This window comes from Thalia democratica, chromosome 3 (genome assembly GCF_965202585.1).
Source record: "Thalia democratica chromosome 3, ktThaDemo2.hap1.1, whole genome shotgun sequence".
Taxonomy (NCBI): domain Eukaryota; kingdom Metazoa; phylum Chordata; class Thaliacea; order Salpida; family Salpidae; genus Thalia; species Thalia democratica.
Window position 1 is genome coordinate 71,824,665 of NC_139167.1, and position 72,089 is coordinate 71,896,753.

General features: G+C 26.0%; 2 protein-coding genes across 2 annotated transcripts; both read left to right on the forward strand.

The window, feature by feature from the left end:
- The first annotated feature begins 13,793 nt into the window (after positions 1 to 13,793).
- On the forward strand, positions 13,794 to 45,789 carry LOC145832517 (UDP-GlcNAc:betaGal beta-1,3-N-acetylglucosaminyltransferase 7-like). The gene is made up of 6 exons (XM_082939833.1): positions 13,794 to 13,859; positions 21,840 to 22,018; positions 24,559 to 24,742; positions 34,444 to 34,680; positions 38,300 to 38,461; positions 45,691 to 45,789. The coding sequence occupies exons 1-6, from the start codon at positions 13,794 to 13,796 to the stop codon at positions 45,787 to 45,789; spliced, it is 927 nt and encodes a 308-aa protein (XP_082795959.1).
- Positions 45,790 to 52,505: 6,716 nt separating this feature from the next.
- Positions 52,506 to 66,574, forward strand: LOC145831650 (uncharacterized). Its single transcript, XM_082938960.1, has 10 exons — positions 52,506 to 52,735; positions 55,273 to 55,423; positions 56,837 to 56,926; positions 58,229 to 58,416; positions 59,265 to 59,346; positions 60,449 to 60,549; positions 61,245 to 61,341; positions 61,650 to 61,761; positions 64,659 to 64,774; positions 65,604 to 66,574. Exons 1-10 carry the CDS (start codon positions 52,549 to 52,551, stop codon positions 65,695 to 65,697), a joined length of 1,218 nt encoding a protein of 405 aa, XP_082795086.1. The 5' UTR covers positions 52,506 to 52,548; the 3' UTR covers positions 65,698 to 66,574.
- Positions 66,575 to 72,089: the final 5,515 nt, after the last annotated feature.

Below are 72,089 nucleotides of genomic sequence, written 5' to 3' on the forward strand. Positions count from 1 at the left end.
TGTTCAATCTACATTTATAAGAAATTAATTTTGGTCAAGTATCTAATAAACACGAATGTAAAATAACAAATAAGTTTTTTTTTAAACAAGCATACATTTTATTCGCAATTGAAGGATAAGTTCTACAAAACATAATCGGTGTTCAACAGGTGCTCTTCCATGTCGTCGCCCCAAACGCTCTTCTCGCACACAAACGACTTCTTATTGTTGCAGTCCTCCCACCAAACGGTGTTCCCGCTCGGGCTGGATTCCGTTTCCCTGTCGTAGTAGAAGCACGCGGGTCTCTCCTGTGAAAATACATGTTTGTTTTGTGTTTTGATTTTTAGAAAAGAAATAAAGAGATCCCAACTATTAAAAACGAAACGAAGAATTCATTCTTTCAAGACTATATTATGCAAACTACGTTTCGGTCGAACAACTCTTCAGTGCTTGAATAAAATATCTTAAAAGATATGCAACATTAAGTTTTAAATAATTAAATACTATTTTCTTTGACTGATACTTATCTTTTTAGATTTTTTTATTTAAGCACCGACGAGTTCTTTGACCAGAAACTTAGTTTGCATAATAAAGTCTTGAAATAATGCACTTGCTTAAAAATATATTTGTTTAAAATATTGAATATTGGTTCTGAACAAAAAAAAGCGCTTAAAAAGTTTGATCTAAGAACGAAAAACCTTTCGGTTGTCGAGCCGCACACACCTGCTTTAACAATTTCTTTCAAGCTTGATTTTTTTTTTAATTTTTTAATTTGAAGTATTTAATACGAATAAAATATGTCGTAGTAAAAAGACGGCGGTCTTCCAGGTGATTTAATGTTTAATAGTTTTAAAATTAAAAAAAATATATATTCAAAGTATAGACGACTACAAATTTTAAAACAAGGTGCTTAATTGCATGTGCTTAATGTCTACATACATAACTACAATTATGCGAAAAAATTAACTTTTAAGCTTTACACAAACAGTTTATGCTTTCAAATGTACACAAATGCTTACTTCTTTAGTGTCCAGTTCCGATCCCAGGTACTCGTTGTAAATCCAAAACTGATCGAAGGTCTGCAACAGTGGTAGCATGATGTTTCTGCATAATGAGAAAGGTTTAAACTGTTGTTGTGGAATAAAAACTAGTCGAACGAAATAATAGAAACGTCACAAGTTTTCATGAAACCATTTATCTTAAATTACACGCTCCTCGAAAGTGTTAGATGATGCACTTCGTTATTTTTATTCATTACAATAAAAGTTTTGATAGATTAAGGTACATTTTCCTCAGGAATTATGTTGTTTTGTGCGATTAAAAAATGTTTATCATTTTTTTGTTTGTATCATTTTATTAAAGATTTGTTTTTCTTTTATTTTTCCATGGAAATATAATACAAACAAGTTGTCAAAAGACCATTTTGTTTTTAAACACCAAAGTTTTTACTGAAGGGCGCTATGTTTTTATATAAAATATTGCTGCTTTTTTTATGTAAAAATTTAAAGAAGTCATTATAAAGTTACTAACTATTTCATTTATTTTTTAGTTTTTACTACCTTTTAGATAGCTAAACTTGACATTTGATTTTACTTAGCATAAAAAGTTTATTTTAAGTTTTACGAAAGTTTGTTAGTAATGCTTTAAATAAATTGATATCTATACTGCTTTTTTGTTCTATACAAAACTAAAAAAAAATTAATTAAACTTTTTTTGACTAGTTTAAAGAAATGAACAAGGTTTGACTCTTTATACTATCCTCCACAAATTTATCAACTTTTTTTTTCATTCGAAATTTGGTCTTATTGATAAGAGTATCAATACTTTTTTCAACACATTTAAAACTAACCTAACAACAATTTGTAATAAACTGCTCTGTATAATTATTTATTTAACTTTAAACAAACGGCACCGTGCATTTTACTTTTCGCAAAAAGAAAACTTTATTTTAAACTTTAAAATTAAAAATTCAAATAATTCAAAGGTTTAACCTTTTACACACCTAACTTCTATAACCTGCAAAACCATGAAATTCTCAATTATTAACACTTTATCGAATCAAACCATCTCACCTGATGTTTTCCCTCGCCTTCGTGTGGCCGCCGAACATGGTGTAATTGTAGAAATGCTTGTTGGGCATGTACCGGGGATTGGCGGGGTAGTCCCTGGGAAACATGATAAGGGACTGGAACGAGGCCAGGTCCCAACCCTCGCCGCGCTGTTGACATTTCCTTCTTGCTTCGTAGTAGCTGCGAATGTATTTGGAAAAATAAACTTTCATCGTTTTTTTTTTAGGTTTTTTAGGTGAGTATTGAACTATATGTATATATTTTTTTGTTTTAGATTTTAAAATGTGTAAAATTAGAACACTCCAACTAATTTTTTTTTATATCAATATTTACACTAGCAATCAAAATTTTAGTTTATTTTTTTTGTAGCTGTAAATAAGTATGGATTCAAGTGTTTTAATCATCAACATAATCTTTAGTAGCTGAAGATAATAAATTACTAGTTTAAGCAAACTTTATTATTTTCAAATTTTAGAACTAAATGTTTATTTAATAACAAAATCAAAATCCAATAAGAAGAGGTCTTTCAAATAATATGTGTAAGTTGGATAGTTTTATAACTATATCAAATTAAACAAAAAATCATTTTTCTAGTTTTATTATATTAGTAGTTATAAACACCATATGTTTAAAGCTTAAGTGGTTACTAAACTATTTCCGTTGTGAGAGCAAAATTAACAAAGAAAGTTTATAAAATTTATGCACACGCAACTTAAATACTACGTAACAACCAAAATGTTATTTGTTATCATACCTGGTACCGGTGAAGTCGTAATTGAAAAAGTACTTTTTCGTTCTCGCGCCATTTTCAGCCAGCCCCATCCTTTTGTTGAGCAAGTAATTTTCCCAAGGTACCGTGTATTCCCAGTGGTAATCTGTAAAAAAAATAAACTTCTCTTTATAATGGTTTTTAAATTGAATTGTATTTTGTTTACAAGTTGGTCTTTAAGACTTGAAAGTTTTTAAATAATATTTCTACGGTAGTACAGATCTCCTCAAAAAGGGCGACACCGCTTTTTTTTGAACAATTTAGTCTATCACTATGCAAAAACTAGTAATGTAAATATAAATTGAAAAAGAGTTCAACTAGTAAAGAGGAAACAGGCGATTATGAAAATGAAAAGTACTTTAAGAGTTGAAGCTACTTAATTTGTTAAACAAAAGCATTTTCGTTGCAGTTAGGTTTTAAAACTGGTTCTGCAAAACTTTATTATGCTTACTACTAGATATAGGGGACTTAAAAAACTATAAAAAAACTTATTTCGTATGACCAATATATTAAAGTAGCATAAAAAATTTTAAGCTGTGATTAAAACAAATGAAGTGTTTTTTAATCAAACATAATTTTAGGCTTCGTAAAAAGCAAGTTTTATTTTCTAATTTAACACATTGAAGTAATCAAAAACAAATGTACTTGACTTTAAAAAAAAAAGTTGATTAAAATATAATTTTGAATAGATACAGATACTAAAGTAGACACTCATTAGATTGTATTAAAGAAACGATTTACCTTTACAGTGAGCCCATTTTCCATAATAATTTCCATCATCTTCAGTCACACACCAAGGGTAGTGGGATCTGTGGAAAAATAGAAGAAAATATCAAAAACATGTATATTAATGTATAGCATTAGTAGTTGTCACTAAATACGATGTTTTAATATTTTTTTGTTGCAAAAAATCATTATACTATACTTTTAAATTAAAAATTCCAAATTGTTCAGTGTGTTGTATATATGTATAAATTTATATAAACGATTATACATGCTCGAATTTAGTGATAGTTTGATATGAATACCATTAACATTAAATTAATTACTATTAATAGAAATTGTGCTTTGTTTTCTCACTTCAACAAAATAAATAACTTAAGTAATAAAAAAAAAAAGTAAAGTGAACTTTTTGTGGCATTTTATCGAAAAAGAAGCTAATACAGGTATCCAGTTACACTTAGTCAAAAGGTGACCTTTTAGACAATTTGAAGTTTAAACAGTTTGAAGTTTGTAAAATAATACCGCACTGCAGTATATTTGTGCTGATCGTGAGCTAACAAGGTTAAATCCAGTAAAACCTTTTTAACATCTGATTTTGCTAAAACTCATTCGCAAACATTTTTCAAACTCACTCCTGTAGTTTCGTGAAGTTACCGGTGAACCAGTTCTTGGTGTAGTAGTTCCTGGTGCAGGTGTCCACCACTTCGGGGCGCCACGTGTCCCTGAAGTTCCTGTACAAGTAAAAGTTGCACCACTGACCGCCGTAAGTTTGCACCGATACGAACACGCTCACTGGACCTAAGAGTTTTTTTTTTTGAACATTTTTTTGAACATTTTAAAGTTAAAATTACAGGCTTACTGGACTTAACAGATAATTTATTTTTTGTTCAGTTGATATTTTTGTTTTCAAAACCACTTATCAAGTTACTATTAAAATATTTTTTTCTGTTCAGTTATTTATGTATAAGTATAATACATTTCATTAATTTTAAAATAACATTTGAAGCAAATCGTGATTGTTGTAAGCCTTCAAAATCAAGTTTTAAAATAAAAGTTTGAACTAGTATCCACTTGAAACAAATGTATAAGTGCAATTAGGCAATTAGCAAATTAATTATTTTAAATTAGCAAAAACAAATAACTAAAAGTAAAATTTTGACGAACCAACACAACAAGTAGCATAAATTACCAATCTTATAAAATTTAAATATTTTCTAAAACTTATCGAGTAGTAAAATGTTAAAATTTTGTTTGTACAAACTTTTTTAGTCAGCGGGAAAATTTTAATAAATTTAATTATTATTTGGCCGGATTTTGTTAAAAAACACGTTAGAAAATTTATATTCCAAAAAATAAAAACGTTATAAAAATAATAAGAAGTTGTCTAACATAACATATTGTTACAGGGAGTTACAGAAATTAGTTTGTACTTTAAATCTGTTTTTGTTACAAAATAAAAGGTCTTGCTTATGATTCGTTTTTAATAATTTGTTTCAATCAAAAAACACGATGGCCAGAGACTTAGCTTTGCGAAAAATACATTGTTTATAGATGATATAAAAACAAACTACAGTACAACTTAACTTGAAACTGTGTGCTATTCTAATTTATACGTTTGAATCACTATAGCAATATTAATTGAAAATGTAGTTAATGACAAGTTTATAGGTTTTTACTTGAAAAAATTAAAAAAATTCAATCTAGTTTGAAAAATAAATTTCAACAAACTTAGATAAACAAGCACTGTAGAAAACTTATACATTGTATTTTATTTAGATTATAAAAAAAAGTAAATTTTAAGTGATTAAACGCTAAGTGCTTTGTATAATCTGTAACTGCATTATAACTATTATTTAATAGTGAGACTTTGTTGTTTTGCAGAGCAACCTACGACTTCTATCTTCAAGCATTTTAAAATTTAAAGCTTGTAACTATAAATAAGAACCATGACTTTTAATAGTAGGTTTTACAAAAATTGAAAATATACTAGACTAAAGTTTTATAAAACAAACCATACACTTTTATTTAAGCAACTTAAATGCTTAGCTAAATTGTTCAAGTTGTTATAATAAGTGTGTAAAAAGATTTTTAATGCTTTTAGATAGTGATTTTTTAATTGTTTAAACTGTACTAACTACAACTTCTAAAAATTCGAAATAAACTAAAAACTAAAAACTATATGGAAACGTATAGCTATAATGTATCTTATTAAACATTAAAACAAATCGAAAACATTTAAGCATGATTAACTTACTTAGTACTAAATTTCAAAAGTAAACTTTAGCAAAAGGTGAATCGTTTTTTATTTAACATTAAATTTTAGAAGAAACACCAAAATATAACATATATCAAAGTAATAACAGAAAGCTCAACTAACATGTTAAACAAAAACTCTTTTACATAATTATGTCACAAAACTACCTGAAGATTGAGGTTTGCTTTGTACTTCTGTTCCTTCAGGCACCAGTGGGTCCGATATATATATATCTTCACCTGAAACCTAAAATATAAAATGTTTTACTTATAATTTAAAATTAACAGATAGTAATAAGCATGATCAAAGTTGTAGCTATAAAGCCTTGTTTTATCTCCTGTTTGTTAAATTTAGTTTTGTTTTAATATGTTGTAATCTATGAAAACATGACAACTCTATTTCCAAGAAGAATATATGTTTTATTTTAAAAACTAATTAAATACTTTAATAGTAATAAAGTATTTAATTTCAACTGTGACGTAATTTTATTTGCTTAACTAGTTAATAAAATTTCAATTAAGACCTGAAAAAAGTTTTGAACCTAAATATATTGGCTACATTTAGTCTTTTTTAACAAAAAATAAATAATTTTTAAAAAATATTAGACTAATCAGAGATAATAAGTTAAAAACATATATTTTTCTACATTTAAAATATCTATGACATAATTGAACGACATATATTTTTAGTTTTAAGTGTAAGAACTAAAGTTATCATCTTCGGATTACATGCAGTTATAAATACTTTACTTTAAAAAACTTCACAATAATTTTTTACTTCATTAAAACTAAATATACTTAATAAAGTAAAACAACATTTTATACCAAAATTCTTTGAATGAATTTCTTTGTAATTCAACATTGTTAATGTTAAACCTAATGTAACTTTATAAAACCTAAATGATATAAAAAATTAATATTTTCTTACTATCAACTTGTTAAGCTTTTAGTTGTGATATTGCAATATTTCTAAAAATGAAACAATTAGATTAACAGAAAGCTGCATTGTGAAGGAGCAACTTTATTTACTTGTGGCCGTCGCAAAAGTATGAAATAATTGTAAGTAAAAACTTTGACAAAATTTCTATTTTATTATAAATTTAGATTTAATTTAGTTTAAAGGTCTCTCAAATTTTATTAAAATCTTCATCATACTTAAATTATTTCAACTAAGTAATCAGAAGTAATATATAGCTTTAAGCCTTGGTACGATTTCGTTTAAAATAAGCACATGAAAAGAAGCTAAATAAAAATACATATAGTATTATTTAACAATATTTTTTACTTTTAAGAAAACTTTTAAATACAAAACGAAGTAAAGTTTTACTTTCTAAAATACTTACCAGTACCACGAGCAAACATAGAAATATTTGTTTCATTTTTGTATTAACACTAAATGATGTTTTGCCAAATAGAATGTTTCAAATTACTTTTTAGTACTTATATGTAATTTAATAACAAGTAGCAGATACTTTAGATTAAAGAAACAGTAAAATTAATCTTAAATGCTATTGAATTAGAAGCTAGTTTTAAATAAATCTACAAAATTTAGTTTATTCGTTATATAGAAAATTACGACATTAAACCATTAAATGAATAGAAATATATCCTTATTGTATCGACGAACTTTAATTCAATTTAACTTTAAATCTTTTAAAGTAGGCATTTGTTAAGTAACTAGTAAATCTTAATAGATCCATTAGCATATTGCTTAGATTTAAATAATTTTTCAAGCTTTAAATAATCTTTAACTATTGTCATTAAGTTTTACGAAATCTCAATCGCGATTACGAAATTTTGAAAATGAATTTACTTTTAGCTTATTTTTAAATAGTTTATCAAGCTTTTAATAATCTGTAATCATTGTCTTCATATTTTCCAAAATTTCACTCGTTATTAAAAAATTTTGAAAATGAATTTACTTTTAGCTTTATTTTTGTATATTGCACCTGATGTATTTTACCAAAAACAAAAACGATAATTTACATGACTTTGAAACACCTAAATTATTGAAACACCCTTATGTAGGCATAAGTATATAATTTTTTACATTGAGTTTACTTATTAGACTTGTTTCGCAAAAACTTTAACATTAATAAGATTTTCTCTTGTTTTATGAAAACCTTATTTTGAATGTTTTTTTAGAATCGTTTTTACATTTACTTTTTGAAACAAATTATTATAACACGTCCTAGACATGACATTAGACTGTATCCTTGTGTATGACTCGAAAATAGAAAGGTTTTTTCGAACACCAGGTCCTAAGACCAAATTTTTGAGCGCCTTTTTTTGTTTAATAAAAAAGTGTATATAAATGTTGAAGTTTAACTAAATGAATCGCACAAAGTCGTTTTTTTACTTTTTTATTGCTTTCAAACTCTTTAGATTTACAAAATAAAGTTTCTTTCGCCCCGTAAACCAAAACACTTTATTTAAAATTTTTGTTTATTTATTCAGTTTATATACTAATTATACATAACTTCTGGTTAGCTGTCGAATTTGTCATTAAAATTACATAATATGTGGTAATTACGATAAATTTTTCCAAATATTCGTATTTAATCTTTTTAACATAAATGGCAAAAAAAAAAAAATAAAAGTAAGGTAATTTTTTAACTAAATAGAAAAAAAACCAGATTAAGGAGTTTCTGTAACGCTTTTTTGACCATTCCACTTGCGACAACAGAAGCTCTCTTAATCAACAATTATTGCAACGCACTTCGTATATATACGCGTCGGTTTAGTGGTGAACGAGCGCTTGCTGTTCATATAGTGTGATGTCATAAAAATTTTGTTGCAAAAAATGCGTCATAAAAATGTGACGTCATAAAATAATAGTTGCAAAAACATCTGTTGCATCTGAAATGTAAAAACTTTCGCACGATTGATTTGAACTATGTACTAAGAGTTTTCACCTTATACTTAAACCAGTGGTCGTCAATCTAATCAAGTTCTGTGTACACCAAGCTGCAACAAAAAAAAATCGGTGCACCCCAAGATCTAATTTTAATAAGCGCCGCATATATCTTATTAAGTGGTGGGATTACGTAAACACTTTTATTAGTACATTTCTCCTGAAAATTCATAACTCAGTTTGTATTTACATGCAAACCATTTAACAACTGAAGCTAAAACTTTTTATTTGATCCTCTTTTAATTGACCTCTTTGTTTGTTTTACCTTATTTTCACAATGATATTTTAGTTATATGGCTTTGTCTTAAGTACTTATTAATTGAACACTTCTGCGTAATTACTACAAAATCCCCAGTTTAGTGAACTTTAAATACTTTATTGAATAATAACTAAATATTTAACCTAACTCTATATATTATTTTCTAATCTCAAAGTTTCGTGCGCCCCTAAATGAGTTTCGTGTACCCTAAAAATTTCGTGCACCCCAAAAAAGTTTCGTGTACACTAATATGCACCAGTGTACACCTTGACGACCACTGCTTTAAACTTATAAAACAAAAATAGTTCTTTCCTCTACTAGTAATTTTTTAATAAAATATTACATCATGTACGAAGTTACCATTTGAGAAAGAAATCTTACTAGTGCAAATAAAACCATCAGTTTCTTTCTTAACAAGTTTAAATCAGTTTATGATCTTTTACTTAAAACACTTCAGTTCAAAATATTTTTTTGTAATAAATTAAATTATTTGTTGTATGTATATACTTCTGTAAATTTACAATTACAATTGAAAGAAACTTACTTTTCTTTTAAATTTACTGATTCGACAAACTTAAAAATCCTGTTTTATAAAATATTTTGAAAATGAAATAATAATTATTGATGTAATTAAAAACATTAATCAAAGCTAAACTTAAAAATAAAAATATATTTGATGTATTTAGTTATTAGTAATGCTTAGTGTAAACTGACTATTTAGTTCTTACTGTTAGAGGCAAGTTTAATAATTAAAATCACTTAAGCTATCTATTAAAACAAATATTTAACAAAAAATTACTTATCTACTAATAAAAGTCTGATACATTCAACTTTTTAATTTCAAATTATGATATTTAATATTTTACTTTTATTAGTTAAATATTTGAGTAAGAAAAACAAGTGATTCATTTGTCAAAATTATAAAAATTAAAGCAAAACTTATATTTCTAAAAATAAAAAAGTCAAAATCAAAAGTATATTGACAACAAAATGCAATATTTTTATTTTTCTCTATACGTTTGTATTCATTTATTATAAATATTTGCATCAGTTTTTGGAGGAACAACGTTTTTAGAAAACTCTAAAGAAAAGTAAAGTGATTATTTTACTCTACTAGTTTGTGAGCAGTTGGTAATTTTCTAAAAAGTTATGAAACTATAGATTTTTTTATCATGAATCCTAAAAACGTTTTTTTTTTCATTTTTATTTGTTCATAATTAGCCAGTTTCGTACAGTAACTAAAATAAAAAACTCAAGTTTAAGTTTCTTTCTTTTGATTTACATTTTATCATATGGAAACATGAAACTAAATCAAAGTAGTTTATTTTAACAAATTAGCAGTCTTTCTATTGATTGCGCACTTTAAAAACAGACCAAAAAACGCTACTCAACAGAAAATGCGTACTTAAAATTTCATGGTATAACTTTTCAATAAACTGATATTTCCAATATGTTAAAAGTCTGGTTTTATAAAGTGATTAAATTCTTAAAGGTAAAAATTTATTATGTTTTACAACGAAGTTTGTTATGATTTTATCAGTTTGTAAGCACTTATTTAACTTCTAAAATAATCAAGTGTGTCTTTAGGGCTCATTTTATTAAGCTACAATTAGGCTAACACTATTCGACTTCTAACGCATACAATATAGTCAACTAAATGTTTGCAAGTAAATTATCCAATAATTAATACAGTAGTACTATTTTATTGTGTTTCTAACAAAAGTACTTTTGAATAAAATATTGTTATGAGTTTACTTTAAATTAATATGATTTTTTTTATACAAGCTAATACAATTTTCATCCTAATATAAAGAATTCTTTAAATAAAACAATTTAACAAGTAACAGGCGTGCTTTTAAACATTTGATTTAAAAAAAATACAATTCTATTTGGTTCTAACTTGTGTGTGGTAACTAATTAATTAGTCAACCACAATAAATTTTGAAAATGTAGCTTATAAAATAAAACCGAAAAGAAGCACTTGTGTAAATAGTATAGTACTTTTATTAATGCCTTTAAATAAAAAATACTTATTTTAAATTGAAGTTTTTCTTCTAATAAAAAAACTGTTTTGAAATTTAGCACTAATTGTTAAAAAATAATTCAACAGACAAAGATGAACCAATTTATATTAATACTATTATTCGTAGTTTATTTAGTAGTGTACTTGTGTATATTTACTCTAAGTAAGTTTTAGTAGGAAACATAAATCAAACAGAAATTAAAGCTGATTTTTATTTATTCATAAATTGCATTTAGCTTTTGATAACTTTTAAGACGATAAATATTGCAAGAATAAAATTAATATCATTGTCTACTTTTTTCTACATATAATTTAATTGTTTTCGCTTTAAGACTTTTATTTAAATGCTTAAGTAGATGGATGGTCGATTTTGTAGTTTTATACTTTCTCACCTGTTGGCGCTATAGGCAATCAAAATTATGTTCTTATTCCAACACAACGTTAAGAAATTGCTCATTTGCCTTAGGCTTGCGCAATATGCGCAGCTCTATTCACTTGCTGTTTGTTATTTAGTTTATTTTGTTGTGTCATGCTTGCTGACTTTGCTTAATGTTAATTTATTTATGTAACAAAAAAATATTTTCCTAACCATGCAAACATCTTGTATAAGTTTATAATTAGTTATTAGGCACAAAATATCTTAATTCAATTGATCTATTAGATTTATTAGTACATATAGCCTTTAGTGGATCTAATAACTAAGTACTAATAAGGTGTTAGCTTCTGTATAGAATAAAACTTTATAGTCAGTTAAAATAGGCCCGTGTTTGATAGTTTATTAAGCTAATACCCTATTCGGTATAAATGCAGCTATATAGAAAATTTTTAGATTCATATAATTATAAATGATGACAATGTGAAACACACATTTTGTTACTTTCTTAAGTTTCTTAGTTTTAATAAGGGCTTTTTTTGTACATATACCATAAGCATTTTCGATGTAGGTCTTTTTTAATTGAACTAAAGTTTAGTGAGTTTATAAAAATATACATAAAAGTTTGATTTTTAGTTTAGTTTCATAAATGACCTAAAACTTTAGAAATAAACTTTTAACAACAATAAATTCATAAAAGTTTGATATTTTATAACTTTCAACAAAATATATAAAATTAGCTTTTTTTAAATAAACTATAGTAAAAGCTGTTTTTAAGAAATTATAGTCATGTATAGAAAAAAAGCGTTTACTAATACTTTTTCAGTCAAATTGTTTTACTAATGATTAGTTATAGTTTAACTTTAGTAACTATCTTTAGTTTATAAAAAACTGTTACTGTTTGTTATAGACACATATTGATTACTGTTATTTTGCTCATTTGTAAATTTTGCTCTTTTTGTTTAATTTATATAAAACTATTTTTTATCTTCAATAAATTTGTGTTTTGTTTTTTCTTTTAGTCAAATCTTAAATATTTTTACACTTTAAATTAAAAATAAAAATTAACAAAGTTTTTTGTTTATACTATTTATGTATGAGATAAGATAAAGATTTTTAATAAACTTTTTTAGCGCAAAAACATCAAATAAAGGATGCAGTTACGTATTTTTCTATAAATGTTTAGTTTTTGTAGTAGAAAAAGTTACATATTAATCGAGTTTTGTTGTTCTTTTGAAACCCTTTAATCTTAAATGAAAGATTCTTAGTATGACATGTCATTATGTTTCAACGTTTTAAAACATTACACATTTTTTTTAGTATTAATAAATTGTTTGTTAACATTGCTGTCATAGTAAACTAAAGCTAAAATACTTTTCATAAGGTTGTTAGTAGAAGTTAATGATATTATAAAGAAGTTTACAAAAAAGTTGGTTATTCAAGCAAAGCTTTTTGTATAGAAAATTTTACTTCATTGAAGCAGCATTTATTTAGAAATCGATTGTACAAGTTAATGATAGTTAAAGTTTATAAAAATAAATCGGTTTTTAAAGCAACAACTCTGTTATAAACAGTTTGATGGAAGAATCTGGTGGAAGTTCAAAACAAAGGTTGATATTTTTTGTATCCTGAAAGCTTTTTTTTTAACTTTTCGAAAACTAGTGTGATATTTTAAAATGTGCACTTGTGCAAATAAATCGAAACTTTATGAACTTCTGAAAATTATTATTTTTGAACAAAATGATAGTTGTGATAATTTATGATACATGAAACCTAGTATTAAAAAAGTTTAAAACAGCTTTTAACACTAGTATAAATACTTAGACACTACTTTATTTTTAGGTTAGTCTATAGACTTTACCGAACTAAAAAAATAGTTTAAACACTTTTAGAATCCGAAGTATGTCAAATAAACAAACCAAAATCAAATGATTAAGTTTTTTTTACTAGTTAAAATATAAATTACAGCAACACTTTTTCGCCATTTTCAACAATAGTTGGGAGAGATCTTTCTAGCAAGTCTAAAGGGAAACAGTAAAGTATCAGGATGCACTATAAACAGTGACGCTTTAACAAGTAAAAGTATACAATTTAAAAAAAATATTTTTTGAGAGTAACGTATCTACAAAAACTGTCGCTTAAATTTGTTGTTTAATATATTAAAAATCGTTAATATATTGATGATCACTTACTTTATACCATACTTTATCAAAATATATTACCTAGTGTTTTCATTGACAAGTAAGCAAGGCATTAAAAATTAATTTAGATACTAAAATTCAGATACATCAACTCAAAACAAAAAAAGCCTCAGAAATAACATAATAAGTGAGCTTGGGCAGTCTAATAAGGAAAAAAAAGCAAAATAGAAAAGCTTCAACACCGGCCTGAAGAATTCACTTACCTTGCAGGCACTATCGACAAAACCAATATGCCCTTACAAAGCAGAAAGCGAGTTTCCAGCCTTTCAAACGACTTTGAACTGAAATGCATGCAAGTAAACACCCGTCTGAATGAAAAGCAAATACTCACTGACAAACTTTTTTACTTAGTTTACTTAAAAAGACACAGCAGCACAAGTTGTAAATGCTTCCAGAGTGGCAAGAAGGCTTTAAAAGTTCGGTTTAAAGGACGATTTTCATTTTGACAAACTAGTTCCTCGGCTGGATTTCATGGTAAAAGAAAATTACAGACTTAAGCTGAAAATAACAAATGCTTCTTTAAGTCTTAGTGTAAAACTCGTAACAGGTCTTTCAAAAAAAGTTTCTTTTTTAAGTATTTACCACTTTAATTAAGTTTTAAGTTTTAAAATTCATCCTCGCGAAAATAAAAATTTTCTAATTTAACAAATAATTTAATTTTATTTAATATATCTGTTTAAATTAAACATAATTATTCTTTTAAGTGAAGTTTTATTTTTATGCAGCAAAAAGTTTAAACGATTTTTTTCTTAAAATAATATTTACTTTGTACGTTATAACAGTACATATTTAGCGTGGATTAAATTTTTAGGGTAATAACTGTTGAAAATAGATTTGCTTTACTTCTATTAGGAAAAAAGTTTTTGTTTTAAGTCTTAAAACTAGTTTAAAAAGTACCTAGAAATTTTAAATTTTTAGATAATTAAAATTGGTTTCTCTAACTGTTATTGTTTTTATTATTGTATTAAAAATTTAGTATGCAAAACAAAGTAATAACTAGATATTCTAAACTTTTTATTAGCTTGTAAAAATCTCATTAAGTAGTCTTTGGATATTTTCATATAGTATTGGTTATAAATGATAGAAAAAAAAAAATTATTGTTTAAATAGTTCAGATTGCGAACAAATTTATTATATTGTTAGTTTTGAATTTAAAAGAATTTAACTTTCAATAAAAAAAAAAGGTTATTTGTGCTAGCAATATAAGTACTTAAAATATTAACTGGTAACTTCGCAATTAACTTGGCTTCGATTATTTGCACTACTTTCAACAATTCTCTATTTTAAAGAAAATTTATGTGAAAACTTTGTGAATTATTTTTCTTCAGATCGTGTAGTGAAGTTTATAATTTATAAATAAAAAAAATCTAAATTTAAAGTTGTATCTTATTTTTTTAGTTACGATTGAACTGAAAACAAATAGTATGTTGGTATTTAACAAAAATATTTTAAAGTTTTAATTCGATCTTGTATATCGGTTTTAATTTTTTTAATTATCATTAGTCTTTTTTAAAACGTATATAATGTTTTAAGAGTTATAGAAGTTCGTCGTTTTATTTTACACTTAAATAATTGCTATTTTGAAACGTTATTACTAGAAGTTATAGATTTTATTAGTTTCGTTTTATTAAAAGTGTAGTTTAAGTACAACACAACTAAGTTACCAATACTAATTTACTGTTTTAGTCAAGAAAAATAGTTTAACAATTATACTTAGCGATATGAAGTGCACATGAAAACCTTTTCTGTAAAAACTATTAAATCTTAACAAAATTACTTAATTTCTGTTACGAAACAAAAGTAATCGTCATAACTGCATAGAGTATATTTATGAGAAAAAAAACACAAAAATTTATATTAGCATAGCCCTGCTAATATAAAAAATTGAATATAATGTCAAAAAGTAACTCTGAAAAGATGAATTTAATAAGTAAAATACGCGCCCCTAAAAGCGACCATAACCCTCCTTTTTTCAGGCCTAACATCAATCCTTTAAGGATGGTTGCCACACATACTGGGAATAACTCAGGACATTTTAAAACTTATAAAACTTTCAGGATGACTCAGAATAATAAGAATTTTGATTTTATTCTCAGGATGACTCAGGCAAGTTATTTTCTACATTTTAAATGATATTTAGTTGATTTAGTTTCAATAATTTGTTATTCTATAACCAATTATGTTAACAAACTTGATTTTTTTTCAGGGTTGCAAGAAAACTATGAAACCTAGGAAAACTTAGAATTTGATAATTTAAGCAAAAAAAACTGAAAAACCTTGAATTTGGGAAACTAAAAAATAACCTGAAAAGACCTAGAAATTTTGTACATAAATCATGAAAAAACCTAGAAATTTGTACAGTCAAGAAAATACCTGAATTTAAAAAAAAATTAGTTTTTTAACAACTTTAATCAAAAGTGTTAAACTTTATAATTTTCAAACATAAAAAAATATGTATATAATTTTTTTACCAGTAATTGACAAACTTTTACTCAAATTAATAATACATACTGTTATTACTTTCACTTCCATTGTTTTGAATTTAATGTGAAGTCAGTCAACTAAAGCCTCTATTTCCGACTGATGCAACCTAATAGAGTTTAGATTAAGAGAAATCCAAGTGCAAGAGAAAATTAAGAGAAAGAGCAAAATAAGAGCAGATACAAACAAAAATTTCTGATGCAATGTTTTGTGCCCAATGTGTTCGTAGCAGCTGTAATACATCTTAGCTTTATAGTATAAATTATAAGTCATAAGTTGTGCCTAGTTTAAAATAGCTATGATAAGTATCATTTAGTTAGGTTTAATGTTTATATTTAGTTATAGTCAAAGTTTGGATTAAGAATATAATAAAACCATACATATTTTTTAAATTTAAGTAATCTAATATCTCTGTGTGGTTATAAGACTTTTTGATTAAGTGTTTTTGTTAATTTTTGTTTGTTAGTTTATTTTTTTAGCTTTATGTCATCTACAATATACACTTTAGGCTTTGTTGTTTTTATCAACACTATTAGTTGAGAAAAACGCTGTAAATTAACAAAATAAACAACATTAGTTTATCTAAGAAAAAACTAGAAATAATTTCATGTTTAAAAAAAGTCAAAAGTCATCAATTAAATCTAAAAAATACTAGTAATACTGTATCGTATATGTAGTTTAAATCTATCAAAAAACACCTTTTTTAACTTACGACTTATTTACTACAAAAAATGGTCAAAAAAAATTTAAAAGCCTGAAGAAATTCTGAAAAACCTTGAAAAAATTTTGAAATCCTTGAAAAAAATTGCCAAAAACATTTAGCCACCCTGTTTATTGGTTTTGTATGGTGGAAAAAATTATCTATAAGGAATTGGAAAATCTCAGAGTGAACCAGGACAGTTTTTGGCCACTCAGAGCAGTTTTTTCACTTTAAGAGTGGTAATCGTCTTTATGTTATATTATATAACTTTAAAGACAATTTATTCTGTATTTATAATGTAATAACAAAAAAAAAAGTATTAAAGTAGACACAACGAAAAAATAAGTTTTTATGGATCAACTTCGAATGAAATGTAATAACATTATGGTCCTCAGTAGCATGTACTCAAATTCTTTTTATCATTTTTGAAGTAACATTGGAAATACTTAGGTTTTTATATGAAATAATGTTTTGTTTGTTATCATAAACACTCGGTGAATTAACTTGAAGTTCAGTTTAGAAGGTCTTAAGTAGTATTTATACAGCTTTTTTAAAAGGATATGTGCAGTAACTTTGCCAAAAATAAGTTTCTTTATCATAACGTTACTTTAATAAGAAGTCTATCTCGCAGGTTTGAAAACAAAATGAACTTTAAATTAAGTATATTCATAAGAGCTGATAATTTTTTTAAATGAATAACTTAAAATATTAGAAGATAGTTAGAAATATTAATACTCCATGTTGTCTATAGTTCAAAGCCTGAAAAAAAAACAAAGACAAGGGAGTAAACAAAACTCAAATTGATAAATTTATACTTAACTCCTATTAAGATATTAGAAATGTATAACTAAATAATTAAAAAAACCATAAAAAGTAATAAAGCTTATTATTTGTTCAAGGCCATTAAAGACTACCCGCAGTCTGTTTTTAGTTTTAGTCAGTAATACACTGCGCTTTCAGTTGCAAAAATGCAAGCTAGAGAAAGGTGCTCTAAGTTCAAATAATTAAAAATTAACAAAAAATTAGAAATCAGAAAAAACTAGCTACACACAACAGTTTTAACTATTGTGTTTAGTTTTTAATAGTTTTTTAACTGTTATGGTGATGTTTAATAATACTAATATTATAGTAGTATTACTATAAGTCATATGTAAGTGTTATACATTATCACTTACATACACAAAGTTGTATCAAATTCTAAATAAGATACAATAAAATATTTTTATGTATATGTGTCAACCACGAGGTTTCAATTTGCAGTTTGGTAATTACCAAGAATGATGTTTCACCAATATCAATCTGAAATTTTATTATATTCAATGTGTTTTTTAACCATGATTTTGGCCACGTATTGATAAACAAATTTAAACATATTCATCTTAAACTAATAAAGCTTTTATTTTTAATCGCTTTAAATTACAGTATAAAATGATTACTTCAATACAATAATTTATATAGAATATCGTATTGTAAAATAAAATCATTTTAATATTTCAGTCAATAATATATAAATTTAATTCTTACTATGTATTTATATACAGTGTGTTTAAAACAAACTATCTGTTTAAAATTTAGATTAAGCAATCTAGCCTTAAAACATTGATTTTAAGCCTATCTAGAATAATGGTTAAAAAAGACATCAAATACAATATAATTTCAGTTTGATATTGATGCAACGTCATCCCAGGACTAGGGTAATTACCTGTAATTCAACTCAGAAAGTTTTTAGGTTGTTAATAGGGCCCTTATGCCATCAGACCACACAAAAGTAATAATTTTAACAGAAACTTTTGTTTTCACAAAAACAAAAATAGTATTTAGCTTAGCTAAAACTTTTTTAAATACTGTTGTAAATTTTAATTTAGATTTAAGCCCTGGTAACTAAACAATTTGAATATAAGAATTTAAATTTAGATATCATTACCAAAATTATGTAAACAATAAAAACAGGGAATTTTACTTAACCCGAAACTCACTGCGCTTATACTTTACTTTCCTTTGTTTAGTAAGCTCTGAGTTTTCTGAAAGTTTTTATCGTTTTTGGCTTTAATATTATAGGAGTAAATGTTTTTTTTTTACAAAAATTATTACAAATTATTTTCTAAAACTTAAATTTATGAGCTATGAGAAGCTTTTCATTGAATACAACAAGTTAGTATTACTTTCACAACACAGTTAGTTTTGAAAAGTTTTAAATACAAACACTGCTACTTTTTGTCAAGTTTCTCAGAGATTTGGAAACTGATTAACATTTTATACCTTTCATTATTTATTATAACTTTATTTAAGACTTAAAGTTGTCAGAAATATTTTTTTTTAGTTTTATTCTTCAGAATAATCACGAAGATTCCAGTTGTCATTTTTTTCATTAAAATAAATTAAATAACTTTAGAATAGGGGATTATAGTTTGGCAGTTTTATCATATCACTTTACAGGCCAAAAATTTAAATAAGTAAAAGAAGACTATTTCATCAAAAATATATCTACTTTGACTTTTTAGCTATCAGTTCAAAATTTCTTAGCCTAATAAAATCTTTAATAAGGAGGAGTTTTTTAATTATTAACTAAACTGTTTTTCAACAGTAAATAAAAAATTATTATTTTTTTAGAAAAAGAACTTTCAACAATATTTGTTGTTGTTGCAAGAAAAATTCACAAAACTTTGAGGTCTATACAGGGTTGCCACACACTCAGGGAATTCAGGGAAACTCAAGGAATTTTCAAGTTCTAGAAAATCTCAGGAAAACTCGGGAGACTCAAGGAATTCTTATTCTTTCTTTAACAATTAATATAAGGCAATTAGAGAAATATGGGGAAATGAGTCATACTTACCAAATTTTAAAACTAAAAGGTTTATAGAAAATGCAGTTTTTATGAGATTTGTTTTTCAAAGGTAACTAAATATTTTGTATATTTTTAGCTAGTTTTGTTTTCAGATTTAAATGCTCAGTACATACAGGGTTGCCACTTTACCTGGGAAAACCTGGAATCTTTTAAGTTCGAGTTTTTGTTAATTTTTTTTAAGTGCTTATTTTAGAAATTTTTTAGCCTTGCGGCTAAATCTTCAATATTTTCAGAATTAACATTGTAATTTTTTATGTAATAATAAACTTTTTAACGATTTGAAAAAAAAAACTCAGGGAAGTTTAAGGTTACTTAGGGAAGTTTCTGGTCACTCAGGGAAAATTTTTTGACTCAAAGAGTGGCAACCCTGTCTATAACTTGAAAATTATCAGGTTAGATGTATTTTAGTGAGCTTTATAACTTCTGAGAAAATTGACACGAAAAAAACTGCAGTTTTTAGATTTGTTTTAGAACTATTATAAAAATATTATCTCTAAAGTTGAATTATAAATTTTAATTTCTATAATAAATAACTTGTAGTTCTCACTTTCACCTATAATAAGCTATAGTTATTTACTGTAAAATATTTTTCACAGAATAAAAAACATTAGTTAAATTTTGAAAAATTTAAAGTTGTCTAAAACGTTTCCATATTTTTTAAAATTCACTAAAAGTATACATTCTTTTTCGTTTTTTGTCAATTAAACTCAAATTTACAGGAAATATTCCTTGCATTTATAGAAAAAATCTATCTAAGAAAAGAAAAATATAGAAATTTATAACTAAAAGATGCAATTTTTAGTTATGATTTTTTTTAAATAAGGCATAATTAGGAATGTTTATTTTTTATTACAGATAAAACTGAGAAACCTTTAGAAAATTAATGAAATAGTATATTTTGTTCTTTTAATTTGGTTTTTCTATAAGAAACCTAATGAGCTCTCTGACTTTCTACGTTCATATCTCTAAAAGTATTTTGAATTTACAAAATGGTAAAAATTAACTGTTAGCTAAATTAAATATCTTTAAAATAAGATCAACATGTAAAAAATGTTTTATCTCCTATGACCTTAATAGTTTTAGAAGTTTGAGTGTTAGATTAAAAAGAACATTAAAAACTATAATTGGTATTGAAACACAATACATTTAAATGAATTTCTTTGTAGAAAGTAAATTTTAAAAGTTCTTTAAATAACTCACCTAAAGTATAAAGAAAGAAAACATACAATGTTACTTTTGTACTTAAAGTTATAAATCAGAGTTTTAGATTGCTGTAGTAAAACTGTAACTTGTATAACTTTGCAGGAAGATGCATAACTTTTTTTCATTTTTTGGAAAATACAAGTTTTTCCTTTTGAAGACTTTGTTTGTTGTGTTTGTTGTCTACAATTTTATTATTGTCACTCTTCAAAACCAAGATCTACAAAAAAGAATAAACACTTTGGAGAAAGAAAGGTCAATGTGGTCAAAAAACTGTAGTTTAGAAAATGATAGTAAAGGTGACAAAAAAGAAGAAAAGGCGCAAGAAAATACAGAAGTAACTTTTAAGTACTCACAGGTTTAAAACAAATTTATTTATATTTTTTGAAACACACCTTTAAACTGTTTTTTATTAAGTTTAGTACATAACATGAACTCGATAGTTTTATTTTTGATTTTTCCATATCAAATTAAAAAAACACTTTTTTGTATAAATTTTATTAAAAGATTTTTATCAAAATATATTGTGTTTTGTTCATAAATGTTTAGTTCATTAAGTTACTTAGTAAGTGTCACTAGTTAAGTCAAAAGAATTTATTTTATAGTTTTACAATATTATGACTAGAAAAAATGAAAAGATAGTTTTGAAAAATCTAGAAATTTATTGCGTATTACACAAGTTCAAAACATTTTCAGATTTATAATTAGTCTTCAGTAAACTTATAATAAACTGCGTTTAGTTTATTAGTAGTTATATAGTAATATTAATTAGTTTACTATAAGTTTACTGAGGAAGGATTATAAATCTGAAAACGTTTTGAACTTATGTAATATGCAATGAACTTGTAGATATTGCAAAACTATCTTTTGATTTTTTTAATTGTTGATGCAGAAGAAAAATAAAAAATTGGCTGTGTCCTGGACTGATTTAATCACTTTTATATTAATCTTGACAAGAATATAACAATTTGTTTTTTTAATTAAAACACAATGTTACGCTCTTAGAGCTTTTCTATTATAATTTAAATTTTATCCCAATATTCAAAACAGAAAAAATACTATCCATTCATTTACGATCAACCAGATAGATGTAAAAATGACAAAGGGGACTCTGAAGAAGTATTTCTTCTGATTGTCGTGAAATCAATTACTTCTAATTTTGATCGAAGGCGGGCAATTAGAGAAATGTGGGGAAACGAGTCATACTTGCCAAATGTGAAAGCAAAAAGGTTTATAGAAAATACAGTTTTTATGAGATTTGTTTTTCAAAGGTAATTAAATATTTTGTATATTTCTTCTCTAGTTTTATTTTCAGATTTAAATGCTCAGTACATACAGGGTTGCCACTTTACCTGGAAAAACCTGGAATTTGAAAAATTTCGAAAAAAAAACCTGAAAAAACCTGGAACTTTTTAAGTTTGAGTTTTTGTTAATTTTTTTTAAATAGATAAAACTAAAATACTTATAGCTTTTATGACTTATAAATCTGAGGTTTTAGCAAACTTTGTTATTATTTAAACAATAATGTTTTAACAATAACTTTTTGTTGATATTATTAGTGAGTGGAATTCATTAGGAAAGAAATAAAAACATTACTTTGTACTTGTAACAAAAATTTTACAAAAGTTTTTACAGAAAAATATGAAATAACCACAAAAGTCTTCAAATTTCTTAACAAAAGTTGTAATAAACTAAACAATGCATATTTTGTGTGTTGTCATTCTTCTGTTTTAGCACAAGATGAATTTAATATACTTCAGTAAAATTATTTTTTTTTTCCTTAAGTGTTTTCAAAAGTTTTATAAAGCTTGAAAAGTATTTTATAGGTTAGTTTGATTGAAATGCTAAAATGTGCAAACAAATTATCAGTTGGTCTAATATGGGGGTTACTGCTCTTTGAAGCCACGTAGTATCTAAAACGCATAAGTTACAAACAACTCTTAAAGGTGTCACAGACATCCAAAGTTGCTTTAATTCTAGACCTTCTCCTAGTGGTGGTATTTAAAGTAGTACTTCTGACTTATCTGGTGTTCTCCATTGTACAAGGTCTGCTGATATTTTATGGGCACTACAAATGGTCCAAAGCAACTTTTCTGGGAATAATTGTGACAACTAGTTTTTAATGTTTGAAAAAATGTTTCCTGATAGCACTATTGCTAAACATGCTTCAATGCAAACGACAAAATTTGCTTATACAGTAAATTTTGGTCTAGCACCATTCTTGTTTTCAGAGCTACTGTAAAATGTAAAAAAGTCTCATATATATGCAATTTCATTCGATGAAAATCTCAATGATCAGATTGAAAAAATCAGATAGATTTTATTATAAGATTCTGGATTGAATCTACAGAAACAGTTGGCACAAGACTTTTTGGATCAGAGTTTTTGAAATATAGCAACGCAAAGTCTTTAAAGCAATTTTTTGGTAAAGCTTTTAATGATCTTGACGTCAAAAAAATGGTAGAGGTCTCATTGGACGGTCAATTTTTTTTCAGGGCTTTGTTAAAAGAAAGCTTGAAAATTTACCACAACCTATAAACATTGGCAGCTGTTCTCTGCACATAGTGCATGGAGCTTTTCAAAATAGTTTCTTTTAAGCCATCTTTATAAGTGTTTCAAGCACCAGCACGAAGGACTTAGTTACTTAATGACTTTAATTTCATTTCAGTTCTAACACTTACTTTTTGGACCTAGTTCTTGTTTAAAAAAGCATATTATTTTAACTAATTATTAAACTTTAAAAATATCAAATAATCATGTGATAAACTAGTTTAACAACAATTAAAATAAGATAACACGTTCAAACTAAGAAAAAATTTAAGTAGACTTTTAGCTATTTGTATTAAACCAACATAACGGCTTTTGAACAACTATTTAATAAGAGTTTAGTACATGTTCGAACATAATGAAATAAACTTTTAATACTTTCAGTAACTCTTAAGCAATTTATATCTTTTAAACAGCAGTTTTTTTAACTAAATAATAACTTACTACTACAAATTATCAAATAAAGATGTGCTTTCAAAAACCTGGAAGAAAATCTAAAAACCCATAAGAAATTTAAAAAACCTGCAGAAATTTTGAAAGCCTGGAAATTTTTTTGAAAAAACGAGTGGCAACCCTGTTAGTAGTTGCAATAAATATTTATTATCTTTTTTAGTCTTGTACTTGTTTTTTTTCTGAAAGAAATAAGTAGTCTTTTTAAATACTCAGATAAAACCAAGTAGATACTCAATAGATAGTTTTTTATTAGGAATTGTATAAAATTTAGTTTAGTTGTGTGTTTTAATTTTAGAGCTGTATTGTCATTTTTATTAATTAGTTTGATAATTTTCTTAAGTCTCAAAATTAGTTTTAGACAAATATTGTATAAAAATAATTTGAATTTGACAATAAAATTTATTTCTAGGTCGAATATCTAAGATTATTATGGTATAATTAACTTGAAAACAAAAAACTTCTTAAATAACATATTTCACAATAACTTTGAATTTAAAATGTTGGATTTTGAATTGTCAATTACAAATAGTATCTAAAGCATTAACTAATAGCCGAAACTTAATTGTAAAACAAAACAAGTTATAAGTTTAAAACCTGATCTTATTTTTTCTAAAAAGCTTATGGACAAAAAACTTAAAGATGTTTGTACACAGTTGTTTGTTTTATGTGCAATTAATACATCATAACTCATTAGTCTGCTTTAGTACTTTAATAACTTAAAAGGAGAAAAACAAGCTTTTCCCTATAAAAACCTATATATTTTTTACAGGATATTTCTACTGGCACAGTCTGGGGACCCAAAAAAGGAATCATTGTTAGCAGAAGAAGCAGCCGAGTACAAGGACATTGTTCAGGGAGATTTCGTTGACAGTTTTAGAAACTTGACAGTTAAAGACATCATGTTCATGAGATGGATGGGAGCGCACTGTTCACAAGCGAAATTCGTGTTTAAAGTGAGCTTTTTCATAACGCTCCTTGACTTAAAAATTCACCATTGCTTGTTAAATTATTCCCAAACTCAAAGTTAACTAATGATAAATATTTTTGAATTTCAATGTTCGCCATAATGACCCGCTAGAATTTAAGACTGGTCATACATGGCCCTAAAACAAAGAGAACAAAGGACAAATGAAACAGATTAATAACTGTTGAAAGTAAATTAATAAAAAATAAAAGTATAAATAAATGTTAGTAAATAAAATTAAAATGATTTTATTGTTCATTTATTGTCCTCTTCAATCTGCTTTTTTTATCCTTTCACTTAATTTATTTCTGTTCAGAGATTGCTAAATATTGTGATCATAAGTTAGCTTTTCCCACCGTTTTGGGCAACAAGCCTTGTTTTTGACATTGACTTTGAATAAGCGACAAAGGTATAGTTTGTAAAATGTGTTAGTTTTTTTCCCTGCACAAATTAAGGAACCAGTAATGATTAAATAAAGCAGATACTGCAAACACACAGTGTCTAAAAATGTGCTGAACTGGATTGAGGTAACTAAATTTTGTATAAAAACAATGTTTGTAAATCTTTAAAAAACAAGTTTTGGTGTAGCCCAAGATTCAAACTAAAAGAGAAACACTAATTTGATAAATTTTTCAGACTCAAAGTAGTCACTTTTGAGTATGATTTTGCTTTGTATGTTTAAAAATTTCAAACTTAAAAAACAAAAAAATGTTTAGTGTTTGTTTACTTTGCATCAAAATGTGTACATTAAACTCCATATTTTTTAATTAAAACATAGTTATAAAATTTATGTTAAAACTCCATAGAAAAGCTAAGATACTTAAAAAATGAGGAAAAGTACAACAAAATTTACATACTCTACAGTATAAACAAAAGTAGAAGTGTGTACAGTATATCCTATTGAACATGGAGCCCTGGAAAACCTGAAAAATTTATATAAAAACGGGAAAATCTGAAATTCGAATAAAAATTATTAAAAATCCTTTAATTTCTGTCAGTTTTTACATATTAAATAATGAAAAATTTACATGTTAAATAATGAAATAAACCTTAGATACAAAATATCTGATGTATACAACGTTTTTTAATTTTATTAAATAAAAAAAGAACTATACAGTTATTTTGAGTTTATTTTAAAACTTGAGTTTTGCAGCGGTATTGCTACCAGTACTTTTCTGTCATAATAAAATTGTAGAATCACTAAATTTGGCTATTTATATTGAAAACTAGTTGGGCCTGTTAATTGTTTTTAAGTAAAGTTAATTAGTTTGCTTTTGATAACTAAATCAAGTTAAAGAGATTAGTAGATTATGTAAACAAAATTTCATGGTAAAAACTAGACTCTAAGTCTTAGAAAATAAAAACTTTAACGGAAATTACATTTTAAAATAACAAAAAGAAAAATTTAGTACAAAAACATAAAATTGATTACAACAGACATCACAAATTATTTAGAGCACTTAGCTTATGTTTTTTTTATTTTTAAGTAGGTATTTTGCTTGTTGTATTCATCTGTTCATGAATTCGTTTCTTTTGTTTATACAGTTACTTTTCTCCTCTAAAATTGCTAGGGTCTTTGTTAAACATAGTTTGCAGCCTTTCTCTGTCTGGTGTTTTGGATTTGTTTGATTATTATCCAAAACTTTAAATTTTTTGTAATTATTTGTGAATTTCTTTAGATACTTCAGTTGAGTACTTAAATTGGATGGTTCTTCTTATCTGGGTCAATATTAAATGTTGCTTTATGAACTGCGATTATTTTTTTGATTTCGTTTTCTGTTAGTCCTATACATACTTTTTTTGTCGTTGTTAAACTCTATTTTACCCTCGTATTTGACATTTTCTTTTCCACAATCGTTTTTTTTAGTGGAAATTGTGTTTTTTTCTGCAATTGTACTTTTTTGAATTATTACTTTATTGGCTTGGAAGATAAACATATTCCTTCAAGCCAATAAACTGTGTTTACTCTGTTAAAAAAAATCAATATTAAATTTAAACATGTTATAAGATAATGAGTAGTACAATTGACTTTGACTTATATTAAATTCTCTTGAAAAGATGTTTATTAGAGTAGCTTGTCGTTTTGGTCTTGCTGACATTTTTTGTTGTAAGTTTTTAAGATTTATTATTAAGAGTAATTTAATTATATTAAAGAAACATTTTTCCTTTATTTAATGTCTCTTTTACTGTTGTCCTACAATAGCAGCCAGTAAAAATGCAAGAAACGAATCAATAATAATTTTTGCAGGATATAATGAAATAATACAAACAGATAAACATTTTGAAAAAAACATAAGTTTATAAAAGCTTTATGAATGTCTACACAAAGTATTCGTTAAGTTATTTTTCAAACAGTCCTTAACTAATTTTTAATTATTTTTTTGTCTGTGTTAAAACTTCTAACTGAAGTGGCAGATCACTGTAGCTAGTTTTTTAAGGATGTGTACAGTAGACTACTGAGCAAAAATTTAATGTAATTTTACTTTTTTTCTACCAAAACTAACCTTTTTTTTTTGTCATATTTTATTTGTAATATACATATTAATTGTTAATAAGAACAAAAAAAGTTAGTGTTGAAAACAATTCGAAAACACACTATATTCAAAAACTTTTTTTTTTGAAATTTGATCTTTATTTCTATAGTTACTAAGCTACAAGATGTTTTATTACAAATTTTAAAAATTAAAAAAATAATTTTAAAGATATAGCCGGTCAAAGTCGGAGGCAACAATAAAATCCTTATGGTAGGCGCAAACTAAAACGACAAATAACTTGAAATCACTAAAAATTTATTTCCTCCTGCATTTTTTGAGATAACTACCTCAAATTTTCAGGAAGTGTTACTTGCAATATTTAGAAAATTCTGTCGGAAAGAAATTGAAAAAAACAAAAAAAATCTGTTTTTTTTTTGTTTACTTTTTATATAAAATTTTAATTTTTCAATTTTTTAAAATTATTTCCGACATAATTTTCTTAATATATCAAGGAACACTTCCTAAAAGTTTGAGTTAATTATATTAAAAAACGTTGGAGAAGATAGATTTTTAGTGAAATAGTCTATTTTTGCCGTTTTAGTTTGCGCCTCACATTAGGAACCTGTTGTTGCCTCCGACTTGCTGAATCTCAAAAATTATTTTGAATGTTTAAAATCTGTAAAAAGCATCTTGTAGCTTACTACAAACTATATAAGATAAGATCAAATTTCAAAAAAAGTGTTTTAACCCCCCCTGAAGAATAACTCCTCGTTAATTTAGTTTAATAATTTATTAACAATGTAAAATCTGAAAAGAAAACAAGTATAAACATAAACACTAAAATGAGCTATAGTCTAATTATCCTACATCCCCTCCAGCTCAATAAAGATATTAACAAGTTTAAGGCAATGACATAGCTCGTCAAGAGGGGATTTAAGCAAGTAACAAAAATATTTTACTAAGATGAAACTAAATTTTATGCAATAAAAAAAAAACTCAATTGACTTAAATAAAAAAAATCTTTAAACAAGGGATTTATTTGAAGAAAATCAAAACTGCAATAAAACGCACTAAATAAATCCAAAACAATACAAATTCATGCTATTCCACGCTGAATCCATCCTGGCTCAGCAATCATCACTATCAGCATCAATTGAACACTCAGCACAAACTTTTGTATAAACAGGAACAAACAGACTTCACTTACGGTGATTTCTACTTTGGAGTACTCCACTTTCAAGCCTCCCTGGCGCATTGAAGTCTTTCAACCTACGCAAAGCAAGCGGCACCTTTTTTTTTTTTGAACTATAGGAGCGGGAATGTACTCTTCCTCAACCTCTTCATGATCCGCTTCAACCTCACTGGTCTTACCACTATTGGCACTGTTGGAATCCTCTGTAATCTTTACAGAAGAATCAGGACGTTGAGGACCAACATTGCACTCATGTGAGCTTGGTAGATTACTGCTCCAACCATGGGAAGTTTTTGCTTCAATGCTTGTTGAGGCTGGGTTGTACATCCTTAAAATTTTTCTGTTCCTCCGAGTAAGTCTCCTTGAACTATCAACTCTGACTACATACTGATCATGTGGAAGCACCTCCATTATCACTCCACTGCTGTCCCATTTACGTGGATGAGAGCCACTCTGGTTCTGTAGTAAACACCTACTGCCAACATAGAGAGGCCGCAAATCCCTGGCTCTTTGGTTAAGTACTTCAGAATTCTTAACAAATCTTGTACGGAGCGCCTCTTCTTTAAGCTTCCATGCTTTTCTCCACATGGGTCGCACATTAGGATTGGAGAATTCGTCAAGTTTGTTCAAGAATGAGAAACTATCTCGCAGCTGACGTCCATATATGATCTCGGCTGGAGACACTTGACAATTGCCATCAGGAGTATTTCTCAGATAGAGCAACGCACTTAAAAACTTGTCATTGTCCAGACTTCCTGAAGCGTCAACATTTGATCTTAGCAACCTTTTTACCTGTTTGACGGCTACTTCCGCTCTGCCGTTTGATCTTGGATAGTAAGCTGACGATATTCGATGCGTGACATCCCAGGTTTTAAGGAATTCCTTTGTTGCACTGGACGTAAATTCCGGTCCACCATCACTCGATATTTCCTCGGGTACTCCAAACCTGGAAAACAAAACTCGGAGGCACTTAATCAACCCACGCGAACCTGCCTGAGAGGTTCCGCTGGGTGTGGAAAATATTTCCGACCAACCCGACAACCTGTCACCGACTACCAAAAAATTATTTCCGGCAAACTGGAAAAAATCTGCGAATATTTTTTCAAAAGGGTTTGTAGGAGGATCAGATGCTTCTTGTGGCAATGATGGTTGAGAAGGTGAATTGCGGTTGCAGCTTTGACAATTGGCCCGAATTGCTTCAATGTCTTGTGTAATACCAGGCCAGAAGACAATCTGTTGGGCACGACTATGCATTGATGTGACTCCTTGGTGCGCCGAGTGTAACTTGTTGAGGACCCGATATCGTAAACTGACGGGGATTACTACTCTGTCCTTGTAAAGTATAGCCCCATCACTTAAGTACAATGCATCATCGTATCTAAAATACGCTGACAAAGATTCATCATGTTTCAAGCTTCGACCTTCCTCAATACACCTGGATACTCTTGAAAGAACTTTGTCATTTAGTGTCTCTTCTACAATTTCCTCCCAAGTGATTGCCATTGAATGGCATACTTCATTACTCAATGAAGCAATTAGAAGTGATTCGTTAGTCAAATCATTATCATGTGAATTAACTTTATTAATCGAGCTTGGATAACGCGATGCAGCATCTGCCGCTAGATTAGTTTTACCTGGCATGTAATGCACTTGAAAAAGCCATGGCAAAGTACGTTGTTTGAGCCTAAAAATGCGCGTGTTGTGAATTTCGTTTAAGGTACGATCACCAAAAATCTTTACCAGTGGTTTATGATCCGTAACAACCACAACATCTTTGCAGCCCTTAGTGAAATACTTTGTCTGTTCTAGTGACCAAGCAATAGCAAGCGACTCCCCTTCTATGGCAGCATAATTCTTTTCTTCCCCAATCAGAAACCTTGAATCTGCAAGCGTCACTTTCCAGCCGGTGGTGCAGCAATCTGGTAACCGGCTATTGCATTTGCAGTGTTTCTGCATAAGGAAGTAGCCCAATCCTAGCTTTGACCAGTCTTGTCTAAGACAAGTCAGTTTCCCAAGATCAAAAATTTGAACACCGCTCTTTATTGCGTCAATGATTATCTCTTTTGATTCATTAAATGATTGGTTTAATTTTTCTGTCCACATAAACTTACATTTTGGACTGAGAAAATCTCTAAACGGTGCCATGACTTTACGAAGTTTGGCATAATTTGCGACTTGATTTATCAGACCAAACCAGCTACGTATATCTGTGGCAGACTTTGGGGTTGGAAAATTGCGAATGGAATCCAGATATTTGGGCAGAGGTTCTATACGTTCATCAGAAATTCTAAATCCAGCAAAATCAACGGACTTTTGACAAAACTGGAACTTCTTTGGATTTAGAATGATGCCTGCATTGCTAACTTTTGACAGAAAATCTATTGTTCGCCACCAGTGACACTCTAATTCTGAATCTAAAAGTATGGTGTCATCAACACACCTCTCCTTTCTTTCAAAATCAGATAAAATAGCTGCAAATCGTCGATTGTAACCATCACCAGATGATACAAAACCTTGAGGTGCTCTAGTATATCGGAACCTGCCAAACGGAGTGATAAATGTAGTGAGGTGTTTATCACTTTCTCTCAGTGGAACTCCATGATACCCGTTCCATGCATCTGTTACAGTCTTGAACGTTCCCTTTGGAATTCTGCGCGCTAGTTTAAACGGAGTATCTGTAGCGCACGTCTCCCTCTTGCAATACTTGTTAAGTGGTGAGAGATCTACTGTCCTCCTAGGTGACCCATCCTGTTTCCTGGTGACCACCATGCGGTGACACCAGCTTACAGGTTCACCAAATGGGACACGTTCTAAGACACCCAACCTCACATCTCGTATGAGATCTGCTTCAACCTGTTTCTGCCAATGAATTGGCACGTGAGCTGGTGTATGACAAGCACGTGGTTTAGCATCATTCTCCAAATGTATTTCAAGTGGAGGCCCACTCATTTGCTGGAGTAATTTATGTGGACATACATTAAACGTTGAAGCTGCGTACCTTTGTAAGAGCCAATCACGCATTTTGCTCACGTTTGTATTTGTTGCCTCAAACGGAAGTTTGTTTGGTCGGTCTGGCACTCTACTCCTTGGCGGGCAATCACAGGTCACATCTTTATGCGAGTCCAGTCTATTCGGATTATTTTCATTTGAACTTACAGCAACTTCAGAATGCTGATGAGGCAGTTGAGATCCAATGGTGGGAAAATCCTTATTAATAATCAGGAGGTCAACCATGGTTTCATAGGAGAGAAAGAATCCGGTCACTGAATCGCTTACATAAACAATTCAATCACATCTGATAACCTCCTTCCTTGGAGACATTCCGCTGAAAGTCGCTTTAAAAGCCACTAGAAAGTTAATAGGAATTTTATTGGCAGCCCGAATTGTGATGGGTACAGGCATTAAATCCTTCTTACAAAAACCAGCCTCCTGAAAGTTTTTCCACCCCCAAAGGTTCGACTGTGCTCCAGTATCAGCTAAAGCACTTACCCATGCAAACTTGTTTGTGCCATGTCTAGCAATCTTGACTGATGCACGAGGATGATCAGTCGTTGCCTTGGCTTAACGCAAGGACTTCTGCTGAATATGGTGTTATTCAACATGATTCTTTTACTTGCGTGTAATGACATTATTTGGGTATCTTGTTGCATAAAATCAGAACGATCAGCTTGGATTTGAACAGCATTAACCCTTTTTGATCGACTACGCCAACAAGATAGACAATATCTGAAAGGCTTTTTATTTTGGTTACCTTTTTCGTTGAAAGGATAGAAAAGTCTTTTACAGTTCTGGCACGGAACATGTTGGGACTTATCTCCTATATTGACACGTCCCTTCTTCTGACGTTGAAAAGAAGAGACTGCAGATATGGTCCGCGAATTCTCAGTTGCATGGCGTCCCATTTCTTTACTTTCAATAAAGGAAATTATATCAAATGATGACCTGGATAAGATATCTTCAGTACTGAGAACTTCTCTTCTTATGTCATCATCACCAACGCCAGCGAGCATCACGTCTTTTATTGCTTCTCTGTGTAGCTCGTCACATTGCTTTTCCCACAGTCACATTCGCTGACTGTAGTGAAATTGCAGGTTTCTGCTTTGCTTCGTACACGTGTGGCAAACGTTCTAAACGGTTCATCATGGTCCTGATGTAGGTTCATAAGTTCTGCTCTCTTTACACCAATAGCAACTTTTATGACTGCAATCGACTCCATCAGTTTAGCAACGTAACTTTCTGATTTAACCATCAGTCGAGGATCACTTGCTAACATAAGATCGCCAAGCTTGTCCTGCGCACACTGAAAAAGCTGTATGCTTGCGTTTTGGTTGCTTATATTCGAACCAATCTTGAATGCCTCCCACCTCCGAATGAAAGCAAGCCATGTCTCTTGGCTGATCCCCCGGTCAACCCTTGGTCGAATCAATTGAGGTGCATTTGGCATTACTCCATTATTGGATAACTCAGAATTTTGCTGATGCTCCACTTTGTGGAGGTTGAGAAGGCTACTCACAACATCACCGGATAGATCTGGCGTCTGGAACTCGCATCCACGAATTGGGCACTTTATTATGACCATTTTACCTTTCTCAGATTGTTGATAAGATTTTACATGAAGAATAACTCCTCGTTAATTTAGTTTAATAATTTATTAACAATGTAAAATCTGAAAAGAAAACAAGTATAAACATAAACACTAAAATGAGCTATAGTCTAATTATCCTACACCCCCCCCCCATGCCCTTAAAGGTTATTACGATACTGCAGTTTCCGAGAAAAAGATCAAAAATGAGTAATGAGAAGAGTCTCTGAAACTTGAGTCACGTAATAAACCATAGTTAAGTTTTATTTTTATTATATTATGTTATTTTAAATTAGTTCAGCAAGGTTTTTTCGATTAACAAAAATAAAATAGAATAGTAAAGTTGTTCATAAACATTTAAAGTCTCTATAGTAAAAACCATAATGTATTTATGTTAAAATAGTATGTCATTGATTGAAAGTTCAATCATTGAAAAGTTTTTAAAGAAAATTGACGATGAAAAGATTGTCCTTTAGTTATCTTTTATAGTTTAGAACTGTAAAGTAAGATAAAAAGCATTAAGTATACACTAAATGAGTAGTTGAAATATTTAAAATCGTTTATCTTTTCTCTTTAAGAAGCTCTAACAAAACCGTTAGATTGTTATAATAAAGATAATTTTAAATATTATCATAAAATAAATACAACAATGATGTAATCTATTCAGTAAAACTAGTAGAAGACAAAATTTTAAACACAAGCTCAAGTATGTTTTATAAATTTACAATATATTTCTCAGCATTTAATACCCACTAACGTTTCATAAATTATTTAAAGCAGTTCTGTTTATAATAAAACATAGTCATGCATAAAATTTCTATGAAATATGCTGCTGTGATTTTTTTTTATCTGTAAATTAATATATTTTCTTCTTTTCCAGCTAATTTATACTTAAATAACTCTATTGAACATTATTTCTATTCTAATATAATTTAATGTATATTTATGTAGTAAAATGTGTATTTTGTTGCATTTATTTTTTACTTAAACTTTTTAAAACCAATTAAAAAACAATAAACATATGTCATACTCTGTTCATTTGTCTGCTTTTAAAGAAATAAGTCATATTAAAATTTAACTAACATTAAACTGAAGTACTGAAAAATAGTGTTTATTTTTTTAAACAGATTTGTTTACTTTTTTTGTAAACTATTTTATTTATAATATATTTAATTGTACTACTATGGGTTATCTTAATTGTGTATAGATTTATTTAAGCAGAAAAAGTTCAATTTTTTTATATGCTATGATTTTAAACAACAATTATGCAATGTTTGAATAGTTTTTGCTTTATTTTTCTAGCTTAAATTTTCATAAAGGTTTCAGTAATTTTTTTATTGAAATGATTTATTCATTTTTTTTATGTTTATTTAACGAACTTAACAAAAAAATCGAAAATTTAATCTAACAGGGATAAGTTATTGAGCTTTATATACTTTCAGGGTGATGATGACGTGTTTGTAAACATGCGCAACGTTGTCGATTATTTGACGTCACTTACTCCAGAAACCGCAGTTGAAATGCTGACAGGATCAGTTTTGCACCACTCACCCCGAATAACAAATCCCAAATCAAAGTATTACGTGCCGGCGAGCTTGTACGGAGAAAAGTATTACCCGCCTTACGTCAGCGGTGGTGGCTTCGTCATGTCTTCTCTTGTTGCTAAGCGTATACTCGAGGTTGGTAGTACTATGCTAAGAAAAGTTTTTTTTTTTTTTTTTGAAATACTTTAATAAAAACGTATTTTCTAAATTAAGATTAAGATATTGAACGTAGAATGCTCAACATTGCTAAAAGTCAGACGTTAAATTATAAACCGAAACGGAGTTTAAGAATTGCATTATGGTTGTTTACTGTAACTTTTGATTATTTAATGATGATATAATAACTTTTGTTCCCAACTAAAAATTATTTCATAAATATTTACATAAATAATTGATCTATAGTAAGAGTTACACATATAAAAGATATGGGGGTACAACGTTTTTTTTTACAAAAATTAACAATGGCGTTTGTTTTGAAGCCTATACTATAAACTACTTTTTATAAAACAAAAAAAATCAATAAACTTCTGTTATCTAACCAGTTTTGTAACAAAGATCCGATACAACCGTCCGGAATAAAATAAAGTCATGCCAAATTGTATCTTAAGTTTGAATAGTTCACTAAAAATCTATCTGCTCCTTCACTTTTAAGGCTATTTACTTTAAATTTTCAGGAATTTTTTTTTTAGTATTAAAAAACTTTTAGTAAGCATTAAAAAGTTGTTCATACTAGTTTTTCAAAGTTAGTTAAAGATTAGACTGAGAAGGTTTGGAACAATTGCTCAAAAATTGAATGAAGAGATAGATTTTTAGTGAATTAGTGTATATTCGACTTTTTAGTTTGCACCTCCCATGAAGAACCTTGATTTTTACAAGTTGATCTTATTTTTTAGAGTTTTATCTGAGCTATCAGACAATTTTAACCGCTTGAAAATTTCAAAGTAATTTTTGAGATATGAGCGATCAAAGTCGGTGACCTCCATAGGTTTCTAATGGAAGGCGCAAACTAAAAACGCAAAAAATACCATTTCACTAAAAATCTATCTCCTCCTTAATTTTTTTTAGCAATCTTCTTCAAACTTGTACAGACATAGTATTATTAAGTTTTAAAAAGATTGAATGCAGGATTTTTTATAATTTTGAAAAATTAAAGTTTTATTAAAAAACTACCTATTTTTTTGTTTTTATAATCTAAAATTTTTATTTTTAATACTTTTAAAATTCCAACGTTCAAAGTCTTTTAATCTATAAAAGGAACGTTTCATGAAAGTTTGAGGTCTCTAGCTCAAAAAATAAGGGAAAAGATAAATTTTTAGTGATATTTTAAATTTTCCAAGAAAATTGACCCCAAAAAATTTGCAGTCCATATGTTTGTATCGGAAACTTTTAAAAAATTACAATATCTCAAAAATTAAATAAGATTTTTTGGTTCTATAAAAACTGGCTCGTTTTTTCTATTTCAAGCTTTCATATAAGATCCAATGTTATTTTTAGTAAGAAAATATTTCGGACCCCCCTACGCCCTTAACCTGGAATTTTGAACAAGTTTATAATAAAATTTATATTTTATTTAAATAAGCTCTTCACATTTCAGTAAATTGAGCAATCTTTTTTAGTTAAGACAAATAACTATATAGTAAAATTCATAAAAAGTATCAACTATGTTGTTAATTCAATAAATAAATAAAAAAATCTCGAGTTTTTAAAGAATTCAAAAATGCGTAACTGAACGAGAGTGCTTTACAAAACGAGAGCGTAGATTCGCAAAAGGTGACTTAATTTGTAGAATATTCTTTATAAAAAGAGTTACAATACATAATTTCATCCTAACAATAAATTTCACTTTTTTATTTGCTCTACCATTGAAACTATCTCGTTATAGAAGTCGGTGTGGTGTCTAATTTAACCAATCTAGATATTTTGGGGTAATTAAATGGGGATAGATATGGGTAGATAAGATAAATACATCTAAGATACTTAAAAGCAGCAAAAGTTTATTCACAAATATAAAATAATCACACGATACACTAACTAAAACTACAATTGAACACAAGTAACAAGAAGTATATTAAACTAAAGAAAACGAAACATTTCAAACTTAAACTTAAACATTTTATAATACAACATTACAAGTTTCACCAAACACTAACCGATACTGCAAGTAAAATTCCGTTTTATAAGCACTGAAACAAAAGTAACTCCTTTAAGTAAACAATATTGCTTATTTTTTTAAGAAAATTGTTTTGAAAGTTATAGAAATTGTTTTGGAAAAGCTTGTTTAGATAATAATGAAAATTGCTTCTATTGTTACAAAAAATTCCATATTTATTCACGAGTTTTAAAATATTAAAATGAAATGTTAATTTCATTACAAAACCTTAGCAAATTTTGGGTTAAATACTTTTTTAGATAGCTTGTGTTTTTTATCCTAATAACTAGGAAAAGTGTTGACTTTTTATGTTTTTATTAATCAAAGTATGTTTGAAAAAAAGTTTTTAAAAGTGGAGAGAACAAAACATTCCTTATGGAAGACCCAAACTAAAAAGGCAAAAAGCAATTATTGCATCAAAAAAATCTATTCTCTCCTACATTTTCCAAGCAATTTTCAACACCATACAGTTTTTGAAAGCAGAGGAGAAAGTAGATTTTAGTTAATTTTTCAAAGTTACGAGAAAATTGGCCAAAAAAGTTTCTCTTTTGTATTGGAAAGTTATTACTAAGCTAAGCATATCTCAAAAGATTTTTGATCATTAAAAAATATAAAAAAAATCCTTACTATATATTTTCAGCTTTGAAATTAGGACCATTGTTAAAATTGTAAAATTTTAACTTTCATTTTTTAAGTTTAAAAAATGTATTTAAAATTAAAGTATATTTTTCCAAAGTTATTTTTCCAAGGCTTAAGGCAAACGCAACTGATAAACAGATGAAATACTTTTGAAAATTATAAATCAAATTAAATTTAAAACATATAATGTTGATAAGTATTTTGCATGAAAATGCACGATATAAAAATGGACCTATTAATCACTTCATTATATAAATTTAAATAGCACTTTTGTAATGCTTGGTCATTAAGTAGAAAAAAACTTAGCACTTCTTGAAAATATACTTTACTCTTGCCTTAATTTAAAGTAATATTTGATTTAGATCTTTAAACTTTTTAAAAAATGAACTTAAAAAGAAAGTGTTAATACAAAGTGTATTGTTTGTTAATTTCAGAAGAAGTATACTTATACAGATTATTTTTCATAATGAAAAAAAAACAGTTTGTGAAATAATTTCTGAGTTAAAAATACTTTTTTACCGTTTGTACTTATTTTATGTTGACATTTAATTTGTTGAATTTTGTCATCTTTAATGTTTCTTAAAAGAAATGTTATAAGTTCACTATACTTACATAAACATAGAATAATTAAATTTTTTATGTACTTTTTATTTAATATAACATACATTTTTTCTTTGTTTAATAAATGTTTAGTCTTTAAAAGTATTTATAAAAAGTTAGTTTAAGGCAATAGAATTAAAAATGTCTGAAATTAAAATATTGAAAACACTGTTTTATGATATAAAAACAAGGTCCGTAGTTAAAAATTATATATAACTTTGCTTTTTTTCCAATGTTGCTTTACCTTAATATCCTTAATGGTATCACATTAATACTTAATTTTGATATTTTTAGATTACATTTTATTTTGTATTAATACTATTTCAAGCCTATTTTGTTTTAATTGACTTTTATAAACATTTATAGGTTGCCAAAGTAACGCCAATAATTCCAATAGACGATGCTTTCATCGGTATTTGTTTGAAAAAGCTAAATATTAAACCGATAAATCACAAAGGATTCAAATCATGGGGAGTAGACCGTAAAAAAGATGTTTGCGTTCACAAAGAGATCATGACGCTACATAAAGTAAGATTTTGTTTTAATTTAGTTGAAGTTGTTAATTATTTAGAATAATAACGCTTTAAAATAAGAATAGTTTTGCAGGTTCAGTATCTGGAATAAAAAGTTTCTTATACTTTATAAATCTTAGTCTTTATAATTATGTACAAAATTAATATTCTCATGGTTAAATAATAATTTGAATGTCTAAATTTTTAAGTTACATATATTTTTTTATTTTTTAGTATTTCATCTATTTTATTTTAGAAAATTAAAAGGATTGATATAGGAGTACTTTAGTAAGACACCACAATTTTTGAACAAATAGAATGTAGCCTTGAATAAGTTATTGCTAATATAAAAAAAAAAACTTATGTATAACGATTTTGAAAATATGATTTTTAAAATAGGGTTGTAGGTTAAACTTACTTTTATAAAATATGAAGTTTTCATATAAAGATTAAACTTGTAAAAATTTCTGCAAGGTATTTATTTACAATGATATTGAATTATATAACAAACAACATTATGTACAGCCGTTTCGTATATGAGATATCTTCAGGTTATATATTCGTCAATAAAGCTAAAGTTTATTATACATGTTTTACAGAAATTTAGAATTTGAAAGTTCTATAAGTATTATGATTTATAGAAATTTAGAATTTGAATAATTTATAAACATATATATATATATATATATATATATATATATACATATATATAATTTAATATAGACGAAAGTAAACTTTATATTTGTGTATCCTAACTTATAATTAGCGCCTGCATAAAGTGGAAAGCCTTTCTTTCCATCCACGGAATTCAAAGCTAGTATATAAATATAAATATTATTATCATATATATTAAAATGTGAATGGAAAAAGAACAGCCCTTCAAGTGGTCTCTGTGGTAGGTGATTTAGTTAATATAATCACATTACTTTCTATATGTATATAGTTTATAAAAATTACAGCTTGTATATAAGTAAAATTATGTAAGTACTCTAAGAAAGAGTGATACACAACAAAAAAATATAAACAATGTGTATTCAAATTGAATTTCTTTATTTAAATAAAATGGTTTAGATCAAAATGTTCGCTTTTTTTCTGCGATCTCATTGTAAGGACAACGTGGCTACAAAGTCTTTTAATATCATTAATAAAACTACATTACAGAAATAAATTAATGAATATTCTTAAGTTTTACTTTTTCAAATAATATCACTCTTTCTGAAAATAAAAAAGCTGATTTTTTACTACAAACCAATATTTTAGTATCTTTTGATAATGATAGTGTATATATATATAAAGTAAAAAAAAATTAGTTAGCAAAGATTTGTTTTATATTGTTTCACATAGCTTTTTTACATTTCAAGTTTTCAGAGTAGTTAGATAAATGTGTTACAGTAATCTGTTAATTTCCTATACAATTTTTTGTAAGTAAATAGTTTCTTGAAAGTGAAGATCAACAAAGACCCTAAAGTTAATTGTTTATAACTGATACTTTTTAGTATATTTAATAAATAAACAAAGGAACACCTAAAGGAGATTTTTAGTTATTTACTCTAATAGATTTGTAAACTAAGTATTTAATCATTACTTGATAACACTTTTTATATGAATATCTCAAAAGTTGTCTATATAATTGGCATTCTGTATCAAAGTTGAATAAACAGTTTAGTGTAGAAGTATGCTAAAAATTCATTACTCTCTTCAGTTTAAAAAATTTCTAAGTAGTTTAAATAATGAAGTTTAGAAATTGATATTTGTCTATCAGGTTTGCTAAAGTTTCTTGAATCCTAGTGAAACCTAGAATTTGACAATTTTGGCAATAAAACCCTGAAAATACCTGTAATTTAAGACATTTTGAAAAATAAAATAAAAAAATTGACAATTTTTAAATGTAAAACGGTGAAAATTTAATAAATTACAAAAAATTCTATCAAAAACAAGTCTACTCGATATCGTTCAGAATTTTATAACATTTGAAAAGTAGCATTACAGTATCTTTTCAATACTCCTATTATGTTAAAGTCTATTAAAAAATAATTTTATACTAAACATGGACAAAAAGACTTGAACTTTTTAAAACTTGTAAGAAATTCAGAAAACTCCGGAAAAAAAAATAGAAATCTTTTGGCAACTTTGGTTTATTCGGGATATTGTAACTTAAGAATTTTAACTATAAATTAATATTAATAGTTGTAAAAAACTTTTCAGAACTATCAATATGTTCCTTAAAATAGATTTTCTTTAAAAGATAACGTTTAAGCTCAACAAGTGTTTTTTATTGAGTAGAAGAATAAGTATTCCATTAATAAACAAAAAGTTAGTTTTAAAGCAATATCTAATTAAAAAATCTACGTTGCTGCAAATTTGTAGCAGAAAATTAAAGTTACAACCCCGCTTAAAAGCTCAAAAATTTCTGAGTAATGAAAATATGTACTAGTTGTGGTTTTACTTTAAACTATAACATTTTGTTCGTATAATAGTTTGGTCAGATTTTTTAACTAAATACAAAGCAATCAAGTCTAAGTATTTGTTAAATTTAAAATATTAATCTAATAATTAACAAAAATGCAACCTTTTTTTGTGATCTTTAGATTTAATAATTTAACAACCACTAATTTATATGACGCAGTTTGAAGTTTTTTTTCTTTAAGTAAAGTATATTCAAATTTTATATTTTTTAAATCAGTGGTCGGTACGCTACTTCGAATCACAAAATCCTAAATTACAAATTTAAAATTCTGTGCACCCCAATTTGCATTCTTTAGCGCCGCTAGTGTTTAAGAATTTGTAAAGACTTATAATCGTTTTTTTTTTAACTAATAATTCGGTAACACCCAGTTAATTTTACACGCTAACTTTGAATTGTCCACTTTACCCTATCCATTTTAATAAACTTATATCGATGATCTAAATTTTACAACAAATTTTACTTGTATCACCCAGGTCTGAAACACTAACTAGATAAATTTAGTACATTGCCACAACCCCATTTAACAATCAGTAATCTTGGTACTTTTTATTTAATAGTAAGTTTAAATACTTAGTTAAGTTAACTTCATGATTTTTTATTAAGCGATTACTATCTGTGTTTAACAAATGTATTGACACGAACAAATAACGAAAACAAAAATTACTCCAAAAAATAAAGAAAAAATAAGACATAAAAAATAATCACAGCTGAAATCGTTTGTTGATCTGGAACTGTCTGTATTGGTCTTGTTGCTAGCACGAGTCTGATCAAGCCTAAATTTTAGGTTTTAAAGTTAATGCTTAATAATAATTCAGGTCTTAATAAGGTTTAATGAACAAAATTGCTCAAAAATTGTTTTGGTTGAAGGCCTGGATACACAAAAAGACCTCTCGGTCATTAAGTTGCATATCCAACTTTAATCAAAATTTTAATGAGCTACAGTATTTAAAAAAAAACTTTACAGTTATAATTTAAACTCTAAAATAAAAAACTCTATGAAAAATGAGAGTATTAAACTTTAAAACATATAATATTTATTAAAAACAAAAATATTCATAAAAAAAAGTTATATAATAATATTTAACATTATACACACATTAAGTATATATTGAACTCTGCGTTAAAAGGTAAAGTCTTAACCTCAAATGTTTTTAAATTTAAAATTTATCAATAATTTAACCTTTTATATGTCTTTAAAAAAAAATAAAAACAAAAATTATAAATATTATAAATTTTGAAAACTATTTTTAAGATTTTGGATTCTACTATCAACTTATTTTAACTTAAAAAAATAAGTGAGAATATAAATGAGCTATAACATTAAAAAAATAAAACTACAATGATCGAAAAAAAAGCAAAACAAAGCTGTATCTAATAAAAAGTAATAAATTTTTTAAACTAAATAAAACGTTAATGATTAAAAGTAACAACAAGTAAAATAATGTAAATAAAAATATTAATACTTAGATTTATCTCAAGAGTTCTTAAGCACTTTCAAAAATAGCAAAATCATTTTTGTAAAGTTGTAACATTATATTCAACATTAATAGAAGAGACATTGACTTTTAATTGTTTTAGTGTAATACAAGAGACTAAAATACCAAAAGACCTATTATTCTAAAAATATCTTACCATAATGAGCTGTTTATTGGAACTGCTATTGGGTTGTGGTTCAACTCGTCCAGCAATTTCTTCAAATCGAAGTATATTGTCTCAGCATAAGTATTTTTTTTTAAATTAATTAGCCAAAGTTTTCCAACCTTTAAAATAGCATTAAAGTTATCGAAAGTAGTTTAAGTGTATGAAAATCAAGTTTATTAAAAAACTAATGCCATTACTGATTTCTAAACTAGTTTAATTAATGTCAAAAAAAATTATACTATTTAGCATAGAAATTTGTGCTGATTTAACTTTTTTAAACTTTTTATTTCTATTAAAAAAATATAGTTCAAGATAAGTATTAAACAGTAATTTTGAAATCTTACTATAAATTTTTAAAATTATTATTTTCTAGTTTAGCTTAGTTTAGTAAAAGAAGTTATATAAAAATTAGAGATCTAGTTAGTAAAAGATTTAAAATGCAATAAAAAAGTTAAAAGGACAATCAATAATTTCCGAAAAGAAGAATTTAATTATATTAAGACCATGGTTGCTTCTCGTCTTTTTGAAACAAAAAACATTTTTTTATTATGTGAAACATTTCAAGTATATATTGTTTAATAAGTTTGACAAGGTTGTAATCCTTATGGTTAAAACTGGTTTGATATATCAAGACTGTCCTGAATGACTTTAAACTGACTTGTAGTCATCTAAGTTTTTTTCTTTTTTTTTTTAAGTTTTCAAAGGAAAGAAAAACAAAGACTTTCAGCAAAAAAATACTAAAAATTACAAAATGAATTATTGGAACTAAACTGATTATATCTCATTCAAAATGTAAAAAAAAAAGCCTGAAATCTTAAAACTAAACTGAGATAGAAAAAATATCTTGAGTCAGTCTGAGTTCAAATTACAAATTCAAAATTTTCCGAGTTCTCTTATGTCATACGGAGATTTTAAAAATTTTAAAGTATCCAGGATTATTTTGATCGTGTAGCAAACTTGTTAATTACCTGAAATATCAAAGTTATATTATAATAAACATACAATTTTAAACATTAATTTTAAAGTAAAAAGGGTTGTTAATCAAAAATCAAAACCAAGCTCCAGCTCAGAAAAAAAAACTCTATCTTAAACTGGGTGTTTTTTTAAATCCTTACTAGTAAGCGTTTTGATAAAGTATCATGAAACTTTTAAACTATCTATATTGTTGTATTTACAAATAAAATACTGAAAAAGATACTGTAAATTAACAGTATTTTTGTTTCAAAACATTTAAATAAAGTAAAGCAACTGAAGAAATGTACAATATTTTGAAAAATTTTTTAAAAATTAGCTATTTTTAAATAACCACAATTAAAACAGAAAAAACTAGCTTAATATTTCACAAGTAATAAATTTTTATTTGTTAATATAAAATTATTAATTATTCAAATACCAAACAAACTTTTTTTGTCTATTTTAAAAATGTTTGTTAAGCATAAAGTAAGATTTACATCTTAAAAACACTTCCTATAACTCTTTTAAGAAAATTATTAAAATTGCTGCTTAACATATTTCATAAATAAAAGAACAAGCATAAGCAGTGTTGTTACTCTTTAAGTTAAAAAAAAACTACCCTGAACCTTAAACTTTGAAATACTTATAAAACATGACATATAAATATTAAATATAAATAAAGTTTAATAAAAATCAGGTTATTGATCAAAATTGGAATTGAAAAAAAAAAACAATAGGAATTTTATTTATTGAAACAAAAAACATTGGAATAAGGTTCAAAAAAATAATAATCCTGAGAATTTTTAAAGATTTATACTGTCCTGAGTTGTAGTAAGTGTGGGACTCTGCATGAGTTACAAAAAACTAGCCTTGGTCATCTTGAGTTTAATAAAGAAAAAAGAAAGCCAAAGCTCAAAAGTAGCAGTATAGTTAAAGTACTACTTTGGTAAAAATTTAATTAAGGACTAAATAAATAATTCATATTTCAAAAAAAAATTTACTCATAAATGTGTTCAGAGATTTTACACAAGAACAAACACTTGACTATTTTTTGCAAAAATAAAAAAAGCTTAATAAGACTGTATTTTTAAGAAAAATTTATTTAGGCTACTTGTGTGGCGACCCTGAATCATACTATAATTTAGAACTAGTTATCAAAAGGGTTGCAACGTTTTAGAGCAAAAATCTTTGTTGATTTTTAAAAAAATCTATGCTGAGTTACATCAAACTATTGAAGTCATCCTGATTTATAAAAAAAAAATATTAGAACAGTTATAAATAAACAGTTATCTTTTTCAGTTAAAACAATAGATTAAAATAGCTAGTAAATAAGATAATTAAGAGAATAAGTTTTTTAACTGTTAAAGTCACTAAATTTAAGTAATAAGTAGTTTAATAAAAAGCATACCTAGCTAGTCTGAGATTTACATAAAAAACCATAAAATTATTAGCCAGACTGAGATTTTAAAAAAACCTTTATACAATTCAAAATATCCTCAGTGTGTGGCAACTCAATGTTAATTTAAGCCTATAAATTCTTTAATTTTTATATGTACTATTTAATCATGGATAAAGGTTTAATATTAACTTAATTTGAGTTATTTAAGACTTAAAACTGTTACTTGAAATTTATTCATTACTAATGATATGCATCTATTTGAAGAGAATTATTAATATACTTTAGCTGTTTTTATCTTAATCAAAGTATTTTTTTTATGCACATTTATTCTTTAATTGTCCTGTAAATATAAATATTAGCTTTAAATTTTCAATATTATTGAAGTAATATTATAATTATCATGTGAATATTTTTATAGGAATTATTGATTAGTATAAAAAGTAGGTACTATTTATAGTTTAAAAAGGGAACTTTCTTCACTTAGAAAAATATTGCAATTTATTAATACTAAAAGTAAATACTAACCTTTTTAATATAATCGTGATCGTAGCTGGATGAAATATTTAACTACACGCTTAGTAGACTAAATAAATATAATAATAAAACAAAAAAAAACTTTTGTGTAATCTCAAAATTTCGTACACCCCAAAATGACTTTCGTGTACCCTAAAAGTTTCGTGCACCCCAAAGAAAATTTCATGTACACCGTGCCGACCACTATTTTAAATAACTATAACATTTTCGCAAATACAAAAGTATAATCACTAATTTTATTTCATTTTAGGTAACGGAGGACGAATTACGTGATATGTGGAAGATTTTAAACAACTCAACAGAACATACTTGTGCTAAGTTAGTCAGTGGAAGCATACAGAAATCGTAGCAAAATTGTTTAATGTTTTTTAGTGATAGTTGTAGACTCCTTTTTTTTCTTCACGAACGGGTCGAAAAAATATATGTTTTTCTCAATATTGAACTAGTAGAAAACAATCTAATTAAAGTTTTGTACTTAACTTTGAATGAAATAATTTTTTTCATAAACGTCATCTGAAATGAATTAACTTAAACTTTTAATTTGCTTAACTTCTACGTTAAAAAATAAACAATAATTTTTTTTTAAATAACATTACTGAAGCATTTAATTGATTTTGTATAACCTTCAAAAAAAAAAATAACAATCTACTAACTTTAAAATCCTCATCGATTTATAAAAAAAGTGTATAAAAAGTTGTTTTACACATATAATAATAAACTATCTTTAAGTTTTTCGTAAACATTATTTTCTATAACTTTTTTATCATTAATATTATGACATCTGAAGATAATGTAAAGCTATTTTAGGCAAAATAAGATTTTTTATATTATAAGACAATTTTTTTATTAAAGCAGATGAAACGTTTCAGTTAGCAAATTTTATCTTTAAAATTGTTTATAGAACTACATTTAACTAATTTTTTTAATATAAATGAAACGTTGCTAACAATTTCAACGTAGCGATAAAGTCGAACGCCATATCTAAGGCAACAAAAGGTAAAATAAGCTTCACTGTCAACAATTTGAATAATTATATACCTATCAAAACTAGAGTACATTATACAGTAAAAAAAAATAGAACATAACTTACTTTTTCTAAGAAACTCTGCTCAACAGTTTCTCCTCTATACAACTTTTCAGCATTAGATCGGTCACATGGATGAAAATACACTTCATTTGTTTTCGATAGGTTAAAACATTAATGGAAAATGCATCGATCACCTGCGTACATTATAACTTATGTTAAAAATAAAAATCCATTGAAATAACAATTGACATACGTTGGTTAGAAGTTGTTCTCTGTGTGCTATACAATTTATTTTTTTTAATGAGCATAAATCTTCGTGATTATCATCTATACAATATCCAGTTTGATTGCTTAGCGCTGATGTTATAATAGTAAAACCTTATTGTCTATACTTGGCTCTCTATCCCATAAAAAATGTAACTTGTAAAGTATTTTAATTCAAAAAATTATGTTTAAATAAACTATAACCACGAGAAACAATAAAAAACTTGTCCTTCAGGATCTTTAACAAAGTTTTGTTCATGTTAGGGTTCTTTGCAACCTTTTTTTAGTTCTTTTACGGATAGTTTTTCACTTTTCTGTAAAAACAATAAGTTTTCTTATGTGTTTAGAGTTTTTATTATAGGTTTTTATAAGTTATTACCGTCATAAAATTTTAAAATAAAAATAGATCACTAAAATTAAATCTCTGAAGAGGAATCCTGTAAAGTTTCAGTATTCTAAATGAACTAGAAGCTACCTTTTCAACTCCGTAAATCTTTATAAGACAGTTTTTACTAGGCTAGCTAGCGTTAATATTGTGTTGAAGTATGTAGATTTAAATAATAATTATATAAAAAAGTTTTCGATAAAATTTTAAAATAAAAACAAATCACAAAAATAAAACCTCTGAAGAGGAATCCTGTAAAGTTTCAGGGTTCCAAATGGACTAGAAGTTACCTTTTCAATTCCGTAAAGTTATATAACATTTTTTGTATATCCAAATATTGAAATGTTAAATATCACCGAAACTTCCTATCCATGTTGTCAAGTTGAAAATGCCTAAACTAAAATCATAACTATAGTAACTATATTTCTTTAAAATTTTTTGTTATCTCTTATAAGTTTTAGGTAACATAACTTTAAATAAAAAAACATTTTAATATAATGCAATCATATCTGATTATAAGTTGTTTATTGTATAATTTTTTTTTTACAAGTTTATTGAAATTTGTAATTTTTCTAATGATTAGGCAGTTATACAATTAAAATGAAATTTTGTTATTAAAACAATAAAAATTATTAAAGAAACTCTTACACACAACTTTAGTCAGTTAAAATTATTTTTAAAGTAACTGAAGAAAAAAACAATTATATAAAAAAGTTAGGAGATATTTTTAATTTTTAAAATGAAATAGAAAAAAAAAAGGTGTTATTCTAAACCCAATGTTTTAGTAAAATTTAACTGTTAAAACAAGATACATCAATGGAAGCTTTTAAAACTAATCATTGAATAACTTACATGTCTTTTTTACTTCAGCTGTACTTATCTTCAAAATAAAGTATTTTTATAGGATTCTTTATATAAAAATTTACTTTATTTTAATATTTGAAGTCATATGCATTTTCAAGACAGATTTTTAACTTCTTTGGTAAATCCCCTTTTTCATTGATCATAGATTTGGCCTTGAAACTAAGGTCGGATCCGAACTGTGGTCTACTCTACAGTCTACCTACATGTGTTTGAAATTAAAGGTTATAGACTTTTTTCAGAGGAGTTGAGAAACTAGGTAATCTGGACTTAATGATAAAGATCATAAAAACTTCTTAAGTAAACGTTTGGATAATTTTGGAACTCAAACAAGATATCTGGAAACTTTTTAAGTTTAAATATATAACGTGATGAAACTAGAAAGTAACACTAGATTTGACGAATACTAGTCATTCTTTAGTTAAAGATGATAGACAAAAAAACGTTTTAAGCATACTTTTGAATAGTTTTAAAACTTACACTAAACATTACGAAAAAAATTTGAAGACTTAAGAGTTTCTAAGGTTTTGATTGGATCAAAATTTCAGAATAAAATTATAATACGGATCCGACCTGATACTATCTTTTAAATAGATCCGTATCTGGCCGGAATTGCATTTTAAAGATCAGATAAACTTTTACTTTTAAAAACTAGCGTTTGAGTTAAAAAACGTTTTATTCTAAAAATTTGGCAAACTTTATAAAAGTTTTCTTTTTTATTTAGTAAAAGGTAAATGTACGTTGGAAATTAAGGCTATATTCCAAAACTTTACGTTTTTAAGGTTTTTGATTTCTTATCAACAACACTTTGATGTCCTGGACAAGACGTTAAAAGGTATCTGTGGTGTGCGACTCGATAACCGAAAGGTTTTTTCGTGCACCAAGACTTAGGACCAAACATTTTAAGCGTCTTTGTAGTCGTTCAATAAACTATTGAACTATTAGTAAAACAATGTCGCACGTAGATACTTTTTAACTGTACAATCGTAAGTGCTTTTTTATTACTTGGAAAGATAATAAAACAGTTGAAGTTGTCTTACTAACAATTTCAAATCAGCTTACTATAATTCAATTATAATTTAAACCTTTTAAACAGACTTTTATGCTTTATGATGTAACAATTTTTAGCTAGGTATTTCAAAATTACTGTTTATAACTAAATTTACACTATATTATTATCAGTTTTCAGTAAGTTTATTCTGATTATGAGCTGAATAAAAATTAATTATTAAACCCTTTATGAATGAGTGACTTATGTTTAATTTTTTTAGTTAAAACCAGTACCAAAACCATACTATTTAAAAATAACATCAAAAGTTTAGAATATATTTATAAGTCACCTGTATAAATTATTTATATTTTTTGTTGTTAGAAATGTTTAAGTTTTGGTATTGAGAAAGTATTACAAGAAAAATGAACACGAACTTCGAGCTTCAAGTTTCTAATAATAAACATGCCAAGGAGAAATGTCAATTGTAAAAATAACCAGATTAACATAATCAAGCCAAGATTTATGTAACTAGTTGAAAAAATCTTTACATACACATACAGTTTATGAAACATACTTAATTACAAAAATTACAAATTATATTAAACAACTTTGTTGTAGTTGTTAAAAGAATTTATAATGTATTTTAACTTTTAATTATTAAAATTTGAATATACAAAGAGTTAAGTTAAACATTACAAGAATAAAAATCAGTGGTTAAAACATTCACAAAAAAGAGTTGCAAAATATCCCAGAAAATTATATACTATCCTTTATTTTTGAATAAGTTAATATTGAAAAGCAAGATTCTAAAATTTTTTTCAAGAAAACTTTGTTTTCTATATATTTCAAAATTCACAGAATTAACATTTATTTTGAGTAAAATTATTGTTTTTAATCTTGATTATAAAACTCTTAAATTTCAGTTAACAAAAAATTCTTACTATAGGATCTTTTCTAATAAAGTAAGGAACATCTCCTGAAAATTTGAAATTAATCGACCAAAAAATGAAGGAAAACATAGATTTTTGGTGAATTATCTGAAATCTGAGAAATTAAATTGGTAATGAAAAGTTTTTCACTTGTATCAGAAATTTTTTACACAACTGACAATATCTTAAAAGTTGATTTATACTTTTAAAAAAGTTACAATAAGTTGAACAATGTAAATACTGCAAGCAAAGTTAAGGGCATAGGGGAAGGAAATAACTTTCATACCATTTATAGAGTTTTAACTACTTTAAAGAGCTACAAGATGCTTTTTATAGTTTTTAAAAATTCAAAATGTTTTTTGTGATATAGCCGGTCTAAGTTGGAGACTACAATAGGTTTCTTATGGGAGGCGCAAACTAAAACTGCAAATAACTAGAAATCACAAAAAATCTATCTCCTATTACTTCTTTAAGACAATGACCTCAAATTTTTTACTGAATTTTCTAAAGATAACCAGAAACATTTCCTGAAAGTTTGAAGTAGTTATCTCAAAATGCTTTGTAGGAGATATATTTTTAGTGGTCTTAACTTATTTGCTGTTTTAGTTTGCTCCTCCCATAAGGAGCCTGTTGTAGTCTCTGAATTCAACATGCTATATCTCAAAAATTATTTTGAGTTTCAAAAATCTGTAAAATGTAACTTGTAGCTTACTTAAAAATCAATAAAATAAGACCTTTGTGAAAAAGGTAATTTACTCCCTATGCCCTTAACTCAACCATTTACTGTGAAGGCCATAGGTGGGTGAGTGCATATTGTGTTTTGAAAGTTGTTCTTGTTTAATTTGTTTTTTGTGATAGTTGGTAGATACTTTTTCCAGCTTAACAAAATTCCAAGTATTTATATAAGATAAATTAGAAATAAAGGATGATCAATTTTAAAGTGGAATATAAAGAGTTACAAGCTAAAAATAATAATTTAAGAACTCTTTAGTCTTTTTTAAATAAACTAACATTGCTAAAATTCTCACAGTTGGTTTTTGAAGCAAATTTTTAATCTTTTGAGGTTTTTTCAACTTTTTTTTCATCTTTTTATATTACCTTTATATTTGATGTGTTAAAGTTTTATTTCCCTTATAAGATTTTTCCTAAAAGGTTTTCCTAAAAATTTTTCCTAAAAGGTCTTTAAGTACTAGCCAAAAATACAATCTAAGATAAAGACTTTAAGCAATTTTTGAGTTTATAAGAATTTTGATAATTTCTCTGTTGACTATACATAAAAAAAAACTTTATCAGAAGTTAAAAATATTTGTATTTTACTTGATAAATGTTTAAAGCAGAGTTTCCCAAAGTGAGCCATATGGCCAACTTGGGGGCCATTACAGAAATATAGGGGGCTTATAGCAGCAAAGGGGTCACCAAAGGGTCATGAGGCTGTAGTTTGAAACTTAAGTTATTTAATAATTCTGGAGTTGGTGGTGAAGAGCAAAAAAAGGTCTTAGGTGTACTTAAGGGTAATTTTAAAACTTGTACTAGATATTATGGAAAAAATTCAGAAGTTTAGAAGCCATAAGTTGTAAAAAGGGGAGCCATTAGGCCATAACTTGTAAATATTACATAGATATTCTGGAGTTGATGATAAGAGCAATAAAAAGGTCTGAGTTGTATTTAAGATTTTTTTAGATATCTTGTTGGAGGGGGCCAAAGCTTTTTTTTATTTTCTAGGGGTCTTATAAAAAAAGATTTGGAAATCCTGGCTTACAGCATTTATCATAGCCAATGATAGTTTATGTACTAACTATATGCCACCCTATGGCCCTAACAAAAAACTTCTTAGAAAGTTAACATTAAGACACTGCATATAAAACTAGTTGACCAAGTTTATTTTAGTATAATAACAACTTCATGCTTATGTTTTCATTGACATGTTATGTAGTTTAATATTTTTACTACAAAAATACTTCATTTAAAAATACAGTACATACTTGTTAAAAATCTGTTGGATTCTTTAAAAGGGCTCAATCCAAATTCTTTAGATCCACACACTGTTGGTAAAATTTTACATTTAAAATAATCTTCCTTAAAAAAATTTGTGTTTAAATTGTAGGAGCTTAATTACAAGCAATAAAATAATATATTTTAAGTTGTGATCTTCAAACAATAACTACGAATTGGTTAAAACATTTAAATAATTATAAATTTCTTTTTTTGATCACAATGTTTCTTTGAATAGATTTTTTTAAATTTCCAAGCAAATGGACTCTGAAAACTCGAGTCCTTTGAGTTTTTGTTGTATTTACTTGTACATTAAGAAAAAGTTTGTTACAAAAGTTTAATATTTAACAGTAAATGATAAAATAAAAAAAAATCATAAGGTGTTCAACGCACAGCAAATGTGAATTGATGCGCGCCCAACATTTTAGTTCATGTTTCACTAATTTTGCCAATCAAAACAATTTTCCAATCGTCCATTAAAAATACTAATATTACCAACAAAATTATACCGTTTTACAGTAAATTAATTTTGTTGAATTTGGAAAAAAAATTGAATAGTACAATAAAAACACCTATATTACTAATAAAAGTTTACAGTTTATTATTTTACAGTAGATGAGTTTTATAAATACATAGAATAAACAAACAAACCGCAAAAGATGTTCAGCCCAACGCACATGGTGGTGACTGTGAAGAGGGCTTCCAACCTGATAGTGAAGAGCAAAAGCGATGGCATCAACAACAGTTACGCCGTGATAGAGTTCAACAAGGAGAAGTATGCAACCAGTTGCGAGAAGAGCAATTCTCCCAGGTGGAACACTGAATGCAGTTTCCCACTTCCTAAAGGTGAGTGTTTTGTATTAACATGCTGAATAAAAAAAAAAAAAATAATTTCTTATTTTTATTTATATTTAGAATAGTTGACACTGAGTGCAGTTTCCCACTTCCTAAAGGTGGGTGTTTTGTATTAACATGTTGAATAAAATAAAATATAAGTTTTTACAGATTGTTTCTTTTTTTAATTTAAATTTAAAATTATTAACACTGAGTGCAGTTTCCAAGTTCCTTAAATTGGGTTTTTGTTTTTTCTTAAACTTATGCTTTACTTTTCTAAAGGTCTAGGCATTTCTGATAGTGAAAAAATATCTAAAATTCAGTAACAGAAACTGTTTAAAATATTCTACATAGTTATTTATATTATTATTGATAAAATCTTTCTCACTTCTCAAAAGTTTTAGTTATTTAGAAATAAGTTGAAAAATTAAAAGTAAAACATTAAATCAAATATATACTTTCTAAATATAAAGATAGATTTTTATTTTTTGTTAAACTCATGCTTTATAGTTCATCTATTTTAATGGTTAAAGTATTTCTGCCAGTTAAAGAATATCTAAAATTAAGTATTAATAACTGATTAAATTTTTTTGATAATAATAACCAAAACCTTCCCATTTTCTAATGGTGGGTGTTTGTTTTGTTTATAAAATACATTGTAAAATTAATAGTAATTTTATTACAAAATTTTAACACAATTTTGTTTTTTTTTCTATATTAACTTTGACCTTAAAAAATTTAAATTTAGTTTTGAAAATTGTTATATATTTCTTGTTTTAGAAACAACTTTGATAATTTTAAAATGTAAAAAACCAAATATTGTATACTGACTTTTAGATTAAACACCATCAAACTATCTTTTTTTGCTTAACTTGACCTTTTGATTCTTTTAATGTGTTTTGTTCAAATTTTACACCTTTTTGTTTAAATAACTATATTATTTGATTTTTTTTTGTATAATTCTACATGTAGTTGTCCTGCAGTATAGGACAAAAGTACTTTTTGACTTAAACAATTATTTGTCAATAATTACAATTATATGGGTCAAGTACTACATGTATAATGTTTTCAAAGTAAAAAATATGTAACAGGATTGCTTATTTTTTGGACTGTAATTTTTTTTAAATGTATCCAACTCAGGTTGGTTAAAAATATTTTGCAAAACTCAATCTTTTTTTTTTGCCTCAATTTATTGAAATTTTGATACAAATGTATACAACAATGTTTTTCAAATAATATGTTTTCACACCTTAACAAGTTATTTTAATTCAAGATTTAAAGACCCATAGGAATTTTAATTTGAAATAATGTTTTGAATAAATTTGAAAACCTCAAACAATTAAAAAAAAATGTTTAAGCTTAAGTGTTGTCAATTTCAAGGACAATATTTTTGCTAATCTATTGCTCATTACATTTTTAAAATTTGATATGCCTGTGTTTTTTAAATGAAAATATATCTAAAACAGTAGGAAGTACTTTATACCTAATTTTAAACACTTTTTTTAAATTTTTTTAGTGGTATATCTAAAAAATGAAATTAATGTACATGGAAACTGCTTAATTTGAACCTGCAATCATTCCCACCCAATCAAATCCAAGAATTTCTTACTGACCAAGGGTAATAGTGGAAGTAAAAATAATAAATAAAAAACTAGTAAAAAAAGTTGAGTGGTAATTATAGGTATATCAACGTGCAAACAGTATATAAAGTTTAGACCATAACTTAACAACTAGTTTAGTGTTAGGGTGGGTAACTTTTTTATTCGGTCAGTCAGAATTCTAGAAAAAATATTATACTGGTTTTGTTGAAAAATAATCTAGCTGGTAGTGTAATTTTAAAAAATTGTACAAAAACCAGTCTCTGTTTAAGTGCAACTAAATGGTCAGTTACTTCAAATGTACATGAAATCTGATTAAAAGGAGTTTTTTCAATATTTGTTATTAAAAACAAAATACTTTTTTTATACTCAATAGATATTTTTAAGCTTAAAGCAAATGATCATTGCATTGTGCAATTATTATTTTAAAAATATAGTTTTGTTTCTTTTAACAAATAATAGACTATAGGTTAACAATGTATGACCAAATCCTTTTAGATTTAAAATATTTATTGTATGTATACAAAACATTATTGAGTTTTTTAGTAACAAATATTTAAAAATCTTCTTTTAATCATATGTTATGTACATCTATGTAATTAATTAAATGTTTATTTCATCGGAGGTTCACATGCAATGTACTGTTTTAAAGCCATTAATTTTAACAAGCATAAATTTGTCTCATTATCAATAAACACAAATATATTTTTTAAGAACTGGTTGTGATTCAAATTACAAGAAAACATATAACACTTATTACTATTAAGTTTTTAATTTATTTCAAATTATGATTATTCAAACTGATATCAATAAGTAACTGTTTTAAAATTATTACTGTATTCAGTTTTTTAAAAACAAGTTCTATGTTCAAAAGTAATTAATACACTTGCATTTTAGTATGTCTTTTTTATTTATTTGCTCACATAATTAAAAGAAAAATACTGTTCTCAGGCGGAGTATTTAGAAGCAGTAATACAGTCACACTGTCTATATTCAACAAAAAACACGGAAACTTCAAAGTTGTCGAATCCGACGATCTGATTGGCTTGTATTCCACATCGCTTGTTGATCTCAATCCCAATGATGATAGGGAACAGTGCAGGTTTGTTTGTGATATCTATATATGAATTATAATATTATAATACTTATTTAGTTTAGAAGATAAATGATTTCGTGACACTGTAATATTAATTTTGAGACACTGTATATTGTGACTTAAAACCATGTTATGAAAACCTCAAGAGTACTTAAGTTGTCTTTAATTAAAATAATTAGCATACTTCAAAAATTTACTGTGTGCTTTAATTATAGTATGTTTTTATAAAACTTGTGTTGAACCAAGATTAAGGCCATAGGGGGGGTAGAAGCCATTTTTTGACCAAAAATAACATATAGACTTATATTATAGTATATTTCATAATCTTTCAGATGCTTTTTTTAGATTTTAAAAATATTAAGTAACTTTTTTTTTATGACCGGTTATATAAAGGGTTGTCTTTATAAAGGGTATATAAAGGGTAACTTTAAAGCCATTTTTCTCGAGTTTTTAAAAACGGGCTATAAAATCTATCTTCTCCTTCATTTTTCAAGCAATCTTCTTCAAATTTTCAGGAAATGTTCCTTACATTATGAGAAAAAAACGTTATTTGTGAATTTTAATAATTATAAAAAATAAAAATTTTATGACAAAAAAAAAAAAAAAAGTGATTTTTTATCAAAAAAATTTTTTTTTTCAAAAAAAAAGGTATTTTTACTTAAAATTTTTTAAAGTCACAAATAACGTTTTTTTTTTATTGTATAAAGAATAGACTGTGAAAGTTTGAAGAAGATTGCTTAAAAAATGAAGGAGGAGATAGATTTTGAATGCATTAGTCTTTTTTTGCCGTTTTAGTTTTTCCTTCCCCATAAGGAACCTGTTATGCGGCCCGACTTTGGCCGGTCATATCTCAAAAACTAATTCGAATTTTTAAAAACGGTAAAAAGCAACTTGAAGCCAGGTAAAAACTCTATAAAATAAGATTAACTTGTAAAAAACATGGCCTACCCCCCTATGGCCTTAAGCTTATATTCACCAAACGATGATAAGACAAAGCAAATGAACCAGGTATAAAATTTTTGAGTTATCAAATGTATCATAGGTTAGATGTTAGAATATAGATAGAATGTAAAGTCCAAATATATATGTAGTAAACTAGATTGTACTCTTCTAAGTTATAAAGTTTTATCTGGAATATTCAAAAGCGTTTATAAACTTTTCAATCTATTTATTTGATTAAATTTAAATTCTGTGTTAGTTTGTAAAAATTAGCTTTGTATGTTTTTAATATACAGTTAATTGTTTAAAATTTTAAGTTTTATAAGTTTTATAAAAACAAAGTACGTAAAAAATAAAATTGTACTCTCTAAACTTTTACTGTTTTATTTTGAATAACTTCAAGTTATTCTTCATTTTTACTACTCATGTTGATGAATAGGAACTAGATTTGTAAATCATGTTAGACATTATATTATTTAGAATTTATGAGTTGGTTGGAAAAAAGAAAGACAGTAAAAAGAACAGAGGAACAATTGAAGTTTCCTTTAAGTTTGTTGCAAAAGACATTGAGTAAGTTATTTTGAACATAATTTTTTTTTGTTTTTTAAATGTTTCTGAGGAAGTCGGTTTCTCAAAAACTGTTTTAATAAACTTACAAATTTTTTTTTTCATATTTATGTTTTTGAATTTTTTTTTTTGTTTTTTAAATTATGTTCAGTTATTTTCATGTCAAATTACCTATAATACATATGCTACGAATAGTGATTATATTAGTAGCTTTCACTAAGTTTATTTCACAAAACTTGGTAAGCAAAATTGGACTTAAAAATAACACAGCTTTATATTGAAGAATAATTATTTTGAAGCAGTTATGTAAAATCGTTTATTACTATTAAATAAAAATATCTATATAGATCATTGAGCAATTGTTATCAATTTTTTACTTCAAGTTTCTTAAGATTACCATAGCTAAAAAATCGATTTTTTTCCAAATTCAAAGCAACTAAATAGTTATTTTCAATATTTGTTATAGAAAAAGAATCTTTTGAAATGTATGAATAAACGTATTTTTTTAACTAATGTTTATAATCCTTATAAGTTCAGATTACTTAAACAGTTTAAAAGTCATATAAATATTAATTCTTTACTTTTTGATAAGTGTTAAACACTTTAGATATTTGACATATAGAATATATTAATTTCAATTGAATTTTTATACAACAAAGTACTTCATACACTATTTACTCTAAATTTTTATTTGTTCTGTATATTTGTTTAAAGTATACTTATTTATTAGCTTTTGATAACTTAAAGTTTTGAAACATTAAGTTATTTAGGTCCAAATATTGTATAGTAATTAATATATATTTATTAGTATAAACGATTATTTTAGTAAATTGGTGTTTTTTATTTTATAATAAAAAGTGGCTTCTTAGCCAATTTTATGGTAAGGTATAATAACTATTCCGTTTGAAAATTATATTTTTATGAAGTTATACTGAAATGAAAGAATAAAAAAAACTGTAAAAAAAATATACATAAGTTTTACAATACTTACTACATTTTATAGATAAAATAAATAATTTAGTTCAAAGTAAAAATTATTGAAGTTTTTAACTAACAATGCAAATTTCTTACAATTCTTGTAATTATATTGTAGAAAAAAAGCAGTTTATACAAATTAACTATTATTTTTATTGTTTTATAGCCTTTAGTTTGTTTTTTTAATTACATAAATTGTTTTCTTCTAGTCCGCTCAAGCTACTGCAGAATTGTATAATAAAGTTGTATTGTGGCTAAAATAATTTATATTTTTAAATATAATTGTTTATATTTCATAGCTGAGTAGTTATTATCACAAACAAATTTCAGTCCGCTCAACCAACTACCTAAAGAAAAGAAGACGCCCAAACTGCGCGGCAAGTTCTTCAACAAAAAGGCCAGCCAATCACGAGAGAGCATTTCGAGTACTAACCAATCAGGTAACAGAAGTAGGAGAAGGAGTGAAGATGAAGATTCAGGGTTGGGTCTGACCAATGAGAAGAGAAAGTCTTTTGTCGGTTAGAAAACTAAACTGTTTTATATATTAAATAATTATTTATCCTAGTTCAAAATATTCATGACTATTTTTTCATAAGGTTTTTGACTTTTAAAAAGTTTATATTAATTTTGAATTTTGGTTAACTGTTTGTATTTATAAAATTAAAAAAAAAAGTTTATAGTTTAGTTATAACTTACTTCAAGGAAACTTTATAAATAGAAATTTTGTAATATTTTCTGGATGTGATCATTTATAAAATGAATTTTATTTAAATGTTTACTTTATTGATAAGAGTTCAATAACTTTTGAAAAAATTTTATGAAATTAGTTTTACATAAATATTTTTTGTACATGGTTTAATACTTTTTTTGTATAAATAATTGTCAGCGCAAGTTAGTTCTTGTTTATAATGGTGGAAATTTTTTTCTTTGAAAATATTAAAAAAATTCTGAATGTTTAGTTTTTAAAACTGTGCACAGCTGTTGTGTGTTTTTGTTCTACTATTTGGTTTAACAAAACTAAATAGTTTTGTAATTAATAATGGTATAAATATCTCTTGATGGTAATAAACATGCTATCAAGTTTATTTTATCTAGAATTACACACTAAACAATACATGTTACAAAAATCTCATTTAATTTAAGTTTTATATACATTACTATTTACAGGTGCACATTTTGAAAACACATATAAGTAATACTTTAAATATTTTTAAGTGTGTGCTAATAACTTTAAATATTTATTTAAGATTTTTTTAAATAAGGTTTAAGTAATAAATATACTATTTTTACAAGTAAATCAATAGTCTTTTATATTATGCTTAAGAATATATAATTAAACAACTTATAAAAGAAAACATTTCCACAGGTAAATCATATGAAAATATATCAGCAATGTTCAGAAATAACAGTTTGACTAAAAATCCACAGTCTGCTAGAGGAAGCAAAAGGTAATAGTTTACATAGTTTACAATTTTTCAGTTTTATTTTTGTTAGTTTTGTTTTTCTTTGTCCCATGACTCATCTAAACGGCTTCATTTTTATCAGTTTTTGATCACCTGATTGATTTTTTCAACTCTTTTATTGTTTAATATACTTTTTTAACCTGCAATATTTGCATATTCCAAATAAATTAATTTTGATTTTTTTCTTATATTTTATGTTTCTTAAAAACAAACTTTATATCTTTTTTGACATTTAGTCTTTTTATATTTTACACAATTTTTAAATGTTTTCTACTAAGCTATCTCCAATGGAAAGTTTGATTATTTAGCTTTCTGTTAAATAAAGTTTCAATTTAAGTTTAAGCTAAAAAGTACTTTTTATTAGAATAATATTTTTTTATCTTTTACTCAGTATATAAGGCACTTAAACTAGTAACAATTAATTACATCACAATGCATTATAATCGACAGTAGGAGAATTGTTATCCTTTTTTTCTTACTTGTTTCTAAACAGAGGAACTTAAAACCTATAAATCTGGTTTATTTTGCAATACTCTACCACTATTTTTAGTTTTAAAAAGTTTTATCCAGGTTGGTTGTCTTCATGACACCCTTATTGAAAAATTTAAGCTTTTTAATTAAAAGCGGAATTTTTTTCTTAATGATAACTTAAAATTATTCATATATAGAATCTTACTGCCTAATAAATAATTTTGTTATTTTACAGCAATCCCAATACATTTTAAACATTTGTATTAAAAAACAACATATTTTCGAAAATTTTATTAGTAATGTATATATTATTTATATTGCAGTACAGTGTTTTGTTTATTAGACCCCCTTATAAGATAAAAAAATGTTATGGCCCCTCTGACAAGACTTCTCAAAAAACTACCTTTAAAAAAACCTAAATGCTTTTTTTTGCTCTTAGCCATTAACTCCCGAATATCTACTCATACCCCCCTTTGCTGCTTATGGTCTCCTATATTTCTCTAATGGCCCCAATGGGGCTATACGACTCTTTTTGGTACACTCTAGTGTAGAATATCTAAAACAGTTATATAGTTTCACAATAACTTATTTCTAATAGCACAACACATTTTCACAGGAACTTATCGGTAGGAGGGTTTCATTCGTCGAAGGCAATGTCGATGGAGGTACTGAATTCAAATAATGTTCACAGGAGCAACTCGAGCAGCAGTTACAAAAGTTTGTTGATCTAATTTTTAATTTAATGTTGTAGTTTTGTGGTTCCACTAAATTAAACTCTTATTTAAAAATATTTTAAAGTTATTGATTTTAAGTATTATTTAATGTCCTTTCTTTAAAGTATCGATGAGAAAGACTTTTAGAAAACTGCTTTTTTGTTATACCCTTTAATTTTGTAGCCTTGCTATGATAATACTAATTAAACTCATTAACTTTATTTCCTTACGTTCCAAAAAAACTCCTTTAAACGTTCTTAAATGTAAATAATTTGTTTTTGCTAATATTAAGTTTATAAAATAGGTCAGTTTAAAATTTAAAAGCCCCTTACGGTCTTAGTAGCTGAAGTTAACCCTATGTTTAATGTTTATAGATGTATTGATTTGTCTGCTTTATATTCAACTCTTATAAATATGGTTGATTTTTTAAAGCAAAGCTTGTTTAATTATAGTTTTAATTGATTTTCTATTATAAATGCAGAAAACTTTTGTTTTTGTACAAGTATGTAACTTAATGTTATTAACATTTTTATTTATAGTTAATTTTAAAATACAGTTAGCTTATGTAATTTATATATTAAACCTTTAAATTAAATCAAAAAATAAGCACTCTTAAAAATGTCATGTGTCTCAATTTAAATTTTTATTTTAAACTGTATCGACTAAAGTATCATGTAATGTATCAATACTTTAAATCAGAGCCACAAAATTCCCCACTGCTAATTGATGAAAATGCGAGAAGAAAATATACTTCCAATATAAGTCTCAATTCTATTGAGGAAGTCACTACCAAAACGTTTGTTTGTTATTTTATTGTTTGTTTCAACTATAAACCATCACTTTGAGTTTACTTTAATATACATTTTGATTACTTATCTGTATTTAAAATTATAATTTAAAATTATAATTTAAAATTATAATTTGAAAATACTTCAGATTATCCCATTTGACCTTAAAAAGAAATTTACTTGGAATTTTTGCTACTGGCTTTTGTTTTAAATAAAACTAGAACTGAATAAAAAAAAATAGTGTTTCACACTTTACAGTGTTTTTTTTTTGAAATTTAGTTAAAGTAGAACCAGTAATTTCTATTGTAATTAACAGGAAAGAACAGAAAAATAACAGCATAGTAATAAAACAACCGGTTGTAAATATCACAACAAACCAGCCAACAAGCAGAAAAATGTCTACAGAAGTCAGAAAACTGATGAAGAAGGTTGGTTTAAAAAAGATATTAACTGTATAAAAAATGTAATGACATTAAGTATATATAAACTTATGATAAATAAAAGGAATAACGTGTTAACACTATAAACGTGTTGTACTTAGAAAAATTCAGTTTGTGTTTAATTTTATAGTTATTCCCTCAAGATAAGTTAAACAATTTTTAAGTAAACAATTAGTTTTTATTTCAATATGTTATTTTTACAATAACAAAAGTTATTTTTATAACATACAGTTAAGTATAAAAAAAAACATTTATCGAAGACGTTATTAAAATAAGTCATGTAATAATAATTTTAACTTAGTAATAATGTGTAAACTATTAACTTACTATAATACTTCAAAAAATCTAAAAAAAAAATCTTAGTTAATTAACTTCTTCCTAAAAATCCAAGTATATTTATTAAATCTAAAATGATTAATGAAGTGTTTTATTTTTACTAAATATCTTGTAGATTTTTTTTAAATAGCTCATTTAAGTTGAAGCTTTTTAGTCTATTTATTAATTAAAATGTTAACTTATAAAAGTTTAATGAAAAAAAGATATTCTGTTCTTCTGCAATAACGCTAACTAATATTTATTTTTAATGACTTCTTTTTCTACAAAATATTAAATTTTTTAGACATTATCTTTAAAAATAATAAATAGAAATTGCAATGAGTTTTTTTGTAAACTAATTTGTAAAAATTTACATTTAACATTTAAATATTTTATTAAACAAACAAGTTTAGCTGTTTTTTACTATGTAACAAAAGCTACTTGAAACTTGAGTAATTTCTCTTGGTTTTATAATTGGTTTTCAAGGTTTTTAATCTTGTTTCTTATCAAATTCATACTGTCTAGTAATTATTATATGTTCGAGTAAAAAGAACATTTTAATATTAAAATAAGATTACTAAACTTGTTTTTATCTTACCCATATTCAAATAAAACTAACTTAGGATAAATTGAGACATTCAGGTACTTGAACGAATTTATGTAATGAATATACAAATAATTACTTTATTATTTTTTTTTATTAAATAATTTAAAAACAAAACACTTATAATTTTGCAAGCCGAGTTTGTTACGCTTATCGATATTGCGTGGAATCAAGAACAAGGTAACGGTATAAAATCACAAATTTGTTGTTTTATATCAGAAATATTCAAGCTATTTGTTGTTATAAGAAGTCTCATGTATATCATGTTATCATTATCGCTCGCATAAAACCACAAGCATTTATTATCTACAGATAATTTCTGTTCATAGTAGACTTTTTTGGTGGTTTTCTGTTTCCTTTCATTCAAACCAAAATAAAATCATATGTTAGACCTTATAAAACTTAAAAAGTAGTCTTACTTTGCTTAATGAACAACTTTTTGTTTAAAATTTTAAAAAATATTTATTTGCTTATGTCTATTTTGTAGTGTATTTATTTAATCTAATGACTGAAAAGTATATTTTATTCTTTTGTTTTTTATGTAAATTAGTTCAATGTTTCATCAGTAAATCGTGTCAAGTTCACAGTGAATCATTCTAGTTTGCATAAACATAAAATCATGCACATAAAAAAAACACGTTTTTATGCTAAATAGTTTCAAAAATCATTATTGAAAGGTTAATCAGTTTTATGGTGAAAAAGTTAATTTGATAAAAGAGGTCAACCAGTTTTGCATATATTTTCTTCAGTTACTGATTTATAAGCATTAGTATAAGCTTTACTAAACTAGGATTTTTTTTTACTTATAAATCATGTTTTTATAATAAACCTTAACTCTGTTTAGTTTCTATAAATAATATTTTAAAGGAATTAAACAAATTAAAAGTTTTAAAAAAAGAACTAGTAAAACTATTAGTTTTATACAACTTTTAACAATATCTTCTGAACTTCATTTAATAAAGGTAAATGCATTAAAAGTAGAATACTTGTTTTGAAACTAAGTAAATAAAATAAAATTTTCATACTACACAAGGTCTAGTTTGAAAGTTTAATTCAAAAAAAAATGTCACTAATAAATTAGAAAAATATTGGTTTTAGAAATAAGGTTATTAAACAAAAATCTTAATAAGTAGCAAAATCGTTTAACAATGCGATCTATTTAAAATTTAAGGTTTTAAGGCGTGTTTTTATTCTTTACTATTTAACTAGGCATAAAATTTTAAGTTACTCAACGTTTGGAAAAGGAAGGTTTAAAAAAAACGTTTTTTTTATTACAATAAAAGTTGTAGATATATGTACAAGCATGCAACTACAATTAAAAAATAGAAAAACATTGACGATATATAAAAAGTTATGAATTTGTAGTTTAAACATATAATTGCTAGTTTTTTATAAAATTTAAACATAGAATATATTTTTTCTTAAATGTAAATTGGTAACAATTGTAGTTTGATAATACTTTTCTAAGCTTACAGTCTTTTCAAAAGTTTGTTCATTACAGTTTGCTATCAAGTGATTTGTATTAAAAACTTCATTCCATAATTATATTTCAGTTGTAATTATAATTAATTTATGTGTGTATGCTTATTTCTTTTATAATTAGCTCTTTTATAGGATTTGATTTTTAATGGACATATAACAACATTGCTACAAAGTCAATACACCACAGAGAAAATCTATAGTTTTCAATCTGAGTTTTCAGTTTTTAAATATGTTAATTTTTTACGTCCTTTTTAGTTGCTAAGAAACAATTAGAACTTATGAACATATTTTACAATCCGTAAGTCTATCCACTTGAAAAAAAACTTCAATAATTAGATCATTTTAAACAATATCATACAAAAACGACAAAAAACAGTGAAACTGTACCTTCATTCGATGTGCACCTTATCATTTTTTTTTAATTTAAACAAGTCATCAAGTGTTCAATGTATTATTATGACAACTTACAATTATAAATGAACAGCGAACATCAACTGGTAGCAGCGGTGATTCGAGTTTGATGGCGTTGTCAAAAGAACAACTCGTTGAAATTATCAACAGTAATCAGGACACCGTCAAGAACAAAAACAAGCAGATCAGGTATTAATTATTATGACAACTAAAACATTTTGTTTTGAATTTCGAACAAATAATGCATAAAAATAACTGTCTTCACATTTGTTATAAGCATGTAAATGAAATTTGTTTTCAATAAGCAATAATCTTGTAATTTCGTTGTTATTACAAATTTGTTTTATTTGAATGTAAAAGTTAACGCAATATTGACAACTTAACTTTATTTTAGCAGTATAAAAGATGCTTAAAAACATCCCATATAAATATTGTGATACTTATTTTACCTTTTAATTGCTTAACACTTTTTTTTTATATAACTTTAAAAGTCTTTACAGCATTCATAAGTTTTAATTTAGACATTTGTTTTTTTGTTGAATGAAAATATTTATTATTGACATTTGTAAATTAAATTCATAACTTAGTTTAAAATAGCTTATTTAACAAACATTATTATATCTTTGTTTGATATATCGAAGATATACAAGTTTTAAAAACTAAATATATTGTTTCAAGCTCAAGTAACTTCCTAAGTATTTAACAAAGCTTGAAGAATTAATTATTTGAAACTATTGATTTTCTTCTAATTCATGTTTAAATTCTCGTATTTACAGTTTATTGTGAATATAACAATGGGCTTTCTTAGATGTAAACAATGTTTTTCAAACTATTTTATTAAGAACATTTAGCATTAAACTAATCGTTAGCTTAATTTAATAAATAATAATTTTGTAATTACAATGATAAAAACTACCTTCTTCATTGTTTTAAATTGACTTTTTTTTTTGAAGTTGTGTTAAGAGTTAAAGTGCGTGTAAACTAATGATTATATTACGCCATGATTTTATATTTGTAGGGAGCTTGAAGATTACATCGACGAATTGCTGTTGAAAGTCATGCTGCTGGAACCGAGGCTTTTGGACAAAAGTTGCAAAATCAAGTGCAAGTAAATATTGTTTCATATATGATTTCAATACATGTATAATTTGATCGTAACTAAATTTAATTCATGATTTGAAATCGCATTTTTGACTCTGCCTACAATTTACTAATGAACATTGTAGTTGTTGGCAAAGAGATTTATCGTTTTGAGTTTTGGTGTTAGTAAAGGTATATTTTATAGTGTAATAGTTTTCAAAGTTTTCAAATGTAACTGCTTTTAAATTTTTGTGTTTGAACTTTACTCTTAAGAACTCAAAACAAATTAACAAAATTACAAAAAAAAAGGTGTGTTTTACTTGTTAATGTTTTTTTAGTCGTTTTTAGACATGATAAAAATATTATTATATATTAGACATGTTTAAACTACTTACTTTTCTGTAATATAATTTAAAATAAAAGTGTTGATTATTTAATTAAAGATTTTATGCTACTTTATTAAAAGTTTTACGAAAAACAATTAGTCAATTTAATGTAAAAAAGATTTTTTACTAAACAAGCAGGTTGTGACTTCTATTTTTAACTGAAAATTTATTGTCTAATTATTTTAAATTCTTTTGAAATCACATATATACAAAAATTCATCACTACTTTATTGTTTTGCATGGTGCTCTAATAACACATATATATTTCGAATATTTTACATATATTTTTAAATTATTTTACACAGTTAGTTATGTTGGCTTTAAACTGCTATTAAAAAATGAAAGCCATTCGTAATAAACAAGCCAAGAACCTATTTTTTATTTTCATGTTTTTTACTTAACTTTTACGTGACCAATTTTGTGTAGTTTTAATGATGATTTTAATGAACTTTTTAATTTATTAATTCGACATGTTTATCTCGTTTTCGAAATTGTGCTAACTATTAAAATGAATAAACTTTGAGTATGTTTTATTTGTTGTGTTTGTAAATTAAGTATTATTAAAGAAAAATCCGTTAATTTAGAACTAAGTATAATAAATATGAATTTAGCCACAAATACAAAGTTATAAAACATAAAAGTGAGCAATAAATATTTACTAATTAGTTGTTCTTTGATGAAGCAACTCAACAAATTCTTAGCATATTTCAACACTTAATCATTTGAAAAAAGTTTGTATTTTACAAACTAATAGTACAATATTTTCTATTAGATTTTAAGATATCTATCAAAGTATAGGGATGCACGACAATTTAAGTTATGATAAAACAAATTTTGACGAATTCTAACTCTCAGATATCTATTTATAAGAAAAACTTCAAATATATATTTTACCACATTCTTATTGATCATAATACATAAACATTTTCAATGTTTTAAATCACTTCATTGATATGACTATGAAATGTATTAAAACTTAATAAAATATGGTTAACTTCAGTAAATACAAAACTTTTTTCCAAAAGTTGTAATCAAACATTTTTTACTGCTGTTATCTTATCAGTTTGAATGTTATTTATTTACAAATATATGTAATTTTTAAACGTGAACCATTAATTTTTCTAAAGAACTTTAACTGCCTTGTGATATTAAGCTAGTCATCAGTCAATGAGAAGCTAAAACCTATAACAATGTAATTATTTGTTTATTACATGTTGTTTAAAGGTGAGAACTACGCTAATTTACAGCCTAAATAAAGCGTGTTTTTTAAAGTAAATAGTAAAAGCCATAGTTATTGTACAGGATAAAACATGCATTCTAAACTTAAAAGATAGATTTCAGTAGAGGCATAATCTAATATATAATTAGACGAGCATAAACCTGCGCAAAGAACCAGAAAAGTAGAGTTTAGACATATTTGGAATATAGTGAAAAGGCCCTAAAACAAAACGTTTAGCTAATTACCATTTAAAAAAGTGCACATAATTAATAACTTGAACTAGCAAACTCCTTATGTTTGGTGCAGAATAATAAACAACAGACCTAAAAGTAAGATTTTTCTAAAATTTACAAAAGTTAGATTCATTGTAATTTATTATACTTTCTTCAGGTAAGTATAGTTTTTAATTTAAACGTTTTATATAGCTATTTTTTCTTATAATGTTATTTTATGAATTATAAATTATATTATTTGTCAATATCTGCTAGCTGAACTTTAGCTTATTGAGTAATAAAATATATTTTAAAATTACTATTTGATTTTTATAAAGTAAGAGTTTGAAACTTCATATATAACTGTTAATATACTTTCTTCTTTAAACATAGGTCTGCTACGTAAATATCTCTGATACAAGATAATACAGTAAATATTTTTTCAACAACAGAAATCTATTTCAACAGCTTGCATCAGTGTTTTCAAAATTATACGTTACAACTTAAATAGCGTTCTGATACAATCATTACTAGAAAAAAACAAATTATCTTAAATCTTGTGTAGACACCTAGTAAACATAAATAGTAACACAATTAATAATCGCTCTTCTTTTAAAAGCTGTTTTGGGATATTTTGTTGATTGAGATGATAACTATAGAAAACCATGCTCTACCCGCTTTATGATAAACTTAACACATACTTAGTAGGTAACTTTTATACTAAAAGTTAGTTAAGGATATTATCGCAGAAAAACCTTAACAAAATTTCAATGCGTACTAAAGGGAATAGGGAAATACTTGATAATTATTTGCAGTCATAGTTGTCAGATTTTATTTAAAACGAAAACCACACATAAATAAATGTGTAAATTCAAATGTTTTGCAATACTACCTACAACAACAACAAAATTTTATCAAAATATAACTCCTTTTGTAGTTTTTATTAAGATTTCAAAACAACTACTATTTTCAAGATTAAAATATTAGAATGCCTATAGTAAAAGTTATGCTACTTTTGTTTTAGAACAAATTATCTACACTAAACCATTTAGTTTGATTTATTGTAAAAAGTTTAGATTTTTTTGTTGACCAGGCTTTGTACAAAACTACTATAATTTAAAAATTTGATTATATCAACTGCTTTCAAAGGTTTTGTACAATTAATTTTAATAACTGTTTGATTATTTTATATGGATTTTTAAGTGTTATTAATTTAATTTCTTCCAGTTATTAAAACATAAACTTATAAGTACAGCAGCAATTTGTTTGTATCAAATAATTATCATACTAACTAGTGTTGTTAAAATATTTTGAACCTAATATAACAAAGTTGGAAGCGGGTCAGTATAACTACTAACGGATAAAAAAAAATTGTTTAATTATCCTTTATTTATTTTTTTTATCCGTTAGTAGTATTTGAGTTTAATTATTTATTACTTTACACTGATTATTTATTGCGCTGATTACTTTGTTAATTTTAAATTTTTGTGTTTTTGTTTAAAAACTATTCATAATTTTAAATTTGTTCTACTGTTAAGTTCTGACAAAAAGTAGTGTAATACGTATAAACTATCACAGAAAAACTTGGGAGAGTGTTTTATATATCTGTTTTGCACAATATAATAACATATAACTTTTGATTAAAAAAAAATGTAGCAAACATTGATTTAGTACTTCAAACCATCGACGTAGCTTGGTCCGTTTCTGGAATCTCTGCAGAAACGTATACTTATGTGCGAGAAAAACTGCCTTTTATTTAGCTTGAAAAGACTCTGCTTTCTTAGCTTTTAGTATTCATTTATACTTATTTATGCACTCCTGAGAGATAAGCGCATTTTGTTTTGACATATATGTACTGATTAGCATTTTTAGTGTCGTAAACATTAAACGAACTAAATACATCCAAAGTGTAAAATTTAGCGCGTTAAAGCTTTAATTTGACAAATAGCTGCATTAAAAAATTGATTCTAATGGAAGCTTTAGCTTCAAAAATCAAAATCATACAGTTTTATGTTACAAAAATTTGCATAACTTGTTGTTAATATTTACTACGTTAAATGTTTGATTTTGAAATTAGTATAAATGTTTTTGAGTTAAATTGTGACTTTCTTATACTCATTTTTAATGAATGTTTTCTGGGTTCACACAAGTGGCAACACATAAAGAGTCATAGGGTGTGTGGAGAAAAACAAATTGCCTTGTATACAGTTATCTATCGTACTTCAACATTCCATTTTTGATTAATTAACATAACTGCATATTTTCAGATTAAATTCAATAACATTAGAGATAGTTTAAACTGTTGTGTTCCCGCTAGGACGTTATCACGCGTCATTTCAGATATTTTAATTTTTGTAGATTCCTAATTTCAGCTACGTCCCTGCTTCAAACTAACAATAAGTTTAAGTTGTTTTTTAGATGAACTTTTAACTATATAGGTAATTTTCTATTAAATGTGTAGTTTTTGCCTAATTTTTATTTGGTTAGTTTACAAACTTTTTCATTTTATACAAAATACGACATAATTCGTCTAAACAATTTTTAACCTAAAAAATAAACTCAATGCATTTTGTATTTTTCGAAAGTTTAAAAGACAACGATAGCAGCCTTTTGTAATGGGTCGTACTAATAAAAAACTAGTCTTCGAGAGCTACAGCTATTTTAAAAAAATTGTAGTAATCAGTTAAAAATACTATTTCAATCAAAAACATTATTAAATAGCAATAACATAGCACTAGCAACCAGTATTTAGCGAATCAAGAGCTCAATTGAATGTTTTTTATTACAAAACATCTTATTTCTATGATTTGAAAGTATGTTTTTTTCTAAAAAGTACTTTGCGTGACAAAAATTTTAGCTTTGAGGGGCCGCAGTTTGCCGATTCCTGATTTTTGAAACAAAGTTTCTAAATTGATTTGTTCTTTCTATATTAAAGAAAAAGTTGCCATTAATTGAAATTTCAATTTGCAGTTCAAATTTGAAAAAGGGAATGCGAAGGTAATTGAAACTACAAAATCAATATCTATTGCGATTCAAACAACTTGTAAAACATTTGAACGGAATAAAATTAATGCGAGTGCAAATTAGGCAACTTCAAATATACAGAGGTAGAGTTAATCGTAACTGAATTATCTACTGGAGTACAATAAGGATGAAATTTTGTTGGTTTAGGAAAAAAAGTAAATGACCGGAATATAAGAGATGAGAATTAATCGTTTAAATTTTTATTTACAGGAGAATAAAAAAACAATAATCACAATGGAAATATTTTATTTTGTAGTTATATTTTGCAAACTGACTGGGCATGAAAATGATCAAATGGTAAGTAATTTTAAAAAAGTGTTTAAAAAATTAAAAAAAAAGAACTTGCTAGAACTAATTTGGGTTGAAATACATCGGATGGCAAATGATTTGATTGAAGTTGATTTTAATTGATTTTGTTTGTATAAAGTGATCAGATTTGAATTAAACAGATATAAAACAATTTGAACTGATCAGGAGTGGTAAATAATCGGATTGTAATGAAACGGGTAGGGAAAATATCAATATAAAATTGACCAAGTGAGGTTTTACCCGAAGGTAAATGATCAGGTAGAAATAAAGTTTTGCTAAAGAGATAATTAGAGTGGTTGGTTAACAGTAAAAACCAAAGTTAAAATATGTTTTATTTACAAAATTTATAATTGGTTTTATTTTCTACCGTCTTTTATTGGTATGTTGGCAATAAAATTATTGAGTTCTAAGAAATTATTCATACTTGTTTGTGATAATTTAGTTGAAATCTGAGATTCTTAATAGGTTTAATTGTAGGTTATTTATTTATAGAGATTTTATAAACTATTAAAACAATGTTTATAGAATAAACTACGTCTCTGCTAAAATATAAAAATGTTTCTTTTGAAGCTATAAAACTTTCAATTGATTTCTCAAATTCAAATAATATTCTGTATTGATGGGCGTTTTTTACGACCTGTTTTTAGCTGAAAAGTACTTCATGAACCGCTCTTTTGCTCTACAATTTGCAATTTTTCATCCGTTTAGCAAAAATACTTTTTATAAGTTTCACAAACATAATGTATAATTTTTTTGTGTCATAACTCATCTAAAAAAAATTTAAAACTGCTAAAGTAAAATAATATTCTATTTGTTTGACACTTGTAAAAGAAATCAAACTTTTGTTTTTTTTTCTACTCACATTTTAGAAGACTAGATGAGCTTGACAATAAGTAAACTATTTTTGTATAATTTTATGGTACCTTAGTTCTAATTAGAAAAATAAACTGCAAAGGTGTAAAGTTTCTTTAAGGAAGCTTTGAAAAATAGTCAAACACGTTATGGTAGAAAAATGGAGCTTTTTTGAAGTTTACAGGAGACCTGAATGACAAGATTTTGTTAGCAGTCAATGAAAAAAAGTTTCTATAAACTGACAAAACTTATAAACTTTTCGGTTTTTCAATAACTTTGAGAATGGTAGTCGCACAATCTGAGGCAAAACTTAAACAAAGTTAGGTCTTGATTATTTTAGTTCTAAGTAGACTTTAATACGGGGATTTTGTAAATAAAAAATTTTTGAAATATCATATGTGTGTCAAAAAATTCAGGCTGAA

Coding starts and splice junctions, on each gene's coding strand:
- LOC145832517 (XM_082939833.1), top strand. CDS start 13,794: ATGCCCTTACAAAGCAGAAAGCGAGTTTCCAGCCTTTCAAACGACTTT. Junction 24,743..34,443: donor AAGCGAAATTCGTGTTTAAA/GTGAGCTTTTTC, acceptor ATATACTTTCAG/GGTGATGATGACGTGTTTGT. Junction 34,681..38,299: donor TTGCTAAGCGTATACTCGAG/GTTGGTAGTACT, acceptor AAACATTTATAG/GTTGCCAAAGTAACGCCAAT.
- LOC145831650 (XM_082938960.1), top strand. CDS start 52,549: ATGTTCAGCCCAACGCACATGGTGGTGACTGTGAAGAGGGCTTCCAAC. Junction 56,927..58,228: donor TTTGTTGCAAAAGACATTGA/GTAAGTTATTTT, acceptor AACAAATTTCAG/TCCGCTCAACCAACTACCTA. Junction 59,347..60,448: donor TCTGCTAGAGGAAGCAAAAG/GTAATAGTTTAC, acceptor ACATTTTCACAG/GAACTTATCGGTAGGAGGGT.